The sequence below is a fragment of the Leucopleurus acutus genome (assembly GCF_964270905.1).
Source record: "Leucopleurus acutus genome assembly, chromosome: 1".
Taxonomy (NCBI): Eukaryota; Metazoa; Chordata; class Mammalia; order Artiodactyla; family Delphinidae; genus Leucopleurus; species Leucopleurus acutus.
The window spans coordinates 45941567-46013655 of record NC_139142.1 but is presented as its reverse complement, the minus strand read 5'-3'; the positions used below and the strand labels follow the sequence as shown (position 1 = coordinate 46013655).

The following is a 72089-nucleotide window of genomic DNA, read 5'->3' as shown; positions in this document are numbered from 1 at the left end:
CACCCCCCATTAAAACAGAAACAAGCAGCCTCTGAGCTCTGTAATACACTATCCAAAATCAACGTAATACCATTTTAACAAACAAGGGCCTAAATCAAGCTCAGCAGGGGCCTCAGGTCTGGTGATTTCCTGGAGAAGACTTAGTAGCATTAAAAAATCTTTTTCCCAATGTAATGTGGATTTTTAAAAAATGGACTTTTTGTTTATGGTTTATTTGGTTTTGGTGATGGAAAACAGACCAGGGACTCAGCTTTTTTCACAGGGCTAAGTTTTGAACTTTTGCATAATGAATGCAATAAGAGAACCATGACTGCCTGAAAATCCTGAAGAACAGGAAGGTAGGATGATCAAGAGAAGGGCTGCACCAATGTTCATTGCAGCACTATTTACAATAGACAGGTCATGGAAGCAACCTAAATGCCCATCGACAGACGAATGGATAAAGAAGTTGTGGTACATATATACAATGGAATATTACTCAGCCATAAAAAGGAACAAAATTGAGTCATTTGTTGAGACGTGGATGGAGCTAGAGACTGTCACACAGAGTGAAGTAAGTCAGAAAGAGAAAAACAAATATCGTATATTAACGCATGTATGTGGAACCTAGAAAAATGGTACAGATGAACCGGTTTTCAGGGCAGAAGTTGAGACACAGATGTAGAGAACAAACGTATGGACACCAAGGGGGGAAAGCAGCGGGGGGTGGGGGTGGGGGGTGTGATGAATTGGGCGATTGAGATTGATATGTACACACTGATGTGTATACAACGGATGACTACTAAGAACCTGCTGTATAAAAAAGTAAATAAAATAAAATTTAAAAATTAAAAAAAACTAATACTAAACTTTCTTTGCGTTATTTATATGGAAATGTGTTAATATAAATGTTTCAGACATTACATGAAATTCCTAAAAATCTTATATGTTCTGGTATAATGTTATAAGTCATAATTCTAGTTATTACTTTAAAATGTGTATCTCAGAAATAACTAAATTTCCTTGTCAATTGCATTATTATGAACTTTCATCAAATCTTTAACGGTGGGCATTTTCAAGTCTTTTGTCATTTACAGACAGTTCTGAGTGTACTCTGATACTTTTGCAAAAATGTTCCTATAAAAGGGTTTCATCTTCAAGGAATTCATGGAAAAGACTCTGACAAGTACAGGTTTCTGGTAACTGACTATACTGCTGAACTGAATGAATAAGCATTTTCAGAACTCTAATGGAAAACGGATGAATTCATAAAAGTGCTAACAAAAGATCAAGATAAAAAGAATTAATTACATGGGACCAAGTGAACTGATGAGGATGATTGTAATTTTTGTGACTTTCTGTTTGAATAAAAAAAAGAGAGAAGGGCTGCAGCCAGTACTCAGGAAGGCGGCCAATTCTCTAAAAATCACTCCAACAACAATTAACTGGCTGAAAGCCAACAGTACAGGGTTATAGTAAACATTGATAGACACTAACCATAACTACAGAATTGTGAAGGGTAAAAAAAATAATATGGTTAACAATCCTAAAAATGTTAGAATGGGCAAAATAAGAATGAATAAGGAAGCCACAGGGAAAACTATATCACATATAATATTTTGGCTACTAATTCCTAGCAATAACACTTACAATGATACAGTATTATCAAATGGACCAATAAATCTTTGAAACTACTTAAAAAGGTTTACTGAACAGGAAAGGTGACTGAATAGGAAATATTTTTATGTGTAATATATATAGAGAGCGAAACAGAGAAAAAGTGAGAGGGGGGGTCACAGGAAGACTACCCACTGCGGGTAAGTTGATAAAGTTAAGCCCACAAAGGCACGAAGTTGAGGGGGAGATCCAAGCAACCCTCCGCGTGCAAAGCCCCATAAGCCACGCCTGAAATACCAGCCAGCCTTGTGGTGGCCGGTTTTCTTAATTCACTTAGCAGGCAGTCAATAGTTACTGATAATTCAGCTTTAGCAACAACAGTAGGAACTGTCAGAAGTTACATTGTTTCTTAAATTGAAAGCTCCAAAGGGCAGGAACTCTGATTTCCTGGTTCACTTGTATGGTAGCACAGAACTGCAGCAGATGAGGTTTTCAAGCATTGTCTTTATTTTCCAATCACTTTCTGTTTTTCAGCTTGTTTGCTTGAGGTATGTATTCATATGTACATATGTATGCATTTTGCAGATGAGAGCTGTGTGCCAGGCACCATCCTAAATGCTGTGCACACATCAGTTCATTTAACGCCCACAATAACCGTATAAAGGAGGGACTCTGAATGACCCCTCTCTTTGCCAGATGAAAAGACTGAGCTCCAGAGAGACTAATAAGTCTACTCCTCATATTCTCTATCTCAAGTTCCAATTCCACCTGCTGGCAGAAATTACACTCCTGGCTCCCAAGGACATTTAGCTATTTCAAGTTTAAAATCAGTCTGGAATTTCTCCGCCCCCTCCTTTTCCCTGGGTGGTTTTCAAGCTCCTGGGGCTCGTGCAGCATCATGACACCTGGAGAAGGCATCCCGTCCCTTGTTGCCATCATCTGCCGTACAATGGCTTCTGCTGAGATGTTCAGCCCCGTCTGGCCCCTGGCTCAGATGGATGACCCTGCAGGCCAGCGTTTGCTGAGGGGGCTGAAATCCCATCTGGTCCCCAGCCACACAGCACATACTCTCACCACGGCTGGTCTCCTGACCAAGAGACCCCTTCAGGCCCACCTGCTCTCGCTCTGCTTCTTGGCCATCTCCCAAGCCCTTCTAGAGAGATGTGAAACCGTGTCTGCTCTCCTAAGGCATGCTCGGCCAGGAAGCGAGGCAGGCAGGCTGTGGAGGCCCTCTCTGTGTTGACACATTCTGTTGCCTTATCTACATATCCTCAGGGACATCTCACCGGTGCAGTAGGAAAGCCTTGCTTTCTCAGACCCAACCCTGTACGTAATCACAAGTTCCCTCCTTCCTCCTATCCCCTTACACATCTGAATGTCCTAGTATTGCTGACCCTCCCCCAGCACATAAAGCGAGTGGGAGGCAGCCGCTGCTCCTTTCTCTGGGAACACAGTGGCATCTGATCCTCTCATTTCTGCCCCTAACTATCAGCTCATAGGGGAAAAAACCTGACTCCTTATATGTGCTTCGCAAATCTTACTTATACCCATAAAATGGCTTTTGAATATAAAGTGAAGGATCAGACACTTGTGTCCTCTGATTTCACACCAACAACCTTTCCCTAAATCGATAGCGACTAATATGTTGTGTGCCCAGGCTCTGGGCAGGGCCTCAGTGTAAAACTGAGGAAGTTCAATGAAGCAGAGGGAGACGGGTACACACAAGTTAGGACCCCAAAATATCATACCCCCAAAGAACCTTTAGGAAAACAGTTTCATAAGTGATAGGGACTATTGAAGGTACCCCTACACTCTAAAAGCAAAGATCAAAACATCTCATTGAAATCAAAAGGCTACAGACAATACGATTTCATTTACATGACATTCTTGTAAAGGCAAAACTATAAGGACAAAGAAATGGATCATACCCATACAATGGAACATTATTCAGCCATAAAAAGGAATGGAGTACTGGTGCATGCTACAAAGGGCATCAACCTCCAAAACATTAGGTTAAGTGAAAGAAGCCAGACACAAAAGGTCACATACTGTATGATTCCATTTATATGAAATACCCAGAAGAGATAAATCCATAGAAACAGAGTGCAGACTGGTAGTTGCCAGGGGACGGGGAAAGGAGCAAATGGGAGGGAACACTGCAAAGAGTTTTGCTTTGGAATAATGGAAATATTTTTGGAACTAAACAGAGACGGTGGCTGTACAGTATTATGAGTATACTAAATGTCACTACATTGTTCACTTTAAAATAGTTAATTTTATATATTTATAGATAATATATAGAATAATAGTTATTTTATATATTATATGTATATCACAATAAATTGTTTTTAAAAAAAGCTCAGTGGTCAAGGGGGAGGCTTGACTACCAAGGAGCCCAGGGAAATTTGGGGGGGCAGGGGGGGGCTATGGAACTGTTCTGTATTGAGTGTTATGGTGGTTGCACAGCTGCCTACGTTTGTCAAAACTTGCAGAACTGTATACTAAAAATGGTGCATTTTACTGTCTATAAATTATAGCTTAATTTTTTTAATGGGGCAAGAGAACTATCTAACATATAAAAGCTAAACAAATATTGTTTACTGAAATCTGCCCTATATTATTTTGCTAAAGAATGACTCCTCTATAGAAAGGACCATAGAAAATCTTTTCTACAATTTCATTCTAATGAAATGAAAAATGCACTGGCTACTACAGGATGGAAGTTATACTGGCAATTTTTCACCAGCACGTTATTTGCTGTGTAAGAATTTGATGTGTATGAGCCTGTCAGAAAACTTTACTAAGATTTTTTTATAAATATGTAAATGTATCAGGAGTATATAACTCTCCAAATGAAGGACACTGCACATTTAAAAACTCTCATTGAAGCATGAGGTCTAATAGGTTCTCTGTGAAATAATGTAGCACAGAACTCCAAGGTCAGTTGTAGCAAGTTGGGTTAAACTATCCTTAACATAATTATTTCACGCAGAAGATTTTATTCACTTCTAAGATGCTCTGGCTTTTCATCGTTGTACAACCACGGCAAAACTTAATTGGCTTATAACCTAATTGTATCTCACACAGATTGTGTGTTGAATGGGCTCAGCTGGGCAGTTCTCACTTGGGGTGTCGCACAGTTGCACTGCAAAGTCGACTATGGCTTCCACTTGCAGGCTCTATTGGGCTAGATGTCCAATATGCCCCACTCCCATGCTGGTGGTTGATGCTACCTGTTGGCTGGGAGCCCAGCAGGGGTCTATACATGGCCTCTTCATGTGACTTGAGGTCCACACAGCACAGCAGCTGGGTTCCCAGAGAGAGTAAAAAAGAGCAAGAATTCCAAGAAACTCAGGCAGAAGCGGCAAGACCTCTTCTGACCCAGGCTTGGAAGTCATACAGTGTGCTTTCCACCTCATTCTACTGATCAGAAAGCAAGTCAAAGGGCCAACCCAGGTTCAAGCTGGGGACTGGGGGGGAACCACACAAGGGCATGAATACTGGGAGGCATGTTCCTTGGTGGCCATCTTTGGAGACTGACTTGCAGAAGAGGCATCAGTATTTATGAGGATTTTGGAATGATATTAAGTTTTCAACTATAAAATAACTTTTTGGCACTTTTTGATAAGAATTAAAGTGAATGTCAATTTTAGAAAGTATACATCTTGGCAACTAACTACTGTCTAGTTTATTCACTCAACAAATTTTTATTAAGTGGCTACTCTGCGCCAATCACTGTGCAAGTCTTGAGAGTATATGGATAAATTAGACATGGAACCTATCCCTTTGGAGCTTGAAGTCTAGAGATTGTATCATGAAAACAAATAAAAAAATAAAAACAAAATTCCATAAAACCTATTGGAGTGCAAAAGAAAGAGAGTTGGTTCTCCCTAAAATGGGGTGAAGGAATGTCAGGAAATGCTTGAGAGAGAAAGGACCTATAGGGGAGTCTTGACAAATAAGGAAAACTCCCAAATTCCTTAGCATTTCTTTGGGAGAAGAGTGTGGGTGGGATGGGAGGAGTGTGGGGAAGAAAGAGCGCATTCCAAACGGAGCCAGCCAGCAGAAACAAAGGCGAGGAGGTATAAGACACTTTTAGGGCACTGGAAGCAGTTGCATGCAGCTGAGATACAGGATGCAGGGGGAGCTTACAGACACAGGCATCAATCATGCACCATCTTATACAGGTGTGTTTAGTTTGGTCCACAGATGGTTTGTTTTTCTTTTTCACTTTCATAGTGAACTACCACACGATGTTTTTTTAATTTTTAAAATTAGTCTCTAACATTTAATAAACAGAAAGCTGAACACACACACACACACACACAAAGTTGATTTCATTTGGCTGTACTGTGCCCAAATTCCCACCTGGCAACAACTGGCTGGAGTTGAACTCTCTAATTCAAAATGGGATTTGAACTCTCTAATTCACAACACCCCCACCTGGTCCCCACTGTCCCCTCCACCGTAGGCCTCTGGGTCTGAGATTCCCCCAAGAAAGTTAAGATGCATAGTTTAAGCAAGGGAGCCAATTAACAATCTTTTATGCTGTGCACAAGGGTGGGAAAACGCACAATGTAGGAGCTGTGAGTTCCATTTTATTTGGGGCTCACTGAGGACTATAGCATGGGAGACAGCCTCTCAGATGGGTCTGAGGAACTGCTCTGAAAAGGTTTGTGGGAGGTCAGTATATATACGATTTTGGTGAAGGGGGGATACGTGCCCTCAAGCACACATTTCAGCAGAAGTTTGCTGCTAGTCATGAGGGAGCAGATGTCCCTGTTAATGATTTTAGTGCTTTTCTAGATATGAGAAGATGCAAGAAGTTGGCTCATAAAATTTTCTCCTGAAAATATCTAACTATCTGAAGGCCTGTTCTGCCAGTTTCTCCCGAAGCACAGAGTGCCTCATTCCTGATCTCCACCCTGAATTCCATTCAGGGTGTGTTGGAGGTCAGCAGCTGCAGTGGCTAATGACCTAATCTTTCGTGAGCTGGATGGCAAGTGACTTTCCTTAGTTGACAATCTCACGAGTGGGGAATAGTAAAGGGTATTCAGTAGGGAAGTGACATGATCAAATTTGCATCTTAAAATGATCCCTCTGGTATCACCAAAAGATCCAGGTGGAGAATGCACTGGTGAAGTGTATGAGCAAGAGGAGGAAGGGAGGTGGGAAACTGTCCATGTTACAGGTGAGAAGTGATAAGGTCGGATCCGGGGCAGTGGCAATGGGTATGGAGAGAAGGGGGCCAAAACGAAAGGTAGTAAGGAGTTGAAAAGGCAACACTTGGCCGCCAATTAAATATGGGGTGAGATGGGGAGAGATAGAATGACCCTCAGGTGTGTGGCTACAGTGAGATGGAGGAAAAGCAAGTTTGAGGAAGAGATCATAATTCCAGCCCTTGCATGCTGGGTTCCCACCAGGAAGGCGGGGTGCTCTAGCAGGAAGGGAGAGGGCCTTGAAGTCAAAAGACCTGGCTTCCAGTCCTAGTTCTGCAATGAGCTGTGTGACAGCTTTACTGCCTGAGGGCCATCAAGGTGGAAGGCAACTGTGCACATGAGTCTGAACTCAGAAGAGGTAAGGGCCAGAGGTGGACATTAGGAATTCATGGGCTTATTGGCAGTGGAAGGACCACTAAGGCAGCCAACGGTGAGTATGGGGAGTTAGAAGAAAGCCAAGGAAAGGACCCTGAGGAAGGCCGAGTTTCCAGGACAGAGGAGGAGGAACTGGAAAAGAGGAGCTAGGAGAACTGACAGCTGCAGAACTGAGGAAAGAGGGACTTTCACAAAGGGATGGGTCATCATAATCAAAGACCACAGACAAGTCACCTGCAATGTCCACTGCATGTGACCGGAGGATGTCATCAGGAGGGAACCTGCGCAGAGCACATCAGAAGAACTCCAGAGGTACAGGCTAGCATTGAGTGTGGCTGACGGGAAGGTAATTCTCGAACGAGATACTGTGTTGTGTTTAGGATTCAGGGGAAAAAAACAGAAATTCCTTTATAAGGACTCTGTCGTGGGAGGAAGACAGCATTTAGAATTGTTCCCTGTAACCAGGAGGCATTTACATGGCCTTTCTATACCCTTTTCAATAATGCTCGTTAAGAAAGATTAGCAAACATCCTGCTGGTTCACTCTATTCTTCATCAACTGGTTCAACTGAAGAACCATCATTTCTTTTCACCTAGTCAGTCCCTCAACCTGAAAACAAACTCCAGTACAAGGGCTCCAGATGTGTATTTCCTCTTGGGTTATAAACAAGTTTTACAATAAAAGATCGTTCTTGTATTTTTCTCTTTTGTCGTCAAGGGATTTTGCCAATGGAAAGTTCTGTGATGACAAAATGCAAGGTGACTTGGGATTCATGCTCTTATCCTAAGAAATCTACCTAGCAAGGAAGAAAAATGTCTGGTTCCATTCTTTTTTTTGGTACCCGGGTCTCTCACTGTTGTGGCCTCTCCCTTTGCAGGGCACAGGCTCCAGACGCGCAGGCTTTACGGCCATGGCTCACGGGCCCAGCCACTCCGCGGCATGTGGGATCTTCCCGGACCGGGGCACGAACCCGTGTCCCCTGCATCGGCAGGCGGACTCTCACCCACTGCGCCACCGGGGAAGCCCTCTGGTTCCATTCTTAAAGGAGAGACATATTTTCTGATTTTGTATTTTCCTTCTGAAAGAACATTTTTTTCTTACTGAATTTTGCAAAGGATAATAGATTTAAAAGAAGTGAGAAGGCAGATCTCTGAATACGGACCTTTCTATTGAAAAACTAGGCTCTAAGGGCAAAAGTGATATGGAGCAAATTTGGAGGGGCTGGGGAGGGGTATTTGTTTTGGCGTATGGGGGTGTGTGTGTGTGTGTGTGTGTGTGTTGTGTGTGTTTTAACACTGGAAGGACTTGAGCTCTCCTATGGGCTCTGCGGAAGTCAATAGTGAGGAGCTGGCAGAAGAGAGGAAATAACTGGTGCTACAAGATTCCACAGAAGGGAAGGAGTCTTTCTTACATAGAAGGGATTCAAACTAGGGGAAAAGAGGCGAGCATTGCTGTGGCCACATAATGTTACAGGTGCAGACAAAGGAAGGCCAGGCCATGTGCCGAGCCGGGAAGCAGGGCTACTTCTAGAGGAGAGGGGTGAAGGCTGGGCGAGGAAGGGAGGCAAGAGGGATGAGTGAAAAGATTGACAAGTGCCCACAAGGCCCCCTTCAAGGTGGCCATATTTGCTTTCAACTTGCCCCACTTGGTAGAGAAATGCTTTTAAATGCCTTCTGCGTAAACTAAATAAAAACAGAGTGAGAAAATAAAAGAGAGTAAGGAATGGACAAGATGATATTTACTGTGCAATTAAGAAGAGGGTGGGTGGACTTCCCTGGTGGCACAGTGGTTAAGAATCCGCTTGCCAATGCAAGGGACACGGGTTCGAGCCCTGGTCCGGGAAGATCCCACATGCCGTGGAGGAGCTAAGCCCGTGCGCCACAACTACTAAGCCTGCACTCTAGAGCCCATGAGCCACAACTACTGAGCCCGCGCACCTAGAGCCTGTGCTCCGCAACAAGAGAAGCCACTGCAGTGAGAATCCCGTGCACCGCGACTAAGAGTAGCACCCGCTCGCCGCAACTACAGAAAGCCTGCACACAGCAACGAAGACCCAACACAGCCAAAATAAATCAATTAATTAAAAAAAGAAGAGGGTGGGCTTATAATTATTTATTCACTTATTTATTCATTCAACAAATATTTACTGGATGGCTCTTTCGAGCCAGATGTTGGTCTAGATGCTGTTCAGTCATTGAGAGACAAAAATTCCTGCCTCAGAGAGCACGCATTCTTGTCCTCTCCAGATATGCCAAGGTAGTCCTAGATCAAATTCCTAAAAAGTGTTAAGTTTTTGCACCGGCTTCCACTGCTATACAGAACATGCCACGTGACAGCCTCTCCTCCTAATAAAGGGCTGCAGCACAAAGAACAAGTGTGAATCAGCTACAGTGGAGGACAGGTTGGTTAATACTCATACAAATTAAAGTGGAAGGAAATTTCAGAAAAAGAATGCCATGACTCAGTTCAGGATTTGGCCAGGACTCCAGATTTAACAGTCTCTGAACAAATTAGCGTTTTCTAATCCATCTGACACGTTATGTTCAGAATGTGATTTTCCGATTAAGGCGCTAGGCACGGAACTACTTCTTGATAAATCTGCAGACAGACGCTGTAAAGCACATGCAAGGTCCCCCAGGTGTTTGCTGCAGAAGCTGAAAGGGGCAAGGGATGTGGCCATATCCTTTCGAAAGGTCAGGTTTCAGGATAAATAGATTTAAAGGATAAAACTGTAACCAGGATTTGGCCATCTTGGGAAGGAGCGTGGTGTTTGAACAACATCCTTCCCAGACTGAAAGTTGTTCAGACATGGATCGTCATTCCAGGCGCTTGGCACACTGGTTTACACTAGCATCCAAGTGCATAATTGTCAGGAACTGGCCAAATCCACAGAGACACCAGTCACTTCTGAATGCTGAAAAATGTTTGTAATATACCGTAATGAATGTAAGACTGACTCATTTAATCAGATCTGAGTCCCCCACTGGGGATTTCTGCATGGGAGGAAGATGTTTTCTGAAATCCTACTTTTCTCCCCTGCTATCTCCTATTCCAGGAAGAACAGAACTATAATCAGGTTGGCCTTGCCAATTTCTGTTTTATATTTTAGATCATTAATGTGGATGTTTATAACATACCTGTTTCCAACTCATTTTGAATTCACTTCAATGTGATGAAAATAATGCTCTTTCTCCTTATTTTAGATTCTATTTTATTTTTGGACCCTTTTTTCTTTTTATTTTTAAATTTATTTATTTTTGGCTGTGTTGGGTCTTTGTTGCTGCACGCGGGCTTTCTCTGGTTGAGGCAAGCAGCGGTGTGTGGGCTTCTCATTGCAGTGGCTTTTCTCTTGTTGCGCAGCACGGGCTCTAGGTGTGCAGGCTTCAGTAGTTGCAGCGCACGGGTTCAGTAGTTGTGGCTCGCGGGCTCTAGAGCGCAGGCTCAGTAGTTGTGGCACACGGACTTAGTAGCTCCGTGGCATGTGGGACCTTCCCAGACCAGGGATCGAACCCGTGTCCCCTGCATTGGCAGGCGGATTCCTAACCGCTGGGCCACCAGGGAGGTCCCTATTTTAGATTCTATTGAAAATGAACTAAGTATAACTGAAAGACAGAAATTTAAGACTCTTCTCCATTCCTGGCAAATTTCTCAAACTGGTTTCCCAAAACCAATGAGAGAAGATGGGGGAAAGGTGCTAGTGACACTCCCATGTGAGAAGCTGTCTGATTCAAGCCCTCTCTGGGCTGAAAGCAATTGGGACAGGTGAATAGCCCAGCTTCAGGAGCTGGCCAAACTTTCTCCTAAGATGACAATGGAAAATCCAGCCAACTGTTCCAAGCTCTCTTCCCCAGCTTCTTTTTTGTAGAGGCTTGATTCCTCAAGTTCAGAAATCTGACTTCCCAAGGATTATTCCAGCCCCAGATAACTGATTCATAACCAAACAAACTCACTAGGAAACTCTCTGAGCTCAGAAGTCAATTCATTCATTTTCAAGCAGCGATTCCATTCCACATGCTACAGATGAGGAGATTGCAATTCAGGTCAGCTGACTAGGTGATTAGTCCAAGGTCACACAGCTCATTGCAGAACTAGGACTTGAAGCCAGGTCTTTTGACTTCAACGTCCTCTCCCTTCCTGCTAGAGCACCCCGCCTTCCTGGTGGGAACCCAGCATGCAAGGGCAACCAGAGGTTACAAAACGGCTTCCAAAGAGCAGAGGACACTGATGGGGTGCAAACAGGCAACAGGGTAGGACAGGCCGTGTTGAGAAAGCTGGCCGTGGACAGCAGAACCCATGTGACTGAGGGTCAGGAGCCAGAATTCAGGTCCAGGGCAGGCCAGGGACAGGGGAAATGGCAAGAGATCATCAGGGCTCCATTCAGAACTAAGATATGATCGAAAATCGAAACTGTCCCAGGAAGACAGCAAAAGCCAGATTAGCAAAATTGGGCCCAGGCCACGCCAGGTAGGCCCCCCCACCGCAAGTATTAACCTCCAACTGAGTATCAGAGCCTTTTACTCTTTCTCCTTCTATCTCCCTGTGAAAAGAAGAAACCATCTAAAACCAGAGCAGAAACCAGGCTGTAGGTGGAGCCAAGTGGCTGCCAGCCGTGGGGCTGGGAGGAAAAGCAGGGGCAGCAAACGAGGCCGCAGCTGCAATGCCACACCCAGCCTTCGGGGTTCAAAACCCTTTCCTATATATTCTATTTCTTGACTGTTCTAAAATGTGCTGTTGATTCTGTTTTACCTCTGGAAAACTTTCCTAAAGATGGCTTAAGAGAGAATGTCCATATAATTTACTACCCCACCCTGGACACTTTGGAAAGTAAAAGAGAGAGCTGTTAATAATTACGCTAGGGCAACCAACAGTCATAAACCAGGACTAAGGTTTAAACCGGACATGAGGTCACCCCAGCTTGAGACTAAGCACTCGGGACTCAGACATACTTGAGCACAGCTAGCAGAGGGTGAGATAATCTTGTCAGGATTGTTTCCCAGAAGAGGCCAGAGTTCTCCTGGGAAGAAACTCACCCTAAAGGAAGAGAAAGTCAAAGTACACAAATTGGGTTCCATGACATCAAGACAGAGCCAGAGGGGAGGGACAATTCTCAGTACTGCCCAGTGTTGGCCACCCTCAACATCCTGTGACCCAAGTTCTATGGCTGTAAACAGCCAGTGAAACTAAAAAGAGCTATTTCATTAAAATCTCCAGGGGACATGGAAGATGCAAGTGTTAGCAAAATCCTGTGCCAGCAATTTCAGCAGCAACAGAGAAGGTGCAGTTGGCACTGCAGATGGGTGGGACGTCAGTGGTCAGCGGTGGTCCCAGCACCTTCGGCGGGTGTCAGCATGGTTGCTGCTCCAGGTTTGGGCAGCGACCCGACAAGCAAGGGAGAGCAGGAGAGCCAAAGACAGCGGGTGCCTTGCCCTTGCCTTTCTGAGCATATGGATGTCATCCATGAGTATGCACTGAACTAGCATGAGGAATAAACAGGGGCTGCAATTTCATAGAGTAGACAGACTAGGAACCAAAGAAATATTATTTCATAAAGGATGGTTATTGTGACTTTAATTTTAGCCCCAAGCTGGGGATGCCTGGGAAACTTAAATAATATTTCTCCCATCACAGTGCGAGGTGCTCACTGATGAGGCCTAAATTTGGGAAGCTTCCTAAATTGAGGGCCACTCTGTTCATATCAGTAGTTTTACGGTCTAAAGTAGGCATGTACCCTCAAAATATAGACACTGCAGTGATATGGACATTTATAAAATAATGCATAAAATATTTACACATGATAACATAGTACAAAAACATTTTCCAAAAATTCCTAAAAATTACGGAAATTTTGCTACCTCTTAAAGAATGGCATCTACTGATTCTCTCTGATATCCAACTGATTAGTGTTAGTCTCTTGACAATTTGAAATTAGCACCCACTGAATGGCTAAAATGAAAAAGACAGGCAATACTAAATGTTGGGCAAAATGTTGACCTAGAATTCTAACACAGCCGTGGGAGTGTGAATTGGTACCACCTCTCTGGAAAACTGGCCGTACGGACGAAGGATGAACATATGCACTTCCACTCCTAGTATATACTCAACAGCATTATGTACATATGTTTACCAAAAGACGTGGACAAGGATATTTTTAGCAGCACTATTCATAATAGCCCAGCCCTGGAAACTAACCCAGTGCCTATCAACAGTAGATGAGATGAATAACTTACAGCACATTCATACAACAGAATACTGCCATGAGAATGAACAAGTACAACCCCACACGACAGCATGAATGAATCTCACGAAGTGGGCAACAGAAGCCGGACACCAAAGATACCATTTATATACAGCTTTTAAGCAAGCAAAATTAAGCAATGGTTTCAGAAATCAAACCAGAGCTAACCTCTGGGGTGGCTAGTGGACGAAGGAGACTTCCGGGGGCTGGTAATGTTCCATTACTTCATCTGGGTGCTGGATACATGAGGATGCAATTTTATCAAGCTTATCATTGATCACTTTGGTATATTCTCAGTCAAACTAGTCACTAAGGCCAGCGCATATTTAAGAGGAGTATTATACTCCACCTCGTGACAGAGCATGACAAAGTCACAGGACAGAAGAGTCTGTGGAATGAGCGAAGTTGTTACATCCATTCCCACTATAAAATACAATAGCATTTTAAAATTTAAATAATATTTTAAATATATTTTACAATCTACTCCAGTTATCCAGTGCAAATTAGAACTCATCATCATTCTGGGGTAAAACAGAGACCTTAGGAAGGTAAAGAAGAAAATAAGGATACCAGCAACCAAAGCACACAAGACAAGGAAGGATGCTCCAGTTGGGGTCACATGCATTCCCTGGACCATTAACTGTGACCAGAGGAATAGGGTACATTTATGGATCAGTCCCAGTCACATGCCCAACAAGACTGCATGAAATGAGACAGGAGCAACTCACCAAAGGAAGAAGCAATTGGAAAACAACATATGCCTACTGCAGATGTTATATACTGTAACCGATGGTCAGCACAAGAGAAATTTTTAAACTTGGCATGTCACGAATGGGGAGGCATGATCTCTCCAAGTTGCAGTCAACTCTAAGATTCCAGTGTTCTCTCCCTAACACACATGTCAAATCCATTAGCATTCATATTAAAATATTTTTAAAATATGGATCTATTTGTAAAACATACATCCAAGTACAACCTCTGATGGCAATCATGTTTCGTTTCTCTTTGAGCATTTCTAAAGATACTCATCTGTCTGTGAACATATGTTAACACTTTTCCCTCTGATGGTTTGGATAAATCCTCCACATTGTTTTGACCACACACATTTCTGTTAACAGCCGTGAGTCACACACCAAAAGATTAACTGAAGACTACAGGTGTGGCAGGCTGAACTTCAGCCCCCACTCCTCCTCTCCAGGGAGAATCTTGGGGATTAGAGAGAAACTAGGTTACTACGATGCCATTTAACCAGATAGTTCAGCCATAGCCCTTGTCAGTTTATGTGGGACCCCCATAATGAAGGGACCAAGCCAAGCAGAGGAGAATGTTTTAGCATAATAAGACCAGGATTCTTCCTTTGCAAGAAACAGAGTTAAAATCATGTTACTAGAAGAAATATACATTTCTCTCACAGACTATATCACAGGGGTGGGCAAACTTTTTCTGTAAAGGACCAGAGAGTAAATATTTTAGGTTTTGCAGTCCATACAGTCCCTGCTGCAACTACTCAACTCTACTACTGTAACGTAAAAGTAGCCACAGATAATACTTAAACAATCAGGGGACTTCCCTGGTGGCACAGTGGTTAAGAATCCTCCTGCCAATGCAGGGGACACGGGTTCAAGCCCTGGTCCGGAAGATTCCACATGCCGCGGAGCAACTAAACCCCTGCACCCCAACTACTGAGCCTGCACTCCAGGGCCCGCGAGCCACAACTACTGAGCCCTCCTGCCACAACTACTGAAGCCTGCGTGCCTAGAGCCCGTGCTCCGCAACAAGAGAAGCCACCACAATGAGAAGCCCATGCACAGCAACAAAGACCCAATGCAGCCAAAAATTAATTAATTAATTTTCCAGTCTTTCCTTGGACGCTCTCTCAATGCTTCAGAAAAGAGGCTCTTAAGCCTCCCACAAGGCCCTGCTTCATTGCCTACCTCTCTCAGCCTCACTCAATCATCTTCTCCCATACTGGCCTCTCTGCTGTTCCTTGAACACACCTAGCACATTCCCACCCCAGGGGCTTTGCACCTCCTTACTCTTCAGGCAGACGGAAAACTCTTCCTCTAACTATTCAAATGGTTCACTCTCTCTCTTCATTTGGGTGTTTCTCAAGTGACAGCTCAAAGATGCCTTCCCTGACTTCTATCTAGAATAGCATCCTCATCAGACTCCACTTGTTTTAATTTTTCTTCACAGCACATATCACTACCTGACAGTCTCCCCCAGCAGCATGTGAGCCCCATAAAGGCAGGGACTTTGTTTAGTTCGCTCAGATATTCCTTGCACCTTGCATAGTACCTAGGACACAGATGATGCTCATAAATATTTTCTGAATAAATTAATGAATCAAGTTCAATGATGATTGGACCTGTCTGATGGCTAATTTTATGTGCAAACTTAGCTGGGCTATGGTGCCCAGATATTTGCTCAAAATGTATTCTAGATGTTTCTGTGAGGGTGTTTTTGGAGGAGATTAACATTTCAGTTGGTGGACTTTGAGGAAAGCAGACTCCCCTCTATAATGTGGGTGGTCCTGATTGAATCAATTGAAGGCCTGAACAAAAAGGCAAGAGGGCATTTTGGAGCAGATGGCCTTTGGACTTCACCTGCAATATCAGGTATTCCTGGTTCTAGAGCAGATTGCCTTTGAACTCCAACTCCAACTTTTTCCTGAATCTCCAGCCCCACCTAGTCTCCCCTATCAGCTTTTGACTTGCCAAGCTTAAAATAAATCTCTTCATGTACATATCCTATTGGTTCTTTTCTCTGGAGAACCCTGACTAATACAGTCTCTAAGTCAAACTGTGCTATCTTCTTTGCTAAAGAATTCTTCCCATTAGCTCTCTACCCACTGGTTTCCACAACATGAGTCAGGGAGCTGAAAGCTCTGCATATTTTTGTCAGATCAGCAGGTAATATTGCTCCAGGTGACCTTCTTCCCCATGGCCAACTAAATGGGGACTGGAGAATGGGGGGAGAGAATAATCAAACATATTTTTTTAAGATAATAGCCAATTACTTAGAAACTGGCACTTAAAACCATCTGAAGACTTTATCTCCTCTTCATAACATACTATTTCATTGATATTTTGTTAACAGGAAGGTTGATCTACATCCCAACCTGTATATATCCTGAAATGGTAAGGAATATAAGATATCAAACATACTATGTTTGATAAGGTATGCTTATATTCTGGATTTTTGGCGGTTCCCATAATATTTATATGACTAGATATGACCACAATTATAAAGTCTACAGGATGTGGTGTGTTTTCACAAGATGCTCCAGGTCAATGCTTCCCATCATGCCCTTAAAAAATAATTTAAAAGAAGAAACAAAATTCCCTACCCTGGTACCACTTCGGATCCTGCCTCGAGAAAGTACCGCTTTCCAACATCCCCACAGCGTTGTGGCGGCCAACCAGGGGGAGGAGGGCGCCCTCCCAGCCAATCAACACTCAGCAGGGTCCTCCTCCGGCGCGTGTTTCAAAGGCCCCGTAGGAACCAATGAGCGGTTAGAGGTCGAGCCTGAGCACCGGGGGCGGAGTAAGAAACAAGGGGAGTGTCCGATTGGTTCCAAGAAGAAGCCTCGCCCCACCTCACAGAAGGATGAACCAGTGAGCTGAGCTGAGGGGCAGAGGGCGCGGGGCGGAGGTTGAAACGCTGGTGCTGCCCGAGGTAGGAGGAGGCCGGTCTGGTTTTCTGGCGGCCAGCTATGAAGCCGGTGAGTGGGGACGGGGATTGGAGGAACCGAGCCGCAGGGATGGGAGCGGCCCCGATGCGACTTATTGAGCCCGGGGACAGCCCCAGCCTGGTCGCAGCACGACTCGCGCAGTAACCGTCCAGGGAAGGGGAGGTGGCGCTTCCCGGAACCTGCAAGAAGGATGGCAGCGAAGGAATAGGGTCGGAGGCGGGCGAGGGGAAGACAGACATTCGCTGTGCGCCTGTTGTGGGCTGTGAGCTGTCGCATGCAGGGTCTCCTAAGCCTCACGACAGCCCTGCCAGAGAGGGCTGAGCCCCGTTTTACGAAGGAACTGAGGCATAGAGAGCTTAAGTGTCTCCGTGCATCATTCAGCCTGATACCCCAGCCCCAAAGCATATCCTGGGATGCCCTGGGACCCCTGGGGAGCAGTCCTCTCCGCGGACGGGGAAAACTTCCTGGAAGATGATTAACACCCCTCCAGCTTGTGGGTGTGTCACCACGGCCACCATTCCACGGGGCCACCTGGCACTGCGTCCCTTTCCCTGGAGTTAAGAATCTCTGGGCTTGGGGAAGCGGAAACATCCAACTCTGTTAGGACTTGTAAAGCTGGCTGGGAGAGCCTGAGTGAATGGGCCACGCAAACTGAAACTCTTGAATCATCAAAACTGCCTTAAAGAAAGAAAAAACAGGCTTAAGGATCTGAAGCCCCACCTGACTCACATCACCTACCAACAGAGCTAACAGCCTGTTGAAGGGGCTCCATTTGAGTTGAGTTGATAATAATAATACGGATAGATCCAAAGCAACTCAAATCCATGGCCTAAATTGGCTCTGTAAAGTGATCTGGTAGTTACAAATAAGACCATTATAGAATAGAATATAGCTTCAGAGCTAGAAAAGACATTAGGCAGTTACACTTGCTAATCCCCATATTTCCATGTGGAGGGACATCAGCTCTCCTTCACTCCTGGCCTCTTTTCTACACTTGTCCCCAGAAGGGGAAGAGTGAGTGATCTGATCCCTGAGTTTGGGAGGAACTGAACACAAGTAGCTGTGTTCCTTCCCTTCTCTTTGCAGAGAGTACTATCTGGGGTGCTCTCTGCCACAGGGGAGCCACGGGTTGTCCATCACTGCCTGTGCCTGGGTGGATAAGTCCAATTCTGGAGTGAAGAATTGACAAGCCCACTTGACCTCAGCTTTAAAGCCACATCCTCCATCCTCCACCTGACAGTCAGTAATAAAACTGATATATTGATCTCCATTTGCCTCTCCAGTGTCTCATCCCTCAGTTGGTTCCAACTAGGAAGTAGAAGAAAGATGTGTTTTTTATTGGTCCTATAACACATCTTCCATGTAGAAATGCTTCCCACGTGATTTTCAACTCCTTAGATCAGCACACAAAGTTCATCTCAGTCTCTCTAGTCCAGTGATTCACAAAGTTAGGGACATGTTATTCCACCTGTACTCCCACCCACCCACCAACCAAATTGCTAGGCTGTTTGGGGGTTATTTATTGAGAAATGGGGTAGAGAAAACTACTTCTTTAGCTTCCTCTTCTCTGCTCTGATGTCACAGTTCCTGGATACAGTCAGCTCTCGGTGCCCGTGGATGCAGAGGACCAGCTGTCCCATGTTGGTCCGTTTTATGTAAGGGAGTTGAGCATCTGGGAATTTTGGAACCCGCGGTGGGGGGAGAGGTCCTGGAACCAACCAATCCCCCCCACCCCCCGCGGACACCAAGGGAATATACTGTACAAAGCCCTTTCTCTTTTTGCCTTAATTGCCTTAACTTCTCTATCTGCTTAAAAACCTCCTGCTCATCCATCAAAACCCAAGTAACGGATCTCTCCTCTGTGAAGCTTTCTCCAGCTGCCTAAGCAGTCAGTCACTCCCTTGTCTGCTCTGAAGGGCATAGTGCCATTTTAGCACTTCTAACTTTTTTGAATCTATTTACACATTGTCTCTCCAATTATACTGAAGGCAGGCTGTTTATTTTATGGATCTTTGCATCTCCAGAGCTTGGCAAATGAAGGTGTCCAAGAAATGTTTGTGAATGAATGAATGAATAAATCTCACTTTATAGTTTTGGAAAACTGAGATCCAGTAGAAACTGACCTCGCTTGTCCAAGTTTATACAGTAAGTGGCAGAGCCAGGACCAGAAGACAGGTTTCTTGGTTCCCAATCCAACACTCTTTCCACTACATGGGGCTGTAATTATTAATAGGACAGTAAACAGCAATAGCTTATTATTGATATCGCTGATCTCTCTGATATTCCAGGTTTGAGTGAATTGCAAATATGCATCAGTTTGTCTTTAAGCAAGGATCAGCTATACTAAAACTATATGTAAATATTCTTTAAAGTTATTTAACATAACTGATTTCTTTTGAAGCCTAGTTCAGTGCAAACAAGTGAGTTTGACTCATCAGACGAAGAGCCTATTGAAGACGAACAGACTCCAATTCAGATATCATGGTATGTTAACCTTTCTGATCAATGATGAGCTAAAATATTTGATGTGTACATAATAATCTTTGTAGAATTTAGTCTGCATATTGAAAATGATTCTCCTCTGCTGATTATATAATTCTTATCTTTCTTATCTATGGTAGAATAAAGCTCTTTTGGGGGGGGTAAGGGGAGTGGTGGGAGTTCCTTCCTTATACATTGAGAAAACCATAGTAGAAACAAGGAGTTAAGATTTGAATGAGCTCCCATTTAGTACCAAAACCTTCTTATTCTTTTACGACAAGAGAATAGTGTACCAAACATAGGATGAGATATCCTATGTTATCATTTATTCCAGTCCTAGAACTACTTGCCACAATAATGCATCTATCAGCAGACCCCGTTTAAGATAAAAGCCACATCACCATAGATACAGTAACAAAAACAAATGTTTTTATATAAAATCAACTTCTGAATTTTGGCAGTGACTTACGGTTACAGCAGATTCTCTACAATCGCTGTAAGTGTAATAATCTCTCTCTTTAAGCACTGACCCTGCTGTAGGAAGAGAAAAAAAGTGTTGTCCCTATAGTTCTTTTGTTCTGCCATCAAATAGCAATTAACTTTCATTTCCCCTTCTAAGCCGCCTTCAAACTCAAAAACTCATCTAATTTTCAAAGTCAGGTGGTATTTATACAATGCTCCATATTTTCCTCTAAATTCATCTTCTGTTTTGCAGACAAGGTGAGCCTCTGCCCGCTTTGTCCCCAGGCACTGCAAACTGGGAATAGGATTTCTTGAAATTATTTCATTTTAACCAAAATCCATTACAACAAAGAATAGGTAGCCAGTGGTTTTTATTCTATGAAATTGTATCTGTTTAAGGAAGTCCTATAAAGAAATCTTAAAATAGTAATTTTGAATGAATGCTGAAGATGAAATCGTCAGATGGTCATTTTCCAGCTTATTTCCTAAGGTTACTAACACAAAATATCTCAGGTAACAAACCACAGGATAACTTAAGTACACTTTATACTAGCTGTAAGCAACCTAGGCATTACTATCTTTAAGTTGGTTTAAATTAGCTTGCCACTTTTAAGACTTAAATTGCAACAAAGCAAATGATAACTTCCTATTTTAAAACTCCTAGTCTTTCTAAGCCTTTTTGTGACCAATACATTGATATTTAACTATGAATTTTTGTTTTGTGACTGCTGTAAAACTTTAAAACACCTTCATTTAGTGGCAGGCACACATGTTTGTATAAATGTCCATCTATAACTTTAAATTGAACTAAACTTGACAAAGTTTTATTCCTTTCAGGCTACCCCTGTCACGAGTGAACTGTTCTCAATTTCTTGGTTTATGTGCTCTTCCAGGTAGGTGACACTATTGATGTATTAGAAATTATTTTTTATATAATTCTCTGTACTGAGCAGTAAGAATTTCACAGACTATCAGCATAGGAACTCAGTTCTGGAAACCCTCTTGGTGGGCTACAGAGAAAGGAACGTAGACCCACTCTTCAACCCTTCCACATCCACATTCACAATTCTACATTTCTGATTTACCTATCTTATAAAATGTAACACAGGGGTACAATGTGAGGCTAAGGACTACAGCCAGGTACCTGTTACAGAAAGGACACAATAAAGAATCCTTGGATTAAGAGTTCCTTCAGCTGGGATCTATGAATCCCTGGAATTATATTCCTAAGAATATAAGAAATTTAAATTCCCATTCAGAATGGAATTGAAGCATATAAATGATCATGTGTAATGACTTTCTACAGTAGCTATATATGTGTTTAATATACTTGTTATTTATGACCAGAAACTGACTCTTGCACTTGCCTTGTTACTACTTACAGGTTGTAAATTTAAAGGTGTTAGAAGAAATATCCAAAAAGATACAGGTAGGTGTAATATGACAGAACCATCTTAATAGGTTCTTTAAAAATAATACTAAAAATCTCTTTGTCAAAAAGAACAAACTGTAGTCTCTCCTGAATTTTCCAAAAAAAATGTTTGGTATTTCATAAAGTTTCAAGCTATAGACTTATTCTAATATGTGAATAGGTATTTGTGACGGGCAAAGAAGACTCATCATTTACTAAACATAGTGTTGCTTTTCACTGATTTTTGTAGTTCTGTACATAAAAACTGCATTTGAGTTACAATGTATAAGTTGGAGGGGGAAAAGTATGTAAATAGAAAGCTGACATTGCACTGCCCAGATCTTTGAACATGCTGTTCTTTGCAGGCTTGACTGTGATACTGGAAATTAAGCCTGAGCTGGGAACCCAGAGGTAGTATTGAAATTGTCCATCCCACATAGAAAATTTACAGAACCAGTGTCTAGGTGGAAAAGATGGAATAGGGTCTTATCTCTACATGCCCAAGGATGCTCTTAGCCTCAAGTCTAATAATCCTACAAATATCCCGATAATCTGTCCCAATTTGGAATTTGTATATTGTACCATACTAACAAATTTAGACTTCCAAAATATTTTATTCTGGTTGGCCTGGAATATCTCAAGCCTGATAGTCCTACCAATGTCCTTATAATAAACCAATACAAAAATGTATATATTGTTTGATTCTGACCACTATAGATTTTATAAATCTTAAAATTCTGTCCTAGTTATCCTAGAATATCAATTTGCTAATATACTTTCTTTAATTTACCTACCAGAAAAGACTAATAGATTAGTTGACCCTTGCAGTATTTGTAAAGATTTTCTGCTCTAGAGATACCCACCATGGTAGGAAATTTCCATTTGGAGAACATTCAGTTATAAGCAAAATATCATTGAAATCATTGGTTCAAGAACCAGTCTTGCACATTTTGGAAAGCCCTATTCATTTAGTCTCCTGTAAAAGGAGTTTCCAATTTTTTACCAAACCTTTTTTTCTTCCGATGAAATCTTAAATGGAATCCAATATACAAAACAGATGACAGTGTCTGAAGGGGGAGACCTAGACTCTCCTGGCAGCACTTCCTGTGTCCATCCTCAGAGTCCTTTCTGGGAAAGTTGAAATCTGCTGTATAATAGAAATTATTCAATGCGTGCAAGAGGCAAATAGGAAATTTACCTACTCTCTTAAAAATGGTTACGGATGTCAACTACAAGTTAAACCCTTTTACAAATACAAAAGCTTAATAGTATTATCTAGAGGAGCACTGTCCAACAGAAACATATTGGGAGCCACAGATAGAGGCCATATATGTACTTTTGACATTTTCTAGGGGCCACATTAAAAAAGTAAAAACGGGTAAAATTAATTTTAGTAATATACTTGATTTAACCTCATATAGGCTAAATAGTATCGTTTCAATGGGTTTTAAGTATAAAACAAATTACTGAGATAGGAGTTTTTTGGTACTTGGTCTTTGAAATCAGATACGTATTTTACATTTACAATACATCTCAATTTGGACTAGCCATATTTCAAGTACAGGTTTAGAGTTTCATGATAAAAAGTACTTTGTACTTAAATAGCTAAATGTCCTAGGATTTAGTGGGTGGGGAGAGAAAAAGGGGAACCAGATGAGTCAGAATTATTCATTATGAACCAAATGCTCTGTAGTGAATATTGCCCTAAGGAAGTTCCAGTGAACAGAATGGCCTGCAGTACTCTCGCTTGGTTCATATCATTATACTGAAATTCGCTAAGTCACATAATTTTCATACAGCTAATGCTTTATTTCCTAGAAACCTAGTCCCTAAAATTAAATACATGATGGTGTGGTACAGTGCAAATATAGGTGAGAATACAAGAGCTCTGGCACCATGGCTATGCAGGAGATTTTATATACAGTGCTTAGGCTAAAACAAAATAACAGAGACTTGTACACAGCAAACACCATTGATTTGGTGAGAAGAAAATGGGAAAAAATGTGCTATCATTCCTTCTTATTTTGAAATATTAGGTGTTTTTACAATTTATTTTAAAGGAGTATTTATTGTAAAAAACAATTTTTTTCAAAACAGCAATATAATGGATGTCTTACAATCCAGTAAAAAAACATTTTGACTTATAAAGTCAGGTTTCATTTTAATAACCTTTTGGTTCAGATGTTTCTAATTACTATTTTGTGCTTAGTGACTTGGTTTTTACCCTAGTTTGAAGACAGATCAGTATTGTTTTAGATTATCAATGAGCACTTCAAAGGTTATCATTTGTTATTTACTTAGTTTGTTTGGCTTAAGGAACTTAACTCCATATTTTCCCTCCCGACTGTATTTAAATTTGTAATGTTTTGTCCATGTGTGTCCTTGTGTATCTTGGTCTATTGGCAGAAGAACTAAAGAGCTATGGTATACAAGACATATTTGTTTTCTGCACCAGAGGGGAACTATCAAAATATAGAGTTCCAAACCTTGTGGGCCTCTACCATCAGTATGGAATTATCACTCATCATCATCCGATTCCAGATGGAGGGACTCCTGACATAGCCAGCTGCTGTGACATAATGGAGGAGCTTGAAATCTGCCTTAAAAATAACCGAAAAACCTTAATACAGTATGTTTTCCTTTTCTCCATATATTACATGAAAAATGTCCCAGTCAGAATGATTTCTCAAATTATTGCATCCTTATGCAGTTACTACCTACCTTATAGTTTGTTGCAAGGATCAAAAGGAGATAATACATGAAAAGTACTAGCACCATGCCTGGCACAGAGCAAGCACTCAGACATTTGCCATTATTACTTTTGAAGAGTAAGGACAATAGATGAGTAATTAGGAAATGTTTAGGATAGGGTAACAGGCTTTTTTTTTTTTTTTGCTTTCTTTCCTTTTGTCTTAGACCTTTACTCATGATTTTGGGACCCTCTCCTTCCCAAAAAGGTGAGGGCATCATTCCTGTTATGTAACACCATACCTACTGGTCGGCCTTTCAGTTGTTTAGTTTCTTCCAACAGCAAGAAAGTCCCTTTTTAAAAAATTAGCAAAGGAATTATCCCTAAGCAATGAACAATCCTAAAAACAGGACTTGAAAATTGTATTTGATGATATGAATTTGCTACCTGAATGAAAGAGGGACTCTCATCGTTTGTCAGTGGCTGTAAATAAGCTGCTGGTATGAAAGTTTAAAACAAAAGAAAATGGATTAAGGGGAAAAAAATGAGAAGAAAAGAAAAAAGTAGCTTGGAGAAAGGAAGAAGAAAGTGACAATCAGCAGTAGACAGTAGCATTGGAAAGACGCTAAGTGGTACCGTGGAAAGGAACATTAGTTATACCAGAAGTGAGACCCACAGAGCAGAGGGGAGCCAGCCACAAGGAGAAAACCATAGACTTATTCTAATATGTGAGGAGGTATTTGTGAAGAGCAAAGAGAACTCATCATTTACTAAACATAGGTCTTTGTGCTTATTGGGGTTTTTTTTGTTTTTTTCGGTTGTGGGGATGTTTCTTTGTTTGTTTTTTTGCATCCTAATCTTCTTAATCCTTTCTGGAGCAAGATAGAGCATTAAGTAGTGTAATACCTCAAAAGCTGTAAGGTCATTGCTTTGAGCTAGAAAGTATACAGACTATACCAAATAACTCAGTAGTCTCAGGCACCTTGGAGAAGGGCAAGCCCAGCCAGCTTCTCTCTCCTTAGACCAAGAGCCCCAGGGCTTCATGCCAGTAGCTCATGTTCTGAAAGCAAACCAACCAGTACAAGGGGACACATATCTGTTTGTGACCAAACTAAACTCTGATATAGAGAACTATCACCTGCAAAGTAGGGGAAAAGGAACTAGAAGCCATCCTACATCCTACAGTTTCCAAACTTTATAGAAACACATCATCTCTCATCTAGTACTAATTGTAGAAGCAAAATTTTAGAAAAAATAGTTGCCTGTGCTGCATTTTCTGATAACTCTAAGTAAAATAGCATTAGGTGGTTAGATGGAGCCAGTGAAAAATACTTTACAGGTTTTGAACCCATTTTCAAACCAATTCTGAGATTTTTTTTCAAACGCATCTTTGAAAGCAGGCTCTACGGAAAGATTACCAGAGCTCAAACTAGCTCAGTTTAGAAAAGCTTAACAAAATCTACTCTAGCAAGTTCTAGCAAACCAAATGCTCTGGTGTTTGAATACAAACAGAATGGAAAGGTGGATGGGCAACCTTGCATATGTCAAATGCTTCAGGCTCCCATAAAATAAAGCATCTGATGACTGGAAATTTTCATTGTCCTAGAGCTTTCAAAGGTGTCCCTACAGCGACTAATGTTTGTTTGGACAAAGATGATTTTCTATCCTTTCTACTATCTTTGGGTGCCCACACTGCTAAACAGCTCTAGAGTTTATCCCTCAGAAACAGGGTCTGGTACATTTTTTTCCCTGTTCTGTTGTCTGTCCTCCCTGGACAATTTTGTTCCTTTATAAAGTCAGTGAACACTGCTCGCCTATTTTGTTACATCATTTCCTGCGGCTGTTGTAACAAAGGACCAACCACAGACCGGGTCGCTTAAAAAACAGAAGTTTATTCCCACCCAGTTCTAGTGGCTAGAAGTCCAAAATCAAGGTGTCAGCAGGGCTATCTTCAGTCAGAAAATGTGGATAGAGTCCTTCCTCACTTTTTCCTAGCTTCTGGTGGTGGCCGGCAATCCGTGGCATTCTTTGGCTCATGGCTGCATCACTCCCCTCTGCCTCTGTCATCACATGATTCTCCCTGTGTGTCTGTGTTTTCATATGGTGTTTCCTATTATAAGGACACCAGTCATATTGGATTAGGACCCACCCTAATGACCTCATCTTAACTTGATTATATCTGCAAAGACCCTATTTTCAAATAAGGTCACATGCACAGTACCAGAAATTAGGTACAACATGTCTTTTGCGGGGGGCACAGTTCAACCCATAGCACCTACCGTGTATGAAACATTGTGAATATAAAACACACACTCTAGACACAGTCCCCACTCTCAAGGAACCCACAGCCAACACCACTATCATGTAAGTGTGATAATACTCAAAACAGGTGTATACGAGGCAGTACACAGGATGGCAGTGGTTTCTGTGGGGGCACAGAGGCATTTCAGAAGTTGAAATTTGAGCTAGGTTTTGAAGGATGAGTAGGAATCAATCAAACGGGAGTGAAGATAAAGCTAGCAAGATATAAAGTAATCTTTTTCTTTTCTTTTTTTTTTTTTTTGGCTGCGTTGGGTCTTCATTGCTGCGCGTGGGCTTTCTCTAGTTTTGGTGAGCGGGGGCTACTCTTCGTTGTGGTGCGTGGGCTTCTCATTGCGGTGGCTTCTATTGTTGCGGAGCACGGGCTCTAAGCGCGCGGGCTTCAGTAGTTGTGGCTCGCGGGCTCTAGAGCGCAGGCTCAGTAGTTGGGCTGCACGGGCTTAGTTGCTCCGCGCCATGTGGGATCTTCCCGGGCCAGGGCTCGAACCTGCATCCCCTGCATTGGCAGGCGGATTCTCAACCACTGCGCCACCAGGGAAGTCCCAAAAGTGGTACATCTTAATCTCGCAGAAAGCCACTAAAATGTTCTACCTCTCTCTACCTTTATACAGTAGAGCCTCATCTCTGAAACAGGCCTACAGCTGGGACACTTTGTAGAAAGCAAGTTCATCAGTTATACAGGGGTCAGTACCTGTTTGGTCCTCTGTTTCACATCCTATCACAAGACACGTATCTACAGCTCCATCTACAAATACACCACAGTAACTGATGCTCATGATGAGTTGTCAGCACGAAATTAGGATCAGTACACCCTCTGAGAAAGTTAGGAAGTATGGAATGCACTTTTTTAGGATCTTTGAAACCGATTAAAGTGAATGGTTTTATCGCTTAAGAATCAGTCCTTGTTTTTCTAGAAAATCCAGTTATACAGAACTGCTCATTTCTTCACAATGCTACGTAATAGCAGCTAACGTTCATTTACCTCTTACTCTGTGCCAAGCTCTGTTGTGAGCTTTACAAATGTTCTCTCTTTCAGCCCTCACTGTGACATAGGTACTGTTGCTGGCCCCATCTTATAGGTGAAAAGGCTGAGGCCCAGAGAGGTTAAATAACTTAGGTTCACACATCTAATAAGTGACAGATTCAGGATTCAACCCCAGGCGGTGGGGCTCCAGAGCCCAGGCTTTAAACCTCTAGGATACACTGCCTCTTTACTCTTCCTAGATGAATGAAGAATTATCATACGGACCTGTCCCATAACCACTAAGGTTTTGTTTAGAGAAAAATTAAGTGGCAGTTGGTAAAAGTAGTCTGATTTCTATCAGTTTAGTAACACGTTCCACTCCTCAGATGTTTAAAGAGGTCAATAAAAAGGCCCTGCCTTCTTTGTCCCTTATAGGTGTACGGAATACCTCCCAACAAACAAATAAGCACACTTTGCTCTTGATTGATTTATTCAAAAATATTTATTAATCTCTGGGTACAAGGCACTGTGCTAGGCATTAGAGTAGAAATAGAAGGCAGAAAGAGCAAGTCTCCGGTTGTAATTGTTGGGATGGAATGAAAATGTACAAACTTCAAAACTGTACTTCCCTTTCAGCTGTTATGGAGGACTTGGGAGATCCTGTCTTGGTAAGAAATATATTTCTATTATTCAGTTGTTGTTGTTTTTTTACCTCGAAGTACGAAAACTCGTGTTTCTGGGCCATATGCTCACTTTGTGTGAAAATGAGACAAAACACAATATATATCTGCTAAGACCCAAAGGATTATTTAAAGCCCTAAATTTGGTGTTCCCTAGAAAGCCTGGGTGGGAGTCAGAGGTATTTTCAGCATTGTTTTGGAGGATTCTACAAAACATAATTTACAGGTCTTAGCACCTGCATTCTTGTGTTTTGTTTTGTTTTCTAATGTTCTCCCTTTGCGGGTGTTAAGATATTGACAGTAACTTCTAAATAATATCCATGGGTAATATAAGCATAAAAACAAGGTTACATATGTTAACTTTAAACTTTTAAAAAATGTATCGGGGGGGAAACAGCTAATGAAATACCACAGTGGGAGTAACAATTATTCCTTTTAGTGTTGGACAATATCACAATTACAAAGTTTTGTGTTTCAAAGACATTATCAAAATGAAAAGACAACCCACAGAATGGGAAAAAAAAATTTGCAAAACCATATATCTGATAAAGGACTTACCCAGACTATATAAAGAACTCTTACAACTCAATAGTAAAAAGACAATTAAAAAATTTAAAAATGGGCAAAGGATATGAATAGACATTTCTCCAAACAAAATATACAAATGACCAATAAGCGCATGGAAAAATGCTCAACATCTTAGTCCTCAGAGAAATGCAAATCAAAACCACAGTGAGATACCACCTAACACCCATTAGGATGGCTGTTATCCAAAAAATGGAGAACAAGCTTTGGAGAGGCTGTAGAGAAACTGGAACCTAAATACACTGCTGGTGGGAGTGAAAAAGGTGCAGCTGCTTTGGAAAACAGCCAGGCAGTACTTCCTCAAACAGTTACACACAGAGTGACCATACGACCCAGCAATTTCACTCCTAGGCATATACCCCAAAGAAATGAAAACAGGTCCAGACAAAACCTGTGCACTAACACTTATAGCCACATTATTCATAATAGCCAAAAAATGGAAACAACCTAAATGTCCATCAGCTGACAAATGGATAAACAAAATGTATAGCCATACAATGGAATATTATTCACCCATAAAAAGGAATGAAGTACTGATATGTGCCACAATATGTACGAATCTTGAACACATTATGCTAAGTGAAAGAAGCTAGTCGCAAAAGACCATGTATGATTCCATATACATGAAATGTCTAGAACAGGCAAATCCATAAAGACAAAGTAAATTAGTGGTTGCTTAGGGGAGGGGTGATGGGTGATAGAGGGATGATAACAAAAGTATACAGGGTTTCTTTCTGAGGTGATGAAGATGTTCTAAAACTGACTGGTGGTGGCTGCATTTAACTGCGAATACACTAAAATCCACTAAATTGTGCACTTTAAATGAATGAATTGTATGGGATGTGAATTATAATAACTCAATAAAGCTGTTTAAAAAGAATGAAGCCAGTGTTAAATTTTAATCCAACCACAGTCATTTAAAATCGTAATTTGTCAAAAACACATACTAAAAGTCCTCTGTCTTTTAATTCATTTCCCAAACTCAGTCTTCTGCACAAACAGAAGTCTGAAGTATAAGCATATCATTAATTTATAATATACTATAAGAATATATATTACACGTAGTATACAATTTTTGTCTCGTGTTCTATTTAGTAGCCGCTTGTCTCCTCCTATACCTGTCTGACACGATATCACCGCAGCAAGCCATCGACAGCCTGAGGGACCTGAGAGGCTCTGGAGCAATACAGACCATAAAGGTAAGGAGGGTGACCGTTCTCGTGAGGCTGTGGTCAGGGGCAGACCGTCACAGTGTAACACCTCACCAAAAGGGTAATGAAAATCCAAAGCACTTTATTATTCATGTATCACCTGTTTATATTCTGACTTTTTAAAAATTTACATTTAAATATAACCTGGATGTCTGAAAAAGTTCAGTTTTTCAAACAAAATAATGAAAAATTTGAACTTTCCAGTTTACTCTTTCAAGATCCACTACTGTTCAGTTTTTGCCCATTCTGTTCTGGGAATGGATCCTCTCACCTGGAAAAATGAGGCAGTTACTATAAACTTGGTAGTTTCCTGGGTATATTTTTGACCAAAAAGATCTCATGAAGATCCTATTACTGTATCACCAAAACAATTAACAAAGATAGACGGAAAAAAAAAAAAAAGATAGACGAATGACTATAATAGGAAAAAAAAGTAAAACCATGCTAATTACCCTTTGCTGTGGATAACCTAAGTGACATCTTTCACATTAACTTTCTATTTAACACCAAAACACTGCAGTGGCAAAGCCCCAAGGATATTATTGATTTGTAGATCTGTAAAGCTAACTTGCCTTCCTTTCCCAATTACCCAGTCTCAACTTTAGGACGAAGTCTGAGGAGCAGGTTCTGAAAACAGAGAAGCAGCTCCCTTTATTATCTTTATTATCAACATGTTCTCAAGTGTCTCTTTGACACAAAACAAAATACATGGTCAAACATATGTATATGCGTGTTTTACATCTTTAATCGTAGAGGGAATTAAGCCCATATTAATTATCACCTCAGCATTCTGGGGCAAACGTGCTTTTTCCATCCCTGTGCTGATGTAAGTTAGCAGTATGCAATTTCAATTTCTGAACAGTAATACAAAATGAGATTCTTGGCAGAGTGAGAATATCCTCTGGGCAGCTATTAAAACTCCAAATGAATTATTTAAAGATTTTATTTTGCTTATCTGTTAAGATCAGTGATTTTATTTTAATTCAATTTAATATTTTAATATTATCTACTATGAAAATTGTTCCAAATGGATTTTATCATCACCAAAAGCAGAAAACTAAGGCTCTGTAAATTAAGAAATAGATTTTCTTGAATACGCTGCTGTTAACTGCTGCAGAAAGTGCCCTCTCCCCTGTACTTACTCCCCAGGGGAAAATGCGTTAGCGAAAAGCATATCTTCGTGTGTTTTTAATCTTACTTCCTCCTGCCAGTAAAGGGAGAAAGGATTTTAAAGATTTATAAAACACTGCCGTTATTTCATGCTACCTCCTAATTTTTAGAGATTTTTAAAACAAGTTTTTCACACTATATGTAGCTTTATTGAAAGATAAAACTTCCTCAAGATAGAAATACCTCCTTACACAAAAGGATGTAGAACTGTTTTTATCAAGTATTTTTTTGATTCCCGATTCCGACTAGTATGACTACTCTGGTAATCAGCTTTCTACAATGTATTTCAATATATCTTTACTTTTTTCAGCAATATAATTATCTTCATGAGTTCCGGGACAAACTAGCTGCACACCTATCATCGAGAGATTCACTATCAAGATCTGTATCTAGATAAAAGAATTTCAAATAGCATATATATATGACCATGACAGAAATTTGAGTTCTCTAACATTCGTATTGAAATGAAACTACTATTGTTATCAAATGGAATGAAATGAATGTAGATGTATATGTGCAGATATTCTTAAAGCTTTTATTGACAAATTTCATTGTGTCTCTTTCATCTCTTATAGGAGATAGAAAAACTGGTATACAATATTCCTTTTAAAAATGCACTAGCTGCTCTGATATATTTTACCTGGAGGCAATGCTGAAAAAAGCATATGGAAAAATATATTTTTATTTTTTACCACACTCTTACCTCATATCATCAGTAACTACTGGGTAGCATATGACATAGTAATACATATGAAAATTGGTATGAGTAGCCATGCTAAAATTATTTAAATAACTCTTACCCTCTATTCCTCTGAAAATTTCTCCCACTGTTTTCTCTACTTCATAGACATACAGAATTGTGAGGGATCCTTTGAATCACCTCGTCACCTCCCTCCCAATACCAGATCATCCCAACAGGTGTTTATCCAGCATTTGCTGGAATCTTCCAATTGGTTCAGACAGCTGCTCTGTTTTTACAGCATTCATTTTTTCACCCTAGGAACTACACAGAATGAATTTAATCCCTCCTCCACATTTATTTTATAAAAGCACTTATCTACAGATTAACTCTCCAGTTCTCTCACTCCTTCACTTCACTCTATGCTACTGAACATGTCTTTTTGTCTTTAAATTCCATGTTGAGCTACCAAAAGTAGTCATTTGTAGACAAGGATCATACAGTGAGTCAAAGTTAAGAGACCTCAGTGGTTTCACTGCTGCAGAGTGCCATGGCTCTCTTGGCTACTGGTAGTCACAAACGTGACCAACAGTCAGAGGCACTTCCACACAAGACAAAGCAAATTTCACTACATCAACCCTTAATTTTAAATAATCATATAATTACCCAAAGTCTTACTCTGTCATTCTTCTTGCTCTGATGGACTACTTTAATTTCATTAGAGAATAAAACAATTACTGGTGCTGTTTGGGAACTTCAGACCAGAGAGCCAGCATGTACCATAATATAAAATCACTGTTTTAATACTTTTATATACACAGTGTTTCTAGAACTTAAGGTTTTATAAGACTATTAAGGAAGGTGGGAGAATTGCATATCCCTAGGGATTTCTTACCCAAGGTAATAAATGCCAAAAGTTATAGCTAGAAAGTTATTTGTTTTTTTTAAAGTACAGGCTGTAATAATAGACTGACCTTCCTCATGATTTTGGTATTATAACCAAATACAGTTTAAAAATCACAATATTCCATTAAACTTTAAACAGTCATTGAAATTGACATTACCAAATCTTATATTAGCTTTCTCCCAATATAAACATACAGCTTACTCATGAATACTTAAGAAAATGGAAGATAAGTATTGGCATGGACTAATCAAATCCTTTAATAATCAACTGAATTTTCAAAGTGCACGCATCTCAATTTCCACTACAAGTGCTTGTTAAGCGTTCCGCATTTAAAATGCTTGACTTAACTATTTTAATACTAGGTATAAGGAAAAACATCAATTACTCCATAACAAAGAAACATGGGATGTCACTACTCAAATATAATTATCCAATTAAGTTTAATAACGTGATTCCAACATTTTTGGAAAAGCATTTTCTCTGGTTAATCTGCAGGACAGCCCTCAAAACAATGGGGGAGGGGAGACAGAGAGACCAGCTAGAATCCTGGTCATACACAAGCCAGTTAGTTGCTGAAATAGAATCAACACAAACTCAACTGTTATCCACAAACTACACAAGGAAACATTTGAGACAGTTTTTATTAAATATACAAAAGCAAAATCAAGCAAGCAAGCTCTAAGAAGGCAGGACGACGTAAGGGCTGTACATGGTGTACAGGTCTTTGGATGGTGGACAGCACCATTAAGGTTAACTTAGATTTTAAATCTAACAAACCATGAGCACAGATGGCTAACTATATTCTGTTTCCCTTAGTAGTTTTAAGATCTACCTAGTCATCAATTTATTATTTAAGACATTTTTCTTCTCCAGAATATAAGAACATGATAACCAAAGAAATTTAGGAAAGCACTGTACAGTGAACGTTAACTTACTCATTCTTTTCCATGTCAAGATGTTCTCTACATCTTCCACAATGTGCATCAATGAAACTAAAGTAGGGTAAAACCTTCACTCCAATCCCCCAGATCACCTCAGGTGGTTAATACTATTTTCCAAAAACAAGCAGAACAAGCAGCAGAGTTGTTTACTCCTTTTAGACATTTAGCTTTAAAACCATTAATTTTAATCAAAGTAAAATTGTTCTAAGAAAGCTATTCAACACATCCAGAAACAGAACCCCATTTTCTCTCTTAGCATCGCCCCAGAGTATTAGTTCAGAACCATCTGCTAAGCTATAATACTAGTGCCAGAGACTCATTAGCTGCTGGTCTGACCAGATCAATGACTGGTTTGAACAAAAGAACTTAAATTATTCGACATTACTATCTTTCCCCTTTGAAAAGAGTGTTGTTTTAAAATATTTCGGCTGTCAGAACTTCTGATTTCCAATTATACTGTACAACTGATTATTGAGAGATGCACATTTTAAATAAGTAACTTAGATGAAAACTTTTAAATAGATTATTTTAATGGGCTTGATGCTGCTATGCTATAGCCATACCTGAAATGAAAGCCCCCCCTCCTCCAGGGTGTAAGAAGAAATCCACAGAAGTCATTCTTTGTACTATGGCAATAATATTCCATGAACACTGTTCATAAATACATATAATTGGAGGAAAAGAGAAGTGTTGTATCAAGGAAAATAATTTGCTAGTTTCAAAGTGTATCTATATCTCATTTCCTTTCTATGCAATTATCTGAAATATTTTCAAAATATGTTGTTGATCTGCAGAGAAGATGAGAGCTATTAACATAAGTGGTCCTCAAGCTGGAAAATACTGAACAGGCTTTAAAAGACACATACTACAAACTGCCATGCACTCTGCTGCTTTGTGTAAGACCATTACCTGGGTATCTAAACTTGACTGGTAGGTCTCGCAATTCATGGTGTAATCCATGAGGCTTCTCAAATGCTTCAGTAATACCTGGTATGTCTCAAAAGTGGATCATCTGGTCATTTCCTATCACTACCCCCTTCCCATGAAAAGTAATTCAAACTTCAAACAAATTAGCAGTTTATGTACAGCCTGTGACCCAACTCTCCTCTATCCTGGGATAGGGAGTGGGTACTATCAGTTAAATACTGTGAAAATCATCAAACATTATTAATAAAATTCAAATTCAGGCATTCAAGTTAAGTTTCTACCCCATACCTCCTTAACACTAATAGGACATGTTGGCATGATATAGTATTGTTACCAAGCAGAATAACTGCTAAACAGACTACATTTGTTACGTAAGATTTTTACTGCAGGAGAATCTGTACCAACAGCAAGGAGTTGCTGATACAGATAAAAAACACAGTGTGTTACACTAATGGTTTCAGAGAGGTGGAACGCTCTTAAAGATAAATCACACAATAGCAAAAGTAATTGTAACAAGGGAAAAAAGAATTCCTAAATAAACAGCTGTGGCTACACAGGGTGCAGTCTGACTAAAGCTGGAAAGGATTACAAAGCCAGGCTAACTACGTTTCAGCTGGGCATGCAGGAAAAATAGAAATATGGCTAGGGCCACCCAAACCAGATTAATGGGGGGAACAAAGCAAACTCAGAGCAAGGGAAAGAACAAGTGGGATACTGTCAAATGCAAATATTATATTTCTGCTTTCTCTTGGTAAGTGACTTAATTTCATAAAACACTGGAAAAGGTAAAGATGAGTAGATATTATGAGAGCATCCAGGTACCAAATCACATGCCTAGGAACTAACAATCTACCACTGAGATGGGTGAACCTCAATTGTCAGTCATCTTTGAGGAATCAGCTAAGGACTACATATCTAATTTCTGAAGCATGAGAAGGTGGCTTCCACAAATTACAACCAGTAAACCTTGCATTAATCCTGGAGAGTATTGTGGAATACATTATTAAAGGTATGTTCATTTATAAAGGAAAGTGGTGTTTGCTGAGAGACAGCAAGGGCTCATGAAAATGCTTTGACAGGAATACAAAAGTAACTGCCCCAGGAAACCTATGTGAAGTACAGAAGACTTGGCCAAGTCTCTCATGATCAAAAGTTCTCGTGAACAAGAAAGAAAAATGAGTGCAAGCTGGTACAACTGGGTGGATTAGACTCTGAATTATTGCTTATACTCAGATCATGAGTCTTCAGTGCCTGGTAAGGGCTCAGTAAAGAATTTACCACATGAACTGATGATCCCTCGAAGCGTGCTCCAGACTACAAAAGACAAGGTCTTTAAAGCGTCTCTCATTATGAAATGGTTGGACTCTCCTCACTCTTCTGGTTCTACATCCTCTTCTTCAACATATTCACCCTCATTACCCAATCTCAAAACAGTAACAGCCACTCTCCCAAAGGTGGAGAGGCATTTTTTTCACTAGTAGAGAATAAAACAGTACAGCATCTAATTCAAGGGGTACTTAGAGTAAGACTTCCACAAACACATCCATAAACTCCCTTGATCATTAATGTGGAATTTCTGCCTACGGTTTTCTTTCTTTGATCCTTGAAGAAACTTTGAACCACTTAAGACTATTTTCAATTGCCTTAACTTCCTCATCCCAAATAAAGCACAAGAATGCTTACGGAAACATGCAAGCCATAATTATTTTACCTGCCTTACAAGCAGCAGCAAAAAAACCAAACTTATAAGTCATTTTACCTTAAAATATGCTGTTTCAAAAAGGAAAAAAATATTTTAAACATTTTAAGTTTCACAATAATTGTTTTTAAGAAAAATGATGATGCTGTGCCATCAGTGTTTATGAATCTTGTCAAATGACAAAAGAAGGTAATGTGCTTAACCATTTAAAAATCTTCCTTTTTAGATCCAAGCATGGTATTAAAAAAACAATGTAATACTCTACTATCTTTTTAAAAAATTGACAGTGATATGTCTTTATTTGGAATAAGCAAGTTTAAGAATAGCTATTTGTAATCTTTAAAACAATGCACTGAAAATAAGTCTTAATTTCAGAGTTTTATTGTATTGCACTAAAGGAACAGCAGGACGGTTATACAATGTTCTCTCTCATTCAGTTTTGAAAATCGAAAGTACTTGCAAACTCTTTTAAGAATATCTTTACCACCAGATTAGAGCACTAAGTATAATAACCAATTTCTTAATAAGTAATGTCTCACAAATTAAAACACATTTAAAATAGCTTTAAATGCATTCTTCACAAGTAAGTCAGCATATATTTTTGTTTCATGTTCACTTATGCTTAAGAATTAAAGCAAGTATATTACTCTGGTGGAAATATGGGAAATCTCTCATTCATGCAATATACAGGGATAATATTTCAAGTCAAAGGGAAAAAAATCCCACTCATTTTTTTAATGCATCCATATATAATCACCTACATGATAGATGAGGAAACCCATGAAGTTTCCACAGGTCAGATATATATTTTCAATTCATCAGAAGCACCTGATATCTACAGCTAATTTATAATTAAATGGCATTTCAATAAAACCAAAATGAGCCCTACAACTTCTATAAACAAAAGCTTCCAATGGACTAAGGATAGTCAATAATTAATGCAGTCATTCAAGGGATTATGGCTGTTCCTTAAGGAGTGCAAGTTCAAACCTGTCAACACCAGAGGTATCATTTTATATTAATTTATACGTAATTCCATTTAAATTCTTTATCCGAGTATAACATATGAAAACAGTCTTTCCACAAGCAAAAAATGTGGAAACATTTAAAAAATAAGGAGTCATTTTTTAAAGTAACTGATCAGATTCCATAGGCTACTCTTGGAAACAGGATCTTGCTGGATAGAATCCCTTCATTTGGTGGCTTTTTGCATGCACTTAACTGGACCAGTTCTTCGTGTTGTTCTAAGAGCTCACCAAAACATAGATCATGCTGAAAAGAAGAAAAAGGCTATTATTAACTCAAACATTCCTAATTATAAAAACTAAGAGCACCAAAAAGTTGAGTCTGCTTTATATAGCAAACTAGTTTGTGATATCACACCATCACAGAAAATGGAAAGACCGATGAATGACAAGTTCACAGTATGATTTTAATCTGCATTTATGGACTTTTGCCTAAGGTAGGATTGGCTCAGTGCATGTGCTGTAGTTGTCCCCTATTTCCTTTCCAATTTTAGCAAGTAGAACAGCACAGCTGAAAGCTTAATAGGGATCAGAGCTTAGAGAAGCAATCCAAACAGCACACTGCTCCACAGCTATGTCTAAGAATAGGAGTGAGCATCTCCAAGGGCTCACTTCATGCCAGGCCTTCTGTTAAGTCCTAGGAGGTAGGGTAGGTACCATTATCCCCATTTTACAGACAGGAATGATCAATCAAGGAACTTTCCCATTAGAGAAAGGCTCTAGGCAATAGCAGCAAGGCTAAAAAGGAAAAGGGGACCAACAAGCAAAATAAAAAGCAATAACCATTTGATCCTACATGAAGGGCAAGGTGGGAGAGGCATGGTTCAAAAGCATGTGTGTCTAAACGGAAATACAAAGCAAGGAGGTGAGCAAACTTGATAGACTATTTATTTTTTGTTATCATTATTTAATTAATAGACTTTTTAAAAGAGCAGTGTTAGGTTTACAGAAAAATTGAGCTGCAAGTAAAGAGACCTCTCATGGACCTCCCAATCCCAGCACACAGACATACATACAGACACACAGTTTCCCTTATTACTGGCATCTTACATTAGTGTGGTATGCTTGTTACAACTGAACCAATATTGATACATCATTATTAACTAGAGTCCAGTGTTTACATTAAGGTTCACTGGCTGTTGTACATTCTACAGGTTTTGACAAACGTATATTTGCTTGGCAAACGTACCCACCCTTACAGTATCATACAGAATAGTTTCACTGCCCTAAAAATTATCTGTGCTCTGTCTATTCATCCCTCTCTCCCTGCTAACCCCTGGTGACCACTGATATTTTTACTGTCTCCATAGTGTTGCCTTTTCCAGAATATCATATATTTGGAATCAGACAATCTGTAGCCTTTTCAGACTGGCTTCTTTCACTTAGCAACATGCATTTAAGTTTCTTCCATGTATTTTCATGACTTGATAGATCATTTCTTTTAATCTCTGAATAATATTCCATTGTCTGGATGGACCACAGATTAAATATGATGTTTATCCATTACTATTGCTTTTTTTTCCTGGCCCCGTTGCCTGGCATGTGGGATCTTAGTTCCCCGACCAGGGATCAAACCTGTGCTCCCTGCAGTGGAAGTGCAGGCTTAACCACTGGACTGCCAGGGAAGTCCCTACTATTGCTTTTTAAAGACAGACAATGGGCTTCATCGTAAGGGCTGGGCTCACAGAGGTTCACAGACAGCCTGGGAGGGGGCCCAATGGGTCAATGGTCTTGGTGCTCGGCCTGAGGACAGATGATGGAGACAGAGTGGACTTGTGGGCTCTCGCAATCTGGGTGATTGTTTCCATACTCCTCCTGCCGACAGCTGGCTGTCCCTGGCTCTTCTCAGAAAGGCCTTTCAGGTGGGGGTGATACCCTACTCCATCGATAGGCCTGGGACTTAGTTTGCTGCTCTTATGGGGGCTCGTGGCTGATATGACCCCCAGACTGGGTGTCTGCCCTTCTCTTTCTCCTCAATCAAGGCACTGTGTTGGCTGGGCCTCCCGCCTGGATTCGTGTGTGTATGCATGTCTGTTGACAGACAATTTAAAACAAATGAATGATGTAGTGCCACCATATCCTGGTGAACATTTTCCCACAACTCTACATCTCCAATTTTATCATTTATTCAAGCATTCATTTATTTTCCTTCTTTCAACAAATATGTTTTAAGTGCCTACTATATGCCAGCACTGTTCCAGACACTTATTATAGAAACTAAAAACTGAAAATTAACAGAAATTAAAAGGATACATGGAATTTCACTTTTCAGAACTTTTTCACTATCTTTGTTTCAGGTATGAACGTCTCTAGGTGTACTAACGGACACTCATTTTCACAAATATAACATCTAAAATCATAAAAATACATTTTCCATAAATTTAAGTCTAGCACTTCACCCTTTTCCATAATGGAAACTAGTATGATGTAAACAAGAAATAAGCAAGTTTTCAAGTAACAAAAAGGAGAGGGAAGAGAAACTTAATTACTGCCAAAATTTCATCTAATAAAACTAATTTTATTCATATTTTGACAATCAGGTAGAAATTCCTCTCCAGTTGAATATTTATCAATAAAAAATGGGAAAAATGTATTTATAAAGCTTAAAGAAAAATTATAACTCCACACTCGCCCGTGTCCATTTCCAGTTTTAATAAGCAGCCGTTTTCCTCCACCTACAGTACACCTAGAACAGTGCCTCTCAACCAGGGCTGATTTTGCCCCACAGAGGGCATCTGGCAAACATCGAGAGACATTTCTGGTTATTATGACTGGGGCAGGGGGAAGCTACTGGCATCTAGTGGGCAGAGGCCAGGGATGCTGCTAAACATCCTACAATGCACAGGACAGCTCCTCACAACAAAGATTTATCCTGCCCAAAATATCACAGTGCCAAGGTCAAGAAACCCTGACCTAGAGGAATGATGATATGAGTCCATCACTGTATAAAGGGAGGAAAATCAATAACTGTAGCATCGGGACTTCCCTGGTGGTCCAGTGGTTAAGAATCTGCCTTCCAATGCAGGGGATGCGGGTTCAATCCCTGGTGGGAGAACTAAGATCCCACATGCCTTGGGGCAACTAAGCCCGCGCGCCACAACTACTAAGCCTGCGTGCCTCAAATAGAGAGCCCGCTTGCCACAAACTACAGAGCCCTTGCACTTTGGAGCCCACGCACCACAGCTAGAGAGAAGCCCACGTGCCATAACGAAGATCCTGTGTGCCACAACTAAGACCCGATGCAGCCAAAAAATAAATAAATAATTAAAAAAATAAATAACGGCAGCATCCTATATGATAGAACTTTTCTTTCCTCCATCCCATTCGGATCATGCAAACCAGAAAATAAAGGGTAGAGCATACAGTTTATGAAGAATGATAAAGAAAAAATTAAACATAATCTTGAGACAGACACTGAAGCCAAGCAGAAACTTTTTTGCAAACGCACACAGCCATATCCTATTGCTCTGCCATGGAGAATGAGGACTGTCCTTCACTGACTGTCTGAGACTTTGGAAGCAGCATCCCTGACCCAACTTTCTGCCTCTGACTGCACATCAGTTGGCTGCCTTGACAAGTACCAGTTTATTCAATGTGTGTGAATTTGCTGGTGTGCACTGTGCCGTTTTCAGTACCACCGTTCAAGACATGAGTTATTCTTCAAGTGGATTTTAAGGTGTTCAGACCATAATGCCTGCAAATGCTTCCGGCAGCAAAGTGAAATCATATTTTCGTTTTTTTTTTTTAAACTTACCCATATAGGTAGTAAAAAAATGCTAGAAGATAAAAAGCTAATTTGCACCATCCTTCTTTCTGACAATATGCTAGAATATCTGCATTCATGATGGTTGTAGGGTCATAGAGTCCTGGTCCACTCATCACTGGTCTACTCATATACCTGTAATAAACACAGTTGATTAGCCACTCAGAATGGAAGCTAACCTTCAGGATGGAAAGGAGCATTCTTCTTCTCAAATAATATTTGTTACAATGAGAGGTGGTCCACATTGGGAAGCATACTTTTAGTTCTAGGTGGAGTTCTTTCCTTTTATCATCTTAATTTTAAAACTGGAGCCCCTACAGAGAACAAGGTGGTTAAACAAGTCATATCTGGTCTCCTCTACACTTTCAGAAATCCAAGAAGATTAAGAATAACTGTAAAAAGGAAATACAATTTTTTCTTTCAACTTTTTATTTTAACATAAAGAACACTTCACCAAGATATGCCAAATGTTCACATTTACCACACAGCTTTGTCCTTCTCTTTTCTGTTCTCTCTCTAAATACACATACATTTTTTTCTGAGCCATTTCAGAGCCAGTTACAGATGTGAAACCACTTTACTCCTAAATACTTCTTCCATATGTATTTCCTAAAATCAAGGGCAATGAGATTTTGACATGCCTATCTACAACAAAACACTCTAATGCTATATAGATCAGATATAACATTTAGAAGTTATGAAATATGAATCTTTTATAAATAACCAAATTTAAAGTCATAAAGTAAACATGGAGAAAGAAGTTAGACACACACTGTACAATCTGATTTATATGAAGTTCAAAGATGGACAAAACTAATCTAAGCTGCAAGAGATCACTGGTTCTCCTATGAAAGTACAGGGCTAACTGATTGGAATGGGACACAAGGGACTCTTCTGGGGGCTGGAAGTGCTGTATATCTTGATCTGGGTGGTGGTTTCACCAGTGTATCCATATGTAAAAATCCACTGAGCTGTACACTTTAGACGTGCACACATTATCGTATGTAAGTTATACCTCACTTTAAAAAAAAACCCTTTAAAGAATAATAACATAAGCTCCATAAGAGGTATTAACACAGTTATTTGTGCATCCATGTGGTTTTAAAAATAAATGCTAACTAATTTCGTTTAGGTGACTAGCATGTAAGATAACCATATCAACCATAGTATAATTAAAATTTAATTAGGAAAAGTATTAGAAGTGTATCTAAATATTACCTCCAAATATGATATGCCAAGAGGGGCATATTGAGACCCAGTGTAAGCCACTCTGCTGCACAAAGAAACATGACACAGAAGAAAGCATGGATGAGGTACTCTGGAAGGACAAGCTGGAAGAAAAACACAAGCCAGTTATCAAAATGCCTTGGCATTAAATCAACTGCTAATTTGGAAAGCAGGTGGCAACTAAGTTTCAATAATGAAAAATCACTGTTTTCCTAGAATCAGAAATGAAAGATGCTACTGAGTTTTATTTCCATATTAAGCTTTTGAACAAAAGCAGGATTATATGCCAACTGACCAGAGGATATAGCTTGCACTAAAAGAATAAGATATAACTTAAAATTTAAAACCCAAACTTTTAGAGCCACAGGTTAAATTATACAAAGTTACCACCCAGATTGTTCAAACACAGTTATTTGCTAATCACTCAGAATATTTTTTCTTTCCACCATTCAAGAATGATGAAAATACAAAAATGAAATATCTGATCACATGCAACATGATATAAAAAAATCCACAAAAACAAAACTCCCCTTTAGAAGTTTACACATTAGTGTTTTTAAGCCTTTAAACAGAAACCAGGGATGTTACATATACAATATTTAGCAAACCACATCACATTACCACAAAAGTAATTTTTCAATGGAAAGCCAACAGCCAATAATCTCAGCACAGTCGGGGGGAAAGAACATTAATACGCACAGATGCAAACGATGTGCTTTCTGCAATGTAGGAGGGAAAAGACTAAGATCTGAACCATGAAATTGGAATTCTCCTGGTTCCTGAGCTCCCATTCCTACAAGGCCTTCCTATTTCTTTCAGCCTGCTTTCTCCAATGAAGGGCTACAAACACAGCCGACCAGTAGGAGCTCAGAACTCAAAATGCATCTTTTGGTAGCAGGTAGTATTAAGTGAGGAAAAATTAGTTCAAGCAAAATGCTTTTTATAAAATGACCAAGAGTTCATGCTTTACTTTAAATTATCTTTCTCATCCTACAGATTTCAGCCTAATGACTCTGTTAAACATAAATACCAAAACCTTTCATTTCAAGTTTCAGCCAAAGAGCTTCCTACAAGTCACAGCTGCAAAGCCAGTTTCTCAAATGTGCTGCACTGTCCCATCAGATCTTTCCTGAGGGGAAACTATAGCTGTAGAAATAATATATTACTTATTCAAGTCCATTTTCTAGTACTCCCAAATTACTTTTCCCATTCAAAGCTGTAAAGCAAAGTTTTTAATTAATACTATTTTAAATAAAATTCCAGTAAAACCAATTAATCTATACCACTAACCAGATATTTTCTACAAATTTAAGTAATATAATAACAAGATAAACTCTGCACATATATATAAACATGTAAATAACATGGACCATTAAGTCAGCATTTAATTAAGATCAAAGTTAAACATCTGCAAGAAAATATCCATAGGAAAATCTTTGGAACACAAAGACTACAAGCAGGACAAACCAAGAAAAATATATACTACGTTTTATTAGGAGTTCCACTAAAGCTGCTGTTTATAATACTAGTTTAAATTACAAGAGTTTTCTTTAAAATATAATGAGCCTATTTTGGCCCTCTAAAACCAAGTGATCTAACAATACAAATCATCATCCAAGTTTTCCAGACTAGGGTATGGGGAGAAAATGATTTTGAAAGCATGATCCCTACTGCTCTTAAACAATATTCTTTAATAAGAGTGATAATAAAGATAATCTGCAACTCTACCAGTCTTTTGTTTTGTCTTGTTTTGTTTTGTTTTTGCGGTACGGGGGCCCCTCACTGCCGTGGCCTCTCCCGTTGCAGAGCACAGGCTCCGGACGCGCGGGCCCAGCCGCTCCACGGCATGTGGGATCTTCCCGGACCGGGGCAGGAACCCGCGTCCCCTGCATCGGCAGGCGGACTCCCAACCACTGCGCCACCAGGGAAGCCCTCTACCAGTTTTAATATGAAACAAATGCCACACTCCCTCCCTTCTCCTCAAAACAGTCCAGATACTTTTACTATGCATCTCTCATGAAGACCAGTCCTCTTCAATCATTCTCTAATGACGAAATTTCCCCATTAGTGGCACAAAATGATTCCATTTAGGAACCCACATTTACACAAAAACTAGTATCCATAAACACCACATGCAAATATGGCTGAAATGATAGTACTTAAACATGCAAATCATAATATTCTGTAGTTAAGGTTCACATTTTTAAATATAATGGTATTTGTCTTCCCCCATACTTTGGCAGAATTGTCAAAACAAATTTTCAATAGGGAAAACTGTCAGATGCACTGCTATTAAGCCAATTATCGGCACCCTATCCAAAACACAGCTTGTGCTGGTGTAGAAACTTCCTTCCAATCCACTGCAGCATTAGGATGTCCCAAGCACAAAGTGAGAATTTCTTTCCATTAAAAAAAAGCCAAAAATCACACTCTATATTTTAAAATGAAATTAGTCCCTCTTAAGTTTATGGTAAATTAGGAAAATACAAGAATCTAAACCTAAAAAAGTCAGGCTGTCTGGGTTTGAATTCTGACTCTATGTTAGCTGTGTGACCCTGGGCAAAGTGCCTAAACCTCACTAAGCCTCAGTTTACTCTCCTATTCATGAGTATAATATACTCACCTCTTAGGATTGTCATGAAAACTGAATGAAAAAACCCAGGTAAAGATGCTTAGCACAGAGCCTGGCACCCAGGAAAGCCCTCATCTGATTTCAGCTATTATCATCTTCATCATCATTTGGTTATTTGAAGTAATGAAAAGCCAAAGAAGATAGAATACTATTAATACATAGCCATCAAAAGGAGAAATTTCAGTTTCTTAATTTCTTGGTAACAATTAGTTTAAACAGTAAGTTAAGATGTTTTACAATGAACATTATTACTCCCCAGTGAAAAAGCCGATTCAGCTCACATTTTGCTTCGTAAGAGTAGAGAAACAGCAAGTTAATACTTTTAATTGTACCTACATCAAGTCTTACTGTAGCAGTTCTTTAAAGACAAACCAGGAATCTATTCCATCATGGCTATTTATCTAGGAAACAATGATAAAAGTAGCAAACCAACTTTATAGACCCTTTCTAAATAAAATCCCTCTAGCATGCTAGGGCTTTACAATTTTACACAGCTAAAGTCTATACATGTTTTCATCTTCATTAAGTAATGTTTAAAGATGAATTATTACATTCTATTTCCTGAAGACATACCCACTGCTTTCTTACAAAAAACCTTTCAGTTTCTGACCAGTTAGGCAAAAATCAAACCTACAGGCTAAAGGAGAATCTTCCTGTAAACTAAATGAAGTCAAATATATATATAAAACCCCTAAGCACAATGGGGCCACATTATAACTAAATCCAGAAGAGCTCAGAACTTAGTGTTAGACAGGTCTGCTTTAGAAACTTAGAGTGGATATATACTAGAAATAACTATGTAGACATTTGTATACAAATTGTTATCCACAAAATTCTGATAGCATGAATCCAAAGGTAAGCCTTACTGCAAAATTCCAGAGCCTAAGAACAGAGCTATCCACCTAAAAGGCTCTGAATAAATAGCTGCTGAAAGAATAAATAAATTCCAGAATAGACAAAACCAAAGATAAAAATAGATATGGTACTACAGACTCCACCTACAGATTACCTCAGAGTAAGTTACCACAAAAGAATAATCTCACCTATTAAAGTCATTTCATGTTAACCAACTTTCAAACACTGCACCTAATAATTTAATATCGAAGTGCCTATGGCTATAACATTTTTTTAAATGCATGAGCATTTAACAGCTTTCCCTACTTGACTGGGCCAGCAAGCAAACATTTGCATAAAATATGAAATTTCATGAAATCATAAACCTCAACAGGCATATGAACAAGCACACTGAACAGAACAGTTTACAAATACAAATGCCCTAACCCTCCCCATGAAATGAATGTAGCATTAAAACATTAAACTAAAAAGCAGTACACACCTTTAATGCAATTTTGACTCTTTTAATCTTTTTGACCTTTTCAACTGTCTTTGGCCGACAATGTAAAAAGCAGATTGGAAGAATGTTAGTATGACAGCTGACAAGATCACCAGCAGATTAATAATAGAATAGTCAAGCAGGACAGGAAAAAGAATATTTTTTAAAATTCTGCCTACTTCAAAAAGTACAAATTTATCATGCTACTGAGAATATTGGCCATTTTCAAATTATATCAAGTTAAAAGCAAAAACAGTTTAAAAATCTAGAGAAATAGCCTATATTATAACTTACAGGATTCAGGGTATTACACTGGTCTATAGGATTCTTGTAATCAGTCTTCAGCTCATCAAATGCTATAATCTAAAATAAAAATAAAATAGTTAGGATCTCTCACTTTAATAAAAAGCAGCAATAAACCTGCCCCATCAAACTATAACTGAATAAAGTTAATAGGACAAAAGCACAGGTGTAGCAACTTTTATATGTACCAGTTTACAGTAAGCTCAATATATGGTAATTAATAAATAACTAGAATCACATTCAAAGAACTGAAAACACTTGTATGTTGTTATCATTAAAATGATCTGATATCACTGTGATAAATACCTTCAATTTTCAATTTTTTCACTGCCTCCACTGAAGTTATTTTCTCTGCTTGAAATAGTCTCTCCCCCAGCCATAACTATTTACAGAAGCTCCTCTTTATCCTAAACAAACATTCTTCCTATGTCAACTCCTCCCTGTAGGTCTCCCTAAACCCCTTGGGCAGAAATAATTGCACGCCTGTCTAATCTCCACATAGAACAAGGCTTTATAACGTTATCAGGCTGGCATTTCTCATACTGGAGGAGAGGATTTAAGTTCAGGTTTGTGTCCCCCCACTAGACTGTGTGCCCCTCAGGGTGAAGTGTTTTTAATCATCTGTGCATGTCCCTCCCTTGTCACAGTGTTCAGCGGGACACTAGAAATGGACTTGTATGCTTCAATTTGTTCCCATTTGTACCTAAACACATACATTTAATGGTCCTGCTTCGATTTGGAAATTCAAGAAATAGCCTCAGAATAGAGGAACACTAAGAGAATATTAAACTTCACAGCCAGGACCACCACATACAGTACTGCAGTTTCTGCACAGAACAAAAGGCCAGGTGAGGGCACAATGCCACGCACGCTTCTGCTGCCAAGCACCCTGGCATGGGCTCTGCACCAGGAGCTATTCAGGAGGGAGGACTTTTCTAATCCTCTGCCTCAAGAGGCATCTTATTCTAATTCACCTTAAGGCACCACATAGGCAAGAGCAGGCCTGTTTAAGGGCACTGCAAAAATGATCAATCTGACCTCCTTTCATGTCCTCTGTATATTCCTACCACATGCAGGTCCTTTCGTTTGATCACCAAACTAAAGACTGAAGAAGGGTAAAGCCCAGGTAAGTCCAGCTTCTCATGGTGTGATGAGTGAAACAGTTATAAATATGATAAGGGAAGAAAGATCTCATCCACTTAAAATGCATTGCAAGGACTTTCCTGGCGGTCCAGGGGTTAAGACTCCATGCTTCCACTGCAGGGGACACAGTTCCATCCCTGGTCGGAGAACTAAGATCCCACATGCCGTGTGGCGTGGCCAATAAATAATAAACAAATAAAATGCATGGCAAGAGTAAATCAACTATACTTTAATATAAGTAAATAAATAAAAATTTTATATCATACCATTAAAAAAAACAGCAAGAATCAAGAATGTTTCTGTCCACACTCTGAGAAGAAATGTGGCTTTAACATTTAAGGTCACTGAACACAGAACTTCAAAGTCAAAATGCACTAAAAATCAAATAGGGGTGACACACCACTTTGTGTCAAAGTAAGAAGCCAAAGGCCCCAAATTTATGGGGGAGCTATTTTAGTTGCTGCCACCAGTCGCCCAGGGGACAAAGAATTTAATCTGCCCTTGCTCTGGTGGGCTAGGACTAGTATTTTTATATGTGAGACAGTGCTACTCAATATTACCAGTAATCACTGAAGTCATATATTTCTAGCTTTTAATATACTGGCTTACCCTGTTAAAATTGTTAGCTTCATAAAAAGATGAGTTTTTTAATTTCTAGAATTTTATAAAATTACCAACCTGGACTAACAAAAATTTTAATGAAAGTAGAAATAAAAGGAAAATAATTAAACATTAAAATGTAAGCTCCATGAGAGCAAAGATTTTTGCTGTGTTCACTGCTATGTCGCAGGGCTTAAAATAGTGCCTGGCACCTATATAAGTGTTCAATCAATATTTACTGAATGGGACTACCCCGGTGGTCCAGTGGTTAAGAATCCGCCTTCCAATGCAGGGGATACGGGTTCGATCTCTGGTCAGAGAACTAAGATCCCATGTGCCCTGGGCTTCAACTACTGAGCCTGCATGCTCTGGAGCCCATGTGCCACAACTACTGAGCCTGCACGCTTCAACGAAAGACCCCGCAAGCCGAAACCAAGATCCCGCCTGCTGCAACTAAGACCTGATGCAGCCAAATAAATATTAAAAACAAATACTTACTGAATGAAAGGGGGGAAAAAGGAAAAACTAGTCCTATGCTTAAAAAAAAAGTACAGAACTCGCCAAAAGGCATTTTCCTTTGCTAATGACCCCTAACACATATAAATGTTAAAAATATAAATGTACAAATAGAAGATACTAATTTCTGATTATTTATGGATATAATCAGTCAATTACCTGACATTAGCTGTGATATATTCCCAATGCATTTTAGTAATAACATTTAAGACAAGGACTGTGATCGCAAATACAATTACTTCCCTATAACAAGATCCAATTTACTAGCAGAGTACGAAACTTGTGCTTTAACTTTTTTCCCACCGCACGGTTTCTTCAGGTGATTTCAAAGGATCTTTTAATGCGTATGTTACTGAATGGGTTTCTGTTTGAGTGCTATAAGCTAGAGTTGTCAAAACTCTTCTGAAAAGATTCTTAAACTAGTGGTTTTCAAATCTTCTGTGACTGTGGGTCTGGACAAGGACATTCACAAAGTTTTCCAAAAAAGTACAAAAACAAAACAAACAAACAAACAAAAATCCCTAAAGATAGCAAACTACACAATTCAGGATACCTTCAAATTCGATGCACATCTTTGCGGAATGACTTCTGCATTTTTAGCTTTCAAACAAAGCTATGCTCCCAACTCTATTCTCCAAAAAGCATCAATCACATGATTTAGGACTAAACTGACAGACGTAACCATCAGCATAAAAAAATCCTCCGTACAACAATTAACATAAACTGGATTTTCTGAATTTATACTTGAAATTTCCAGATGCGTCTTCTGACAGATACTTAAAATGACCTAAGAAAATAAACTGGGGACCTCCCTGGTGGGGCAGTGGTTAAGAATCCACCTGCCTAATGCAGGAGACACAGGTTCAAGCCCTGGTCTGGGAATATCCCAGATGTTGCAGAGCAACTAAGCCTGTGCTCCATGACTACTGAGCCCCCGTGCCTAGAACCCATGCTCTGCAACAAGAGAAGCCACCGTAATGAGAAGCCTGCGCACCACAACAGAGAGTAGCCCCCGCTCGCTGCAACTAGAGAAAGCCTGCGTGCAGCAACGAAGACCCAATGCAGCCAAAAATAAATTATTTTTAAAAAATTAAAAATAAAAAAAGAAAAGTTAAAAAAAAAGAAACTGAAGGTTACATAGTTAACAGAAAAATTAAAACTATATCTTTATTTAGAATTTTCTATTTTTTTCCCAAAGGATGCACAATCCTCTGAACTACTAGAAATCCCTAAGGGTATAAGCTCTCCACTAATCTGTGGAGTACAAACAAATTTTTAATTCTGTAACAGGACTTAAAATCATCTACTTCACCCAAACACATATTCATTTAAATTACCCAAATACATATTGATTTAAATTACCCATTTTTTTCTTTAAAGTGCAGTTCAGGATTTCTTAGCAAAACACAATCTAGTTCAAAATGTAAGCCATTCACAGCTCTCTTCTAAGAATCCTCATCAGCTCGGAAAACAGAGTGCCCATCAAGCAGGAAGTGATTAAATCCTCATCTACAAATGGCAGGGAACCACACATTTCAGTTTCATCAGAGGCTTACTAAGGCAGAGTTAGTTTGCATCCCAAATTATCTTTACTTATTGTCTTTATTCCACCAAAGAAGAGCCCAAGATGCTCTTCAAGTTATGGGTTCCTACTGACAAAGCATTCTGAGGGAGCAGCCTACATAAGCATTCCCCCACTACACAAGCAGTTGGGTTTCAAATAATTATAAATGTAATTACACTCCTTAGCAAAAGGGAATGGATTTGAGTTTTTGTTTTTTTTTTTCCACAAGACACTGCTACCACGTAAATCACTCTGCCTCTGTATGTTCCACAACAAATCCCTGCTATGGGCATGATGAAACCTGACTGAAAATTTACATGAGAGTGAACATACCCAATCATTCAAACTAAGACCAATATTCCAGAAGGTACTAGAATATGGAGGGCAGAGCAAAAATAAGATAAATTTTTAATGAATGCTGATGTCCAAAAGGCTGCTTCTAATTTTGTGTTAGAGAAACAGGAATCCTTTAAAATCTCTTGTATTTCACAGGGAACTTAACTTGTTCCTTACAGAGGCCAGTAAGGATGTGCTTCTGTCCTGCAACATGATGTGAGTAAAAGAGAAAAAAAAAAATTATCCTAGAGAAGCGTAAGGTTTCTGAGCATTTTCAAAATCGAATTAAAACCACCTCTACTAAATCAAGCTACTCTGAACACAGAGGTGGCTAGAAGTCTCTCGAGAAACCTGTCGGTCAAAGTATGATTTAGGGGGAAAGTTCGGAGATAACGGTCAACAAAGTAATCAATTCAACCGGCATCAAAGTTCACCAGGAGACAATGCAGGGGGCGGGGGGTGGGGCCGGTGATTCTACCTGAAGAGCACCCAACAAGTGCCTGAAAAGTACAGCTGGAAATTTATCTCAAGTAGGTTATAACTACCTCATTTGGGCCACACTCCTGTGGACACCAGAAAACAAAGGCAATCTGCATTAAATAATATTTCGGCAAACTTCATTCCGGCTCAGCACGTAGCACGCCCCTCTGCGCCCTTGACATCCTCCCGAGGGACGAGGGAACGCGGGGATGCGGCGCCGGCCAGCGAAGCGCTGTCCCGCAGGGCCCGCTAGGACCGCGGCCGCCCCACCCGGCGAGGAAGGAGTAGCAGCGCGCGCGGCCTGCGCCGGGACACAGCGGGCGCAGCCAGCCAGCCGCCGGACGCCTCGGCTCCTCCTGGACCTGCAGCCCCCGGTTCGCGGACCGAGGGCGTGCAGGGCCCTGGCCGCGCGGCCGGCACCGCCCCGGCCTGGCCCCATTCCCGGGCGTGCGGACCTCCGAGGGCCGTGGCCGCCTAGACCACGGGCCCGGGGCGAAAAGAGGCTGCGCCGCCACCTCGCCCTTCTATCCCAGGCCCCGGCTACTCACATGCCAAATGGCGAAGAAGATGAGTGCGGCGGTGAGCAGCAGCGCCAGCATGTAGCAGAAGGCCGCGAACGTGAACGCCATGGCCGGGGAGGAGGAGCAGGGAGCAGCGCCGGTGCCAGCGGAGAAAGGCGGCGCAGGGCCCTCTGGGTAAAACCATTCACTTCCCGCGACCACAACCCACACCGCCGCCGCTGCCGCCGCGGGGGCGCCAGCCCTCCCAGCACGCCTGCGCACCAGTCCGGGTGCAAGGCGCCCTCCGGTGGCCGGAGTCCGCCATGCACTTGTATTGTCTGCATAGAGGATTAATTTATCTTGCCTACTTCGCTCCTTTATTCTTTGAACAAATATTCATTGACTGAGTGCCAGTATGTTCCAGGTTTTTGTGCTTCTCCTTTGAGATACAAAGGTGAGTAAAATAGTACTAGCACGGAAAGAAGTTAGTATAGTGCTGGAAATGAATACGTAAATAAATCATTACAGCATTATTACCCTGTTAACGGAAGTCTGCAGCATGTTATGACAGGTCAGAGCAGGGCGCCGAGCCCACCCTGGGGCGTTCAGGGAAGGATTCCTGGAATAGATGTTTTGTTTTTGTTTTTGTCTTTTTGCGATACGCGGGCCTCTCACTGCTGTGGCTTCTCCCGTTGCGGAGCACAGGCTCCAGACGCACAGGCTCAACGGCCACGGCTCAGGGGCCCAGCCGCTTCGCGGCATGTGGGATCTTCCCGGACCAGGGCACGAACCCGTGTCCCCTGCATCGGCAGGCAGACTCTCAACCACTGCGCCACCAGGGAAGCCCTGGAATAGATGTTTTTTAAACTGAGGCTTACATGAGTAGAAGCTGTCCAGGCAAAGAGACGGTAGGATCAGCCGTCCAGTCAGAAGGTTCAACGTGAGCAAAGGCACAGAGATGAAAGAAAGAAAAAAATTTCGGTGTCTTAGGTGAAACCACCTAAACAGTTATAAATTAGTGGACAAGACAGTGCTGAGAGTTAGGGGTCATCAAGGGTTTAGATCATAGAGGGCCTTATATGCCTGGTTAAGGAGCTCAGACTTCATATCCCATAAGCCCATGTTTTTCAATCTCTTTTGCCCACCACACACAATTAGACTTTTTCATTGCAACACAGCAGAACATCATACACACGTGGAATTATAGAGACATGGACATCTGGATACAGAGACAAAGAAATACATATATAACAAACAAAAATTTCACAAAACTAAATATCCATGAGTACTTGCCCTTCTATTCTTTTTTGCTGTCTTGTTTCTGGAGGGTTTTTTTGTTTGTTTGTTTCTTTTCTTTTATTCTTAGGTGGTTTTTATTTGTTTTTTTAACATCTTTATTGGAGTATAATTGCTTTACAATGGGGTGTTAGTTTCTGCTGTATAACAAAGTGTATCAGCTATACATATACATATATCCCCATATCTCTTCCCTCTTGCATCTCCCTCCGACCCTCCCTATCCCACCCCTCTAGGTGGACACAAAGCACCAAGCTGATCTCCCTGTGCTATGCTGCTGCTTCCCACTAGCTATCTGTTTTACATTTGGTAGTGTATTTATGTGCATGCCGCTCTCTCACTTGGTCCCAGCTTCCCCTTCCCCCTCCGGGTGTCCTAAAATCCATGCTCTACATCACTGTCGTTATTCCTGTCCTGACTGTAGGTTCTTCAGAAACTTTTTTTTTCTTAGATTCCATATATATGTGTTAGCATACGGTATTTGTTTTTCTCTTTCTGACTTACTTCACTCTGTAAGACAGACTCTATGTCCATCCACCTCACTACAAATAACTCAATTTCATTTCTTTTTATGGCTGAGTAATAGTCCATTGTATATATGTGCCACATCTTATTGATCCATTCATCTGTCGATGGACACTTAGGTTGCTTCCATGGCCTGGCTATTGTAAACAGAGCTTCAATGAACATTGTGGTACGTGACTCTTTTTGAATTATGGTTTTCTCAGGGTATATGCCCAGTAGTGGGATTGCTGGTCGTATGGTAGTTCTATTTTTAGTTTCTTAAGGAACCTCCATACTGTTCTCCATAGTGGCTGTATCAATTTACATTCCCACCAGCAGTGCAAGAGGGTTCCCTTTTCTCCACACCCTCTCCAGCATTTATTGTTTGTAGATTTTTTGATGATGGCCATTCTGACTGGTGTGAGGTGATACCTCACTGTAGTTTTGATTTGCATTTCTCTAATGATTAGTGATGTTCAGCATCCTTTCATGTGTTTGTTGGCCATCTGTATATCTTTTTTGGAGAAATGTCTATTTAGGTCTTCTGCCCATTTTTGGATTGGGTTTTTGGTTTTTTGATATTGAGCTGCATGAGCTGCTTGTATATTTTGGAGATTAATCCTTTGTCAGTTGCTTCATTTGCAAACATTTTCTCCCATTCTGAGAGTTGCCTTTTCGTCTTGTTTATGGTTCCCTTTGCTGGGCAAAAGCTTTTAAGTTTCATTAGGTCCCATTTGTTTATTTTTGTTTTTATTTCCATTTCTCTAGGAGGTGGGTCAAAAAGGATCTTGCTGTGATTTATGTCATAGAGTGTTCTGCCTATGTTTTCCTCTAAGAGTTTGATAGTGTCTGGCCTTAAATTTTGTCTTTAATCCATTTTGAGTTTATTTTTGTGTATGGTGTTAGGGAGTGTTCTAATTTCATTCTGTTACATGTAGCTGTCCAGTTTTCCCAGCACCACTTATTGAAGAGGCTGTCTTTTCTCCATTGTATATTTGCCTTCTTTATCAAAGATAAAGTGACCATATGTGCATGGGTTTATCTCTGGGCTTTCTATCCTGTTCCATTGATCTATATTTCTGTTTTTGGGCTAGTATCATACTGTCTTGATTACTGTAGCTTTGCAGTATTGTCTGAAGTCAGGGAGCCTGATTCCTCCAGTCCATTTTCCTTTCTCAAGATTGCTTTGGCTATTCGGGGTCTTTTGTGTTTCCATACAAATTGTGAAAATTTTTGTTCTAGTTCTGTGAAAAATGCCATTGGTAGTTTGATACGGATTGCATTGAATCTGTAGATTGCTTTGGGTAGTATAGTCATTTTCACAATATTGATTCTTCCAATCCAAGAACATGATATATCTCTCCATCTGTTCATATCATCTTTAATTTCTTTCATCAGTGTCTTAAAGTTTTCTGCATACAGGTCTTTTGTCTCCTTAGGTAGGTTTATTCCTAGGTACTTTATTCTTTTGGTTGCAGTGGTAAATGGGAGTGTTTCCTTAATTTCTGTTTCAGATTTTTCATTGTTAGTGTATAGGAATGCAAGAGATTTCTGTGCATTAATTTTTTATCCTGCTACTTTACAAAATTCATTGATTATCTCTAATAATTTTCTGGTAGCATCTTTAGGATTCTCTATGTATAGTATCATGTCATCTGCAAACAGTGACAGCTTTACTTCTTCTTTTCCAATTTGGATTCCTTTTATTTCTTTTTCTTCTTTGATTGCTGTGTCTAAAACTTCCAAAACTATGTTTAATAATAGTGGTGAGAGTGGACAACCTTGTCTTGTTCCTGATCTTAGTGGAAATGGTTTCCATTTTCACCATTGAGAATGATGTTGGCTGTGGGTTTGTCATATATGGCCTTTATTATGTTGAGGTAAGTTCCCTCTATGCCTACTTTCTGCAGGGTTTTTATCATAAATGGGTGTTGAATTTTGTCAAAAGCTTTCTCTGCATCTACTGAGATGATCATATGGTTTTTCTCCTTCAGTTTGTTAATGTGGTGTATCACATTGATTGATTTGTGTATATTGAGGAATCCTTGCGTTCCTGGGATAAACCTCACTTGATCATGGTGTATGATCCTTTTAATGTGCTGTTGGATTCTGCTTGCTAGTATTTTGTTGAGGATTTTTGCATCTATGTTCATCAGTGATACAGTGAAACTGGTAGTTTTCTTTCTTTGTGACATTTTTGTCTGGTTTTGGTATCAGGGTGATTGTGGCCTCGTAGAATGAGTTTGGGAGTGTTCCTCCCTCTGCTATATTTTGGAAGAGTTTGAGAAGGATAGGTGTTAGCTCTTCTCTAAATGTTTGATAGAATTTGCCTGTGAAGCCATCTGGTCCTGGGCTTTTGTTTGTTGGAAGACTTTTAATCACAGTTTCAATTTCAGTGCTTGTGATTGATCTCTTTTTATTTTCTATTTCTTCCTGGTTCAGCCTCGGAAAGTTGTGTTTTTCTAAGAATTTGTCCATTTCTTCCAGGTTATCCATTTTATTGGCATATAGTTGTTTGTAGTAATCTCTCATGATCCTTTGTATTTCTGCAGTGTCCGTTGTTACTTCTCCTTTTTAATTTCTAATTCTATTGATTTGAGTCTTCTCCCTTGTTTTCCTGATGAGTCTGGCTAATGGTTTATCAATTTTGTTTATCTTCTGAAAGAACCAGGTTTTAGTTTTATTGATCTTTGCTATTGTTTCCTTCATTTCTTTTTCATTTATTTCTGACATGATCTTTATGATTTCTTTCCTTCTGCTAACTTTGGGGGATTTTTGTTCTTCTTTCTCTAGTTGCTGTAGGTGTAAGGTTCAGTTGTTTATTTGAGATGTTTCTTGTTTCTTGAGGTAGGCTTGTATTGCTATAAACTCCCCTCTTAGAACTGCTGTTGCTGCATTCCATAGGTTTTAAGTCATCGTGTCTCCATTGTCATTTGTTTCTAGGTATTTTTTGATTTCCTCTTTGGTTTCTTCAGTGATCTCTTGGATATTTAGTAGTGTATTGTTTAACCTCCATGTATTTGTATTTTTTACAGATTCTTTCCTGTAATCAATATCTAATCTCATAGCGTTGTGGTCGGAAAAGATACTTGATACGATTTCAATTTTCTTAAATTTACCAAGGCTTGATTTGTGTCCCAAGATATGATCTATCCTGGAGAATGTTCCATGAGCACTTGAGAAGAAAGTGTATTCTGTTGTTTTTGGATGGAATGTGCTAGAAATATCAATTAAGTCCATCTTGTTTAATGTATCATTTAAAGCGTTTGTCCTTATTTATATTTATTTTGGATGATCTGTCCATTGGTGAAAGTGTGATGTTAAAGTCCCCTACTATGATTGTGTTACTGTCGATTTCCCCTTTTATGGCTGTTAGCATTTGCCTTATGTATTGAGGTTCTCCTATGTTGGGTGCATAAATATTTACAATTGTTTTATCTTCATCTTGGATTGATCCCTTGATCATTCTGTAGTGTCCTTCTTTGTCTCTCCTAATAGTCTTTATTTTAAAGTCTATTTTGTCTGATATGAGAATTGCTACTCCAGCTTTCTTTTGATTTCCATTTGCCAGGAATCTCTTTTTCCATCCCCTCACTTTCAGTTTGTGTGTGTCCCTAGGTCTGAAGTGGTCTCTTGTAGACAGCATATATACGGGTCTTGCTTTTGTATGCATTCAGCCAGTTTATGTCTTTTGGTTGGAGCATTTAATCCATTTACATTTAAGGTAGTTATCAATATGTATGATCCTATTATCATTTTCTTAATTGTTTTGAGTTTGTTATAGTAGGTCTTTTCCTTCTCTTGTGTTTCCTGCCTAGAGAAGTTCCCTTAGCAGTTGATGTAAAGCTGGTTTGGTGGTGCTGAATTCTCTTAGCTTTCGCTTGTCTGTAAAGGTTTTAATTCCTCCATGAAATCTGAATGAGATCCTTGCTGGGTACAGTAATCTTGGTTGTAGGTTTTTCCCTTTCATCACTTTAAATATGTCCTGCCACTCCCTTCTGGCTTGCAGAGTTTCTGCTGAAAGATCAGGTGTTAACCTTATGGTGATTCTCTTGTATGTTATTTGTTGCTTTTCCCTGCTGTCTTGTTTTTAATGTTGGTTGTCACCCACAAAATTGGTTCACCACCTGCTAAATGATCACTGCTGATGGAAATGGATATCACTGAAGGCTTTTAAGCAAGAGAGGGACATGTTTAGCTTTGTGCTAAAGATCGCTCACACCAGCAAACTGTATAGAGAATGGTTTAGAAGCAGTCTATCCAGTGCTGTCAGACAGAACTTTCTGCAATGGTGGAGATTTTCTTTATCAGCACTGTTCAATATAGTAGCCAATAGCCACTTGTGCCTATTGAGCACTTGCAATGTGGCTAGTATGACTGAGAAATTGAACTTTAAATTCTACTTATTTTAATTAATTAAAATTTAAAGAGCCAGGGCTTCCCTGGTGGTGCAGTGATTAAGAATCTGCCTGCTAATGCAGGGAACACGGGTTCGAGCCCTGGTCCGGGAAGATCCCACATGCCGCGGAGCAACTAAGCCCGTGCGCCACAACTACTGATCCTGTGCTCTAAGGCCCGCATGCCACAACTACTGAGCCCACTTGCCACAACTACTGAAGCCCGCGTGCCTAGAGCCCGTGCTCCGCAACAAGAGAAACCACTGCAATGAGAAGCCCGTGCACCGCAACAAAGAGTAGACCCGCTCACCGCAACCAGAGAAAGCCCGCACACAGCACAAAGACCCAATGCAGCCAAAAATTAAAATAAATAAATTTATTAAAAAAAAATTTAAAGAGCCACATGTGGCTAGTGGCTACCATATTGGATAGCCATGAGGATTATGTGGCACCTTTGTGCAAATTACAAAGGTACTCTCTCCAGATAAACAGAGCTCCTGTACCCGTGCACAAGAATGCAGGCGATACTTCAGCCCCACTAACCTCCTTGGCCAGCCACCTTTTGCAGTATACAAACTGCTCAACTGGACGCGATGACCCCCATTAGAGAAGCATGAGACTGGAAGCAAGGACAATGATCCAGGCAAAAGTTGCTGTGGCTCTGACTAAAGCTGTGGAAGCTGGGAGGAAAAGGAGTGAATGTATTTGACAATATTTAGGAGATAAGCTCAGTAGGACTTGGTTGACTGTATGCAGTGGTGACAGAAAGGAAGGCATCTAAGAAGACATATACAGTACTACAGGCCATAGAAGCATGGCAAAATACAGCATTGGGCAATATTTGTCCAGGGGAACTCATGATCTAATGAGGGCAGAGGCAGTTTCCTGATGTCGGGGGAAACAAGAGTTTACGTGGAATTGTCCAAGCCAGACCATGAGATCCAGCCACCTTATGAATGAATCCCATCTACACTTTGGAAAATAATGTTTCATCACCATATACCTCGAGGTCCTACCTTTTGGCAACAAGCTCCTCTCCAGCTTCATTTGTGTAAAAAATTAATAAACAGAAACCTGAATTAAATAGGGTTGGGAGACCAGCAAGGGAGCTCTCATGCCCTGTGATAACAGCAGAGCCCAAAAGGAAGATGAAAGACTCCTCCTCTTTCCTGGCAAGGACTCAAACAATTAAAAGCCGTGGGCTCTGGGGCTTCCCTGGTGGCGCAGTTGTTGAGAGTCCGCCTGCTGATGAAGGGGACATGGGTTCATGCCCCGGTCCGGGAAGATCCCACATGCCGCGGAGCGGCTGGGCCCGTGAGCCATGGCCGCTGAGCCTGCGCGTCTGGAGCCTGTGCTCCGCAACGGGAGACGCCACAACAGTGAGAGGCCCGCGTACCGCAAAATAAATAAATAAAAATAAAGTCATGGGCTCTTTGTTTGCCATAGTCCTCCCAACTTCCTTTGCCCCTCTATAAAAGTGTTCTTCTTCCTCCCTTGCCATTTTGGGGACTTGCATGTGGATGCAGATCCCGAATCGCAGTTCTTTACTGATCTGGAATAAACCCATCTTTGCTGGAGAAACATCTGGCAATCTATTTCAGGTCAACACTTGAAATGTATCTTTCCCTTGCCTGGTAACTATGTCCAGAACCTTATCACACAAAGGGGAACTGCCTCCCGAGGACCCACCCTCAGCTCTAGAAGGGACGACTCACCTGAGAAAGTAGAAAATATGGGCGAGAGAAATTTTGAACTTCATTCAAGGGTAGCATTTTAGGTGTCTCGACAAGGTTTATTCTACGTCAGATAGAATGCTGACTGATTCGCTCAGAGGCTGGGGCAGTGTGAAGCCCCCTTTACATTTTACCAGAGCCCGCAGGTAAATTTTAGACCTGTGTAGTCTAATACAGGAGCCGTTAGTCACGCGTGGCTGTTTAAATTGATTAAAATTAAATAAAATTAAAAATTTGGTTCCTCAGCTCCACTAGCCATATTTCCAGTGCTCAATAGCCTCATGTGGCTTCTGGCTACCCTATTGGACAACGTAGTTAAAGACTATTTCCATCATCGCGGAAAGTTCTGTTGGACAGCACTGCTTCAGACAATATTACACAACTGTAATCAGTTAGAAAATACACCGATTTTAATGAGGGCAAATGGCTAATTAGATGAACCAACCATAGACAAGGCAGTCGTCGAGGAAAAGAATGGGTTTACTTGACATTTTGGAGGCCCATTATGAGCAGAAAGTGCAAACAATTCTCAGTAAATTTAAGAAGTTGCATTAACCCTTTTTAGCCCATGGGAGTAATCTTGTAGTTGATGGTGAATTAAGTTCCTGCTTCTAGTTACATATATGGATGGGGCTGGATGATATTGCAAAGAAATATTAATCTTATGCTCGCTCACTCACTCCCTCTCCCCCCCCTTCTCTTCTTCCCCCACTCAAATTTCCTTTGTTCAAGTTGTCTTCCCATCAGTTTGCCTCTACTCCCATGCCCTCAGCCCAGACAGGCGGAGGTCAGCCACCAGAGAGCTGGAAACCAAAGCCCACAAATACAAAGCATATAGTCTAAGAATTGGATCCAAAAAGTTCAGATACACACCTGAGAGAACTTTCCAGCCCCTTAGACTAGATGAAGAAAGCCAGTGCTGAGGAAGAGGGAAGAGGAGGTGCTGAGCAGTCAGGAGAACGTGAGCTCAAGCAGGCTGCAAGCTTCCCTGGGAACCAGCACCACCTTGCCAAACTCCAGCGAGCGCCTGGCAGCTGAGCTCAATTTTCCTTTCCGTTGGTGTCTGTTGAGAACTGCCATTCGACAGCAGGTCGTCTTCACACATCCATCTTCCAAGTGGGAGCGATGCTCACCACTCCGCTCGGCACCACATTCAGTCCCTGCCGAGAAGACGTTCCTCTTTCTTTGGCCCAGGAGGCTGGTAAACCACGCACCCTCTCTGTGGAGAGGGAATGAATAGGCTCCTCAAAGACACCATGGAAGGGCTTCCGTGGTGGCGCAGTAGTTGAGAGTCCGCCTGCCGATGCAGGGGACACGGGTTCGTGCCCCGGTCCGGGAGGATCCCACGTGCCGCGGAGCGGCTGCGCCCGTGAGCCATGGCTGCTGAGCCTGCGCGTCCGGAGCCTGTGCTCCGCAACGGGAAAGGCCACAACAGTGAGAGGCCCGCGTACCGCAAAAAAAAAAAAAAAAAAAAAAAAAAGACATCGTAGTAACGTAAAGGGAGAGTCCCAACACTACTGTGAATTTGTCCTCAACCAACTCAAGGTCTCCCACAGGCATGGAGCAAGAGGAGAACATGTCATCCAGATGACATATACCATAAGGAACCTATGATGTCTGGGGAGGACCTGGGACCTTCCGTTGAGTAACGAGCACAGAAAATGGTAGGCCAGCGGTTCCCAATGTTCCAGAAGAGGTTTGCATATTCGGGGGCAAATCAATTTCACCCGGTGATTGTGGGTGGCACCTGGATCTGGACATGTGTCTGAGATGTAAGTCTTGGAAAGAATAGCCGTGGAGCTGAGAGAATGGGAGGTATAGCAGAAAGTATTGGTTGCCACTCCCACTTCTTTCTGGTTGGCAGAGTTCAGAGTTTGTTCAAGGGTTCATGACCCTCATCCCATGTGCTTCAAGGAGGAGCCCTTCCCCAGCCCAAGGTTTTAGGGAAAGGCAGCTCCTGCCCTCCAGAGTGATGTCTGACTCCCAGCTGCTCTGTATGGGGCAGAGCTGATGGCTGTTCGTGTTATTTTCTGTTTACCACATACATTTCTAAATCATTGGGTTAAGGCTGCATACAATCTTTTTTTTTTTTTTGACTGCTCCACATCTTAGTTCCCCGACCAGGGATCGAACCCACACCCCCTGCAGTGGAAGCCCGGAGTCTTAACCACTGGACCGCCAGGGAAGTCCCTATATACAAATAGACAGCATCAGGCTGTCCAGCAGGATGTGGTTTCTCACATCAGGTGGCTGTGTTATCCACCTTGCCCTTTGCCCTAGGAGTGCCTGTTATACAACCATTATGAGAGGAATCAATGTACAAAAATGACTCAACAAATCTCATGTGTGCAAAATCTCTCTTTACTGGTATTCTTTTTCTAATGTGTGCCTTTTTTTTATAAAGCCACATGAAGGTAAAATTTTTAAATGGTGAAAAACACAGATCTTAAGTGTATAAGGAGTTTCAGTACATGCATGCACGCATGTAACGACCACCCGCAAACAAGATAGAGAACTTGGCCATCACCTCACAAAGTTCCCTCATGGCCCACCCCTATAGGCAACAACCGTCCTGCTTCCTAGTAACATAGATTAGCTTCATCTGTTCTTGAACTTCATTAAATGGAATCCTGTGATATGTATTCTTTGTGTCTGGCTGTTTGGGCTCAGCACAATATCTGGGGGTTTTCTTTGAGACTCTTCCACAGGAGTTCCTTTTTTTTTGGCTGCATTGGGTCTTTGTTGCTGTGCGCAGGCTTTCTCTAGCTGTGGCGAGCGGGGTCTACTCTTTGTTGTGGTGCACGGGCTTCTCATTGCAGTGGCTTCTCTTGTTGCAGAGCACGTGCTCTAGGTGCGTGGGCTTCAGTAGTTGTTGCACATGGGCTCAGTAGTTGTGGCCTGCAGGCTCAGTAGTTGTGGCACACAGGCTTCGTTGCTCCGCGGCATGTGGGATCTTCCCAGACCAGAGATCAAACCCATGTCCCCTGCATTGGCAGGCAGATTCTTAACAACTGCACCACCAGGGAAGTCCCTCATTCAATTTTAAAATCAACTTTATTAAAGTATGATTTACATAAAATAAAATATCCCCATTTTAAGTGCACAGTCAATGAATTTAGACAAAATTATACACTCAGGTAACCACCCATAATCAGTGCGTTCCACATTTACAACACCCCAAAAAAGTTCCACTGTGCCCCTTCCCAATGCCTAGCCCAAGGCCACCACTGATCTGTTTTCTGTCTACAGATTAGATTTGTCTTACCTAGAGCACCTTATCATTAAAATTATACAGTATGTATTCTTTTCTTTTTAACATGTTTATTGGGGTATAATTGCTTTACAATGGTGTGTTAGTTCCTGCTTTATAACAAAGTGAATCAGTTATACATATACATATGTTCCCACATCTCTTCCCTCTTGCGTCTCCCTCCCTCCCACCCTCCCTATCCCACCCCTCCAGGCGGTCACAAAGCAATGAGCCGATATCCCTGTGCCATGCGGCTGCTTCCCACTAGCTATCTACCTTACGTTTGTTAGTGTATATATGTCCATGCCTCTCTCTCGCCCTGTCACAGCTCACCCTTCCCCCTCCCCATATCCTCAAGTCCGTTCTCCAGTACAGTATGTATTCTTACGTCTGGATTCTTTCAGCATGTTTCTGAGATTCATCCATGTTGTTGCTGTATTAGTAGTCCATTCCTTTTTATTGATCTGTAATATTCCATCATGTGAATACATCACAGTTTGTTTATCCATCCTCTTATTGAAGGACATCTGGGTTATTTCCATTCTGGAGCTATTACAGATAAATATGCTCTATACATTCTTATACAAGTCTTTTCTTGGGGGCATATATTTTCATTTCTCTTAGGTAAATATTAGTGAAATTGCTGGGTCATAGAGAAGGTGCTATGTTCTTTATTGTTTTTACTTTTTTTTTTTTTTTTTTTTTGCGGTACACGAGCCTCTCACCGTTGTGGCCTCTCCCGCTGCGGAGCACAGGCTCCGGACGCGCAGGCCCACCGGCCACGGCCCACGGGCCCAGCCGCTCCACGGCATGTGGGATCCTCCCGGACCGGGGAACAAACCCGCGTCCCCTGCATCGGCAGACGGACTCCCAACCACTGCGCCACCAGGGAAGCCCTCTTTATTGTTTTTAAAACACTTAAGTCTAACTCCAGTTCTGCTTCCACTGAATTCGTGAAAGATTGTGTACCAGGTATTATTGGGGATCCCCCTTCCCAGTGTCACACTAGAGTCTTGGAAATGTATGTGGTCACAGAGGCAGAACTGGCAGGTATTAGAATCATTGCCAAGTTTGGAAACTCTGGTCCCCCCACAGGCACCCTAAGGTCACCCTTTCTATTATGTCAGCACCTCCCCAGGGCCCACGGAACAGGGCACAGATCTCCACTCCTACGTTCTGTTGACTACTTTCTCCCTAGTGTCCCTCCATTTGTGGCCTTGCCATCTGTTGCCAAGTGTCCTTGTATATCTCACATTCAAACTCCCTGAGAGATAGGGTCTGTGTGGTCCACTTGGGGATGTTGTCCTGGTTGAGCAGACCAGTGCCTAGATGCTAGCTTCCCCCAGCGGTGCAAGACTCACAGGCTTCTCATCCCTTTCTACTTTAGGAGACTGATTAGCTATCCTCTCTTCTTTCTCTCCTGGACCCTCAAAACCTTCACACATCACCCTCCCCTTCTGGGACACCTGGAAGAGTCTCTTCAGTGCAATTAGGGCTCTCATAAAGGGCAAGGAGAGTGGTTGGCTTGAAATGCCTTTCTTCTTTCTGTCCTGTCTACAAAAATCCCCGAGGCGTGGAAGCCTAAACCGCCTAGCCACCTTCACAGTGTAGGGGGAGAAGGAAATACGAGAGAAAAACACCATAATTATTTCAAGAAATTATTTAACCACCTTTTAGTGCCGGGGAGCGCTTGATCTTCTTTAGGTATGACTTCCTGAGGTTGTAATTGGAACACCCCCTGGGTTTCAGTCTCAAATTTCCTTTACTGGATGTTCTGCCAATTGGATCTGTGAGTGGTTATTCAGGCCCATTGGGGTTACAAGGAACAGAGTCATGTCCAGGTGGCATGGGTTTAGGGAAGTTTATCCTAAGGATAGACTGAGAAGTAGAGGAGCCAGGTACTGCTGCCTGGGAGCTGCTCCGCCCTCCCAGAACCACATCCCCAAGGGTATCACACAGACCCTGTGTCTCTGGGAGTTTGAATATGAGATATACAAGGACACTCAGCAACCGGGGGCAAGGCCACAAGTGGAGAGACACTAAAGAGAAAGCAGTCAACAGAACCCAGGGTAAAAGCTGGAACCATAAACAGCACAAGAATGAGTTGATCAAAACCATGTCTAAGCAGAAGTAAAGAAGCTGGTTTCCCCACAGGAGCCTGCTTCTCTTCCTAAACAAGAATGGGAAGTTATTCAAACTCAATAAGTCAAAAGTTCAATATGTTCACTGCTTGGCTGCTGTTATATCTATTGTTCATGTCATCCTAAGCCAACCTCATTAGAACCTGAAACACCACAGAACCTGACGTTGGGAGTCTAGTAACTCCACTGGCTCAGAAAACAGGAAAAGAAAAAGCAAACTTGCAGATGTAACACAGCAAGTTGTGGTGCATGCGAGTGCTGTTTAGCTAGCGTGGAGCACCATTCTCAGGGCTTCTACACGTGGTGATTAGGCTGGATAATGAGTGCATGCGTATCTGCTTTATCATTTGTTAATCTTTGAATTTTACGCTCTTTTGTGGTTAATCTTTAAACTGTACCCTCTTAAGATCTTTATATACTTTTGTCATTAGAAACTTTTTTTTTTTTTTGGCTGCATCGGGTCTTAGTTGCAGCACCTGGGATCTTCATTGATGCATGCGGGATCATACGTTGTGGCGCATGGGCTTCTCTCTAGTTGTGGTGTGCAGGTTTTCCCTCTCTTATTGAGGACTGGGAGCTCAGTAGTTGTGGCACACGGGTTTAGTTGCCCCACGGCATGTGAGATCTTAGTTCCCTGACCAGGGATCGACCTTGCGTCCCCGGCACCGGAGGGCAGAATCTTTACCACAGGACCACCAGGGAAGTCCCTTTAATTTTTTTTTAAAGTAACAAGTATATAACTTTATTTATTTATTTTAAAATGTCTTTTTTTTTTTTCATTTATTTTTGGCTGCGTTTGGTCTTCGTTGCTGCACGCGGGCTGCGCGCAGGTTTTCTCTAGTTGCGGCGAGCCGGGGCTGCTCTTTGTTGCAGTGCGCAGTCTTCTCATTACGGTGGCTTCTCTTGTTGCGGAGCACGGGCTCTAGGCATGCGGGCTTTAGTAGTTGTGGCTCGCAGCCTCAGTAGTTGTGGCGCACGGGCTTAGCTGCTCTTAGGCATGTGGGATCTTACCGGACCATGGCTCGACCCTGTGTCTCCTGCATTGGCAGGAGATTCTATTTTTTTCTTTTTTCTCTTTTTCTCTTTCTTTTTTGCGGTACGCGGTCCTCTCACTGTTGTGGCCTCTCCCATTGCGGAGCACAGGCTCCGGATGCGCAGGCTCAGCGGCAATGGCTCACGGGCCTAGCCGCTCCGCGGCATGTGGGATCTTCCCGGACCGGGGCACGAACCCATGTCCCCTGCATCGGCAGGCGGACTCTCAACCACTGCGCCACCAGGGAAGCCCTTGGCAGGCGATTCTTAACCACTGCGCCACCAGGGAAGTCCCAGGTTTACAACTTTAAAAGAACTCATTTTCCTCCAGTTCTATTGGACCAGCTCCATTTGTTTCTCAGAGAGAGCCCCAGGTGAGTAGAACAGAAATGAGATTCCACCTCTCACATCCAAGGATATAAGGACTGTCCTTTGGAAGCTGGGTGCATCCCGGCCAGGCCAGGCTGGGGCAGGTGCCAGCCTGGACACGCACCACATTGCAGTGCACTGGGCTGTTTGCAGTGCTGTGGGCAGGGCTGAAGGAAACTAACAAGGGGGCGTGCAGTACACTGCAGCCCGAAATAGCCAGGAGCCGCTACCACCCCCAGGCCAAAAAGGTGGTAATAGGAACTGAATCTGAATTCATAATGTGAGTGGCTATGAGGCAGGAAGGACTAAGATGACCCATGAGTAAAGGGAAGTCTAACTGGTTTTGAGCAAAAGCCAAAGTGGTGAGATTGAGAAAAGGCTAATAGAGTCCATGGTGAGGCAGTTCAACTGCAGCAACAGGCAGAGAGGTGCTTTGTTACCCTAATGGAAGAAGATCAACAAACGTCTGCATTTGACATGAAAACCAAAAAATTCAGTCTTGCAGGTCAAGCTAGGTGCTTCCAGTTCCTTGGCCATATTCCAGTCTCAATGACACTCACCTCTTCAACCATCCCTGGGTCAGGTACTTCTGACTGGGAGCAGTTGGGAGGAGTCTCACGATTAATCCCATGACTAGAGATGGATTAAAATGATACCCAGCAGCTTCAACAAGGAATGTGTGCCACCAATATGGAAAAAAAAATTGATACCACCTCACTGAGAAAAATAAAAGAGCTAACGGAAAGATTTTCCTTGATTGAAGTTTAAAAAGATGTCATTTTCTCCCAAATTAATTTATGTTACCACGATTGTAATCAAAATGAGATTTCGAACATTATTTTAAAATTCACCTTAATACTTGAAAATACCAAATAAATATTTGAAAACAAAGAAAAATGAAAAGAAATTAGCTTTATGAGATTTGAAAACATTTTACAAAGCAGTAATAATTATAAGTATGATTGAGGCACAAAAATCAACAAATATATCAATATCTTAGAATAATTATTCCAGAAAAAGATACAATTCCACATAATAATTGAATGCTTTTTAAAGAAGGCATCCCAAATTATCGGAAAAAATATTTTTCATGATGTTAAAACCTTTGTCGAGGTACATTAATAATTTAAATTCTCTCTTGATACCACATAATTAGGTAAATTCAAGGTTAGCCATTTAAAATAAAGGAACGCATAGCATTGTCAGATCTCCGGGCGTGGGTGTACTTTTTAAACTAAAACCAGTCTGTTACATCTTACACACACACACACACACACACACACACACACACACACACACACAAACCCACCCAATCAACAGAGTCAATTACGAAATAAATAAAATTTTCAATATATGAAAATACACCAAAGTAAAGAAGAAAACTGAAATACTCTGTTTAAAAAAAAAAGACAAAGGATGAATAAGTACACTGAAATCTCTCTAAAAATGAACTCTAAACCCCCAGCTGATAAATGGACAAAGGGCAGGGTCACACAGTTTACAGTTGTAGTTGATTAACAAACATATGAGAAAATAAACTCTCTCTAGTAATCAAAGAAAAAGCCAATTTAAAAATAAAGATTACCATTTTGGTAAATCAAATTAGGTAGTACTTTAAATAAATGAAAGTATTTGGTATCGGCAAGCCTCCCTTGTCCATAGCTTCTCAGTATAATAACCCTCTTGAAAATCATCCAAAACATGGAAAAGCCTTTTGCACAAAAATATCTCTAGCAATAGTATTGGAAACCACCAAAATACCCAATAATAAAAGAATTGTTATGTAAACCGTGACATATGCACTAAGAAAAATATTATAAAATTATCTAATTATGTTTATAAATAGTTCCTTTTTAAATGGAGAATGTATAATTACATTACTCATGAAATTGGATACATACCATATACAATTATCTTTTTTAAATACATGGGAAATGATTGAAAGGAAACTAATATATATTAAAATGCTTTTTCCAGCTTTATTGAGATATTATTGACTTATATGTAAGTTTAAGGTGTACAACATGATGATTTGATACACATATATTGCAAAGTGATCATCACAGTAAGGTTAGTTAACACCTTTATCACCTCACATAATTACCATTTTTTGGTGTGGTGATAACATTTAAGATTTACCCTCTTAACAGTACAACAATATATCAATACATTCAAGTACATAATACAGTACTGTTAATTACAGTCACCGTGCTGTACATTAGATCCCCAGAACTTAGTCATCTTATAGCTGGTAGCTGGTATCCTTTGATCAGCATCTCCCAGTTCCCTCCACCACCACCCCACCCCCAGCCCTTGGCAACTACCTTTCTACTCTCTATTTCTATGAATTCATCTGTTTTAGATTCCACACATAAGTGAGATCATACAGTATTTGTCTTTCTCTGTCTGACTTGCTTCACTTAGCATAATGCCCTCAAGGGCCATTCCTATTGTTGCAAAAGATAGAATTTCCTTCTTTTTTATGGCCGAATAATATTACTCTGTGTATGTGTTTGTGTGTGTGTGACATTTTCTTTATCCTTTCATCCATCAATGGACACTTTGGTGGTTTCCATGTCTTGGCTATTATAAATAATGGTGCAATGAACAGGGGGATGTAGGTATCTCTTTAGGAAAGTAGTTTCATTCCCTTTGGATAAATACACAGAAGTAGGATTGCTGAATCTTACAGTAGTTCTACTTTTAATTTTTTGAGGAACCTCCATACTGTTTTCCATAGTAGCTATACCTATTTACATTTCCACCACCACTACACAAGGGTTCCCTTTTTTCCACTTCCTTGACAATGCTTGTTATCTCTGTCTTTTTGATGATAGCCATTCTAACAGGTACAAGGTCATATCTCATTGCGGTTTTGATCTACATTTCCCAGATGATTAGTAATGTTGAGCATATTTTCTTGTACCTATTGGCCATTTGCGTGTCTTCTTGGGAGAAATGTCTTTCAAGTCCTTTGCCCAATTTTTAATAGAATTGTTTGAGGTTTTTTGCTACTGAGTTGTATGAGTTCCTTATATTGGTTATTAATATATATATTGGTTATTAATCCCTTCTCAGATAGATGGTTTGCAAATATTTTCTCCCATTCTGTAGGTTGCCATTTCATTTTGCTGATTGTTTCTTTTGCTGTGCAGAAGCTTTTAGCTTGATGTAGTTCCTCTTGTTTATTTTTGCTTTTGTTGCTTCCACTTTTGGTGTCATATCCAAAAAATTGTTGCCAAGAGCCAATGTCAAGGAGCTTTTTCTCTATGTTTTCTTCTAGGAGTTTTATAGTTTCAGGTCTTACATTTAAGTCTTTAATCCATTTTGAGTTAATTTTGTGAGTGGTGTAAGATAGGGGTCCAATTTCATTCTTTTGCATGTGAATATCCAGTTTTCCCAACACAATTTATGGAAGAAACTATCCTGTCCTGAGTATTTTTGACTCCCTTGTCAAATATTAGTTGACTGTATATGCATGGGTTTATTTCTGGGCTCTTGATTCTGTTCCATTGGTCTATGTGTCTGTTTTTACGCTGGTACGATACTATTTTGAATACTATGGCTTAGTGATAAAGTTTGAAATAAGGAATGTGATGCCACCAACTTTGTTCTTCTTTCTCAGGATTGCTTTGGCTATTTGGAGTCTTTTGTAGCTCTATATGAGTTTTAGGATTGTTTTTATTTCTATTTCTATGAAAAATACTGTTGGAATTTTGATAGAGATTGCATTAAATCCATAGATGTCTTTGGGTAGTATGGACATTTTAACAATATTAATTCTTCTGATCCATGAACATGGGATATGTTTCCATTTACTTGTGTCTTCTTCAATTTCTTTCATCAATGTCTTAATAGTTTTCAGTGGACAGATCTTTTACCCCCTTGGTTAAATTTATTCCTAAGTATTCTATTGTTTTTGATGCTACTGTAAATGGGGTTGTTTTCTTTTTTTTAGATAGTTTGTTTTTAGTGAATTGAAATACAACTGAATTTTGTATCTTGGTTTTGTATCCTGCAATTTTACTGAATTCCTTCATTAGTTCTAACAGTTTTTTTGTAGAGTCTTTAGGGTTTTCTATGTTTAAGTTCATATCATCTGCAAACAGAGACAGTTTTACTTCTTCCTTTCGAATTTGGATGCATTTTATTTCTTTTTCTTGCCTAGTTGCTCTGGCTAGAACAACCAGTCTCAAACAGTTAGCTAGGCTCTTCCAAATAAGGCAATTGCTTAAGTATGTATAACCAGTCAAATAATTTCCTTGCTTTGCTTCAGCCTCTATTCTATAAAAGCCTTTCCCTTAAAAAGCTCCTAATCACTTCCAGTTTGGTGCTGCCTGATTTGAATCACTGTTTGCTCAAATAAACTCTTGTCAATTTTAACGTGCCTCTGTTTATCTTTTAATGGGAATATGGAATCCACTTCATATTCCTCACTGGGAACTGATCTGGAGTTTGTTCTAGACTTACAGGGTTCCAGGTTTACAGGTGGTCAAGGATATCACTTCCAGGCAGCCTGGGAACAATGGCAAACTTTGGAGACCTCAGAAAAAGAAAGGTACTTGCATGTTAAGAGATAATGCAGATGAAACTGGAGAAGAGCCACCAATCCTTGGTTCCTGGGCTTAGATGAGATGATAAGGGCAATTCAAGGGAGAAAGAAAGCATTAGAATAGCCTTGCCACCTTTTAGAAAATCTCCAGATAGAAGTTAACTCATTGGCATTTGTAGTCTTATAGCTCTAGTTTAGTTGATCATAGAGCAAGGACAACAACCTCCTATTAATCAACACCTCCTATTACATCTGTATAAGTAAAACATGCCACACAGAACAGAACATTCACAATTTAAAAGCTCATATCTAGGGACTTCCCTGGTGGCGCAGTGGTTAAGAATCCGCCTGCCAATGCAGGGAACGTGGGTTTGATCCCTGGTCTGGGAAGATCCCACATGCCATGGAGCAACTAAGCCCGTGTGCTACAACTACTGATCCCACATGCCACAACTACTGAAGCCCGCACACCTAAAACCCATGCTCCACAACAAGAGAAGCCACCACAATGAGAAGCCCGTGCATCGCAACAAAGAGTAGCCCCCGCACACCGCAACTAGAGAAAGCCCACGCACCCAGAGAAGACCCAACACGCCCAAAAAATAAATAAATAAAATAAAATAAAAGCTCATATCTACAAACTACATGAAGAGCTAGTACTGAAATTAAGTCATGGTGAGATTTTGTTTGGAGATTCTTCTCTAGAATAGAAAACATGTTTAAAGAGAAAATATCAGTATGTATACAAATATTGCTGACAACTATGATTGTGTATGTATCATATAAATTAAGCCTGTACCTAATTTGTACCAAATAAATAATGGGAAATAATTTTCCTCAAATTGAAGAATATGAATCCCCAGATTCAAATGATCCATCAGATATCTAGCACAATGAATGAAACCAGATCCGTACCGAGTTTCATCACAGAGACATTTCACAACACCAGAAATAAGAAGACCCCAAAAGCTTCCTGAGAGGAGAAGAATGTAATTTATGAAAGAATTGGAGTCCAACGGGCATCAGACTTCTTTTTGCGGTACGCGGGCCTCTTACTGTTGTGGCCTCTCCCGTTGCGGAGCACAGGCTCTGGACGCATAGGCCCAGCGGCCATGGCTCACGGGCCCAGCCGCTCCGCGGCACGTGGGA

The 72089-nt window shown here is 40.7% G+C and overlaps 2 protein-coding genes across 3 annotated transcripts; one reads left to right on the top strand and one right to left on the bottom strand.

Moving 5' to 3' along the window:
* Positions 1 to 17109: 17109 nt before the first annotated feature.
* CDKN3 (cyclin dependent kinase inhibitor 3) lies at positions 17110 to 31520 on the top strand. 2 transcript variants are annotated; one of them, XM_082846958.1, is made up of 8 exons: positions 17110 to 17149; positions 19521 to 19603; positions 20900 to 20955; positions 21447 to 21491; positions 23883 to 24102; positions 28082 to 28113; positions 29806 to 29909; positions 31402 to 31520. In XM_082846958.1, exons 1-8 carry the CDS (start codon positions 17141 to 17143, stop codon positions 31486 to 31488), a joined length of 636 nt encoding a protein of 211 aa, XP_082703084.1. In that variant the 5' UTR covers positions 17110 to 17140; the 3' UTR covers positions 31489 to 31520. The 2 variants fall into 2 exon arrangements, with proteins under 2 accessions (XP_082703084.1, XP_082703083.1); XM_082846957.1 differs by having other exon boundaries at positions 23880 to 24102.
* A 1780-nt stretch (positions 31521 to 33300) lies between these two features.
* CNIH1 (cornichon family member 1) lies at positions 33301 to 51821 on the bottom strand. Its single transcript, XM_082847933.1, has 5 exons — positions 51715 to 51821; positions 46519 to 46587; positions 42251 to 42363; positions 41024 to 41167; positions 33301 to 37516 (listed from the first exon to the last, which is right to left on the bottom strand). Exons 1-5 carry the CDS (start codon positions 51793 to 51795, stop codon positions 37489 to 37491), a joined length of 435 nt encoding a protein of 144 aa, XP_082704059.1. The 5' UTR covers positions 51796 to 51821; the 3' UTR covers positions 33301 to 37488.
* Positions 51822 to 72089: the final 20268 nt, after the last annotated feature.

Excerpts from the sequence above, each read along its gene's own strand:
- CNIH1 (XM_082847933.1), bottom strand. The coding sequence starts at position 51,795 with ATGGCGTTCACGTTCGCGGCCTTCTGCTACATGCTGGCGCTGCTGCTC. Across the intron at positions 42,364-46,518 it reads AGTGTAATACCCTGAATCCT|CTTGTCCTTCCAGAGTACCT; the intron begins GTAAGTTATAAT and ends TTTTTCTTCCAG. Across the intron at positions 41,168-42,250 it reads TTGGCATATCATATTTGGAG|GTATATGAGTAGACCAGTGA; the intron begins GTAATATTTAGA and ends TGTTTATTACAG.
- CDKN3 (XM_082846957.1), top strand. Across the intron at positions 20,956-21,446 it reads TGGTTTATGTGCTCTTCCAG|GTTGTAAATTTAAAGGTGTT; the intron begins GTAGGTGACACT and ends TACTACTTACAG. Across the intron at positions 21,492-23,879 it reads AAATATCCAAAAAGATACAG|AAGAACTAAAGAGCTATGGT; the intron begins GTAGGTGTAATA and ends GTCTATTGGCAG.